This window comes from Lepus europaeus, chromosome 1 (assembly GCF_033115175.1).
Source record: "Lepus europaeus isolate LE1 chromosome 1, mLepTim1.pri, whole genome shotgun sequence".
In the NCBI taxonomy this organism is placed as follows: Eukaryota; Metazoa; Chordata; class Mammalia; order Lagomorpha; family Leporidae; genus Lepus; species Lepus europaeus.
This window is the reverse complement of record NC_084827.1, coordinates 7,615,532-7,687,620: the sequence shown is the minus strand read 5'-3', so window position 1 is coordinate 7,687,620 and position 72,089 is coordinate 7,615,532. Positions and strand designations below refer to the sequence as shown.

At 40.2% G+C, this 72,089-nt stretch overlaps 1 protein-coding gene across 1 annotated transcript; it reads left to right on the top strand.

Annotated features, from left to right (window-relative positions):
* Positions 1–19,186: 19,186 nt before the first annotated feature.
* Positions 19,187–62,331, top strand: LOC133761984 (small RNA 2'-O-methyltransferase-like). The gene is given in 7 exon segments (XM_062195055.1): positions 19,187–19,339; positions 24,230–24,389; positions 44,725–44,868; positions 61,223–61,330; positions 61,333–62,196; positions 62,199–62,225; positions 62,228–62,331. Coding segments are annotated over 7 exon segments (1,560 nt in total).
* Positions 62,332–72,089: the final 9,758 nt, after the last annotated feature.

The following is a 72,089-nucleotide window of genomic DNA, read 5'->3' as shown; positions in this document are numbered from 1 at the left end:
TATTCATTTAGGAGGTAGAGTTAAGACAGAAGGAGAGTTGGAAAGGTCTTCAATCCACAAGTTCACTCCCCAAATGGCCACAGTGGCTGGAGCTGGGCCTATCTGAATGTAGGAGCCAGGAACTTCATCTTGGTCTCCCATGTAGATGCAGGGACCCAAGCACTTGGGACATCTTCCATTGCTTTCCATAGCAGAGAGTTGGACAGAAGTGGAGCTGCAGCTGGGACACAAACAGGAACCTATATGGAATGCCGGCACCTTAGGCAGAGGCTTAGCCTATGCCACAGTACCAACCTCAATAAAATATTTACTTTCAAAATTCATTTTAGATCATTGTTTTACATATTCATATATGGGTCTATGGTAAGTCAATATCTGCATGGTAAATTGCTTCTTTATTTAATTCTTTGTTTAAGAGCTGATAATTTTAAAATTTTCTGATTATTCTTCCTTTAATGAACATTACTCTGCACTACCTACAGAGAAATGAGCTAAATACATTCTAAGTAAATTTCCAAGAAGTGGCTACAGCACTTGAATAGTTGTGTGAAGTGCTGCAGAGAATAGGAACATTAGAAAATTTGAGAGAACATCATTGCGAAACCAGGTGTCAAGTAGTTGTAACACAACTCAGCTGTAAGCCATCAAACCACAAGCCACATCTTCAGAGCCTGTCAGAAGGTGAGGAATGGACACATGGATGGGAGAGCATTTTCTGGTACAGATGGCATAAGTGAGTACCTGCTCAGAATATGTGCGGTGTTTGCTGTCAGCCCACGCGTGTCTTGTTCAATGATAGACTGAGCAGTCAAACCCCACCAGGCTCCATCCCTTGGCTGGTCTGATTGTCTTTTAAGAAGGTGAATCTCACTGAACAATTGGTGAATTTACTGTGGATATAATATTGACATATGAATTGCTATTAAAAAGTTAAAATGGAACAGAAAATATGAAGGCTTTGTTTTGACATCTTGGCTACCAATAGGCTGATTTGGTTTTAGCCAAGTTGGTAGTTTCTGATAAAAACTGGAAGCTAGAATAACACAGAATTTGAAATCAGAAGAACAGGGATCACATTGTGACCATTCAATTTATTAGTTACATCCTTGGAAAAGCTGCAATCTTTCAAAATATTTATTTTTTCATTCATAAAATGAGAAAATAGCATTAATATTGTAGCCTCTTATATAAATTAATGTACATTTGAAGACAGGATGATGTTATAAAAGGTACATAAATGCTTTTGGTTTTAATATCGCAACCAAGGGAAATCACTTGAATATATCTTCCCTACATCAATTGTCTTCACATATCTTGCATTTTGTAATTCTGCTATTAAAATCATTTTGAATTTTCTCCCCCTCAAAATGTATGTTTTTAAAAATAAATCTGTACATGAACAAGAATTTGTACTCACACACATATCAGGCTTAATATAGAAAGGGGGTTAGCCCATATTCTAGACTTTCTGATAATTTTTAAGTCTCCTAGACAAATTCTTTTTGTGCATAACACATGATTGCTTTATACATATTAAAGTGGCCAAGAAAGTTCGTATTGAGGATTCTGCCACATTATAGATATGTTTGCATTCTTAGTGTAACATTAACTCTGAGATTTCTCTGTAAGAATCTTAAGCCACTTTTAATTTCAGGTGATTTAACAAGCAAAACATGGATGCCAGCAGTCCATCTGCACTTCTGAAAATCTTGACACCTTTTGTAAAATATAACCATATAATATGTGGATGAAGTGTAGATCCCAATGCAAATGTATGTATTAAGCAGGATTAAAGCTTGATTTTATTTCATTGTTTACATAAAAATTAAAATAGAAAATGCAAATTTTTCTTCATATACCTGGATACCATCTTTCCTTTGGGGATTATTCCCTAAATTATTCCCATAATAACATATTTCATCTTCTTTAAACATCCAGAGCCATCATTTTTTCATAGAATTGTCGTATCATAAAGAAATGCCGAACTTACATAATTTCTGTTAGCAGTTACAAACTTCATTTATAGGACAATATTCAGTTGAAAGATACATTTCATTTCAAAGATACATTTGGTATCTTCAACTTTAATAATAATATCAAATTATAAAATATGACTTTAAGCTTAGAAAGCATTACTTTAGAGGATATTCATTCTAAATATGCACATAATTGTAAATTCTCATTAGTTTATATTGAGGAAATCAAATTCCATGTGACACAGGATGAGCTACAGAGAAGTTCATTGTTCATTGTGTTCATCTACAACAGTGCAGTGGTATGTGCTCATAATAATTGATAGCACTTAGCACACAGCATTCCATAAATATTTGAGAAGCTGATATTCTTATTTCAGAATAATGTATTATTTAAGAAAATAAAACTTTAATATTAAAATTGATCATTAGAACAATGTACCGGAGTTGGCTATGTCACATAGCAAAGAGAAGTTCTAATTTCAGCAATGTGTGGTTCAAACATTTCTGGGACATTTCAAAACTTCAAATATGTGGCTTATTGTTAGAGCATAGAATATGGCCACAGTATTTATTATGCAAAAATCTTAGAAGACTTATAGTTCATTTTCAAACTGTAGCATACCTTGAAAAGGCTTCTCTGTTAGAAAATTTCAGATGTTTCAGGCAATTAAAACAGTATCTTGTTAATTTTTCTGATGGTACTTTCAGTTATAATCTTACTTTGAAGTTCCATTAATATCAATGAATAGTACAAGGTAACTATTTGAGTCATTTTTCTGTATCCTGTGAGTTTTGGCTTGGATTTTACTTACACAGTAAACCTGTTGTGACAATCATTCAAAGTGCAGGAAAGGTCAAGTGAGCTCCACCCACATCTAATCATTTCAGATAAAGTCACAGGTACACTCAGCTAAGCTAGGTATATAAACAGTGTGGAAGTTTGCTTGTGAACCATAAAGCAGTCCTCACTTGGGGAAGGTGTTGTGGTACAACAGGCTAACCCCATCTTGGGACACCCATATCCCATGTCAGAGTGCCTGGTTCCAGTCCCAACAACTCTATTTATAATCCAGCCTTCCACTAATGCACCGGGGAGGCAGCAGATGATCAGGGTACTTGAGTCCCTGCCACTCACTTAGGAGAGCTTGATGGAAAGCCTGGCTCCTAGCTTCTCTGGGACCCAGCCATAGCTATTACAGGCATTTAGGGAGTGAAGCAGTGAATGCAAATTCAATCTCTACAACTCTCTCTCTCTCTCCCTCTTTCCCTCTCTCTCTCTTTCTTTCAAACTCTCCTTCTCTTTCTGTCACCCTGACTTTCAAAAAAATAATAAATAACCCTTTTTTTCAACAACAACAAAAAAAGAAGTTATTACTTGACTTTTCTTAGCTGCCACATTGGGAGTAAGGGGTGCTAAAGACACCAAATTTAAAGTAAAGGATAGGGTAGGACCACTGGAATAGAGAGGCACTTTCATGAGCCTGTACAAAACTGGTTTCTATTCACAAATTTACCAGTTATGAAATCAAACAAAATGGTCAATCACGTAAGCACTGATGAAGGCACTCACAATCTAAGGAGACCCACACAGGAATGCAATGTGAACTTTTCTTCCTCTGGATTCTTTATTTTTAGACTTTAAGGCATTTTAGTCTCTTCTCTATTGCTGCAAGGAACAAATTATATAGGCATGTTATAAAGTATACTTTCCACCATAATAATCTAGTGTGTCCCATCTTTATTAATTTGCCAGGCACTATATTAACACATCTTATAAACATTATTTCTTTTTTTCCTCACCGCAGTTCCATGATATATACACTCTTTTACAGGTTAGCAAACCTAAAGAAAATAGGTCATTTAACAAAGTTATACAGTGAGTAAGTGAAAAGGTAGGATTTAGATATGAATCAGAGTTTTTCATTTTCAATATATTTTTGTTAAGTGTTCAATTAGACAAAATTGATATCAGGAATGCCAAGAAAATACCATCTCTACCTAATCTGTTTGCTGATGTCTGACATCCCACCATAAAAGATTTACCTTCCTAGAAAGCTACTCCACTTTTATTAAGATGGAAATACTTCTGGTTATAAGACCACATTAAATCATATCAATTTTCTCCACCTTGCTGTGAAGGAAAGATGTGTTGGTTAGACTGCCCTCGTGTTGACAGAAAATTAAACTTAACTGACATCAAGAATACAGAGCATTTTGGCTCATGTAACTCAATAATCTAGGCATAGGATTGTGAGCAGGTATGGCTTATGTAGAACCTTGCTTTCATCTCTCTGCAATTATTATAGATCAGCTTGCTTTCTTCTGCAGCCCTCATCCTCAGGGAGGATGTGGTATGGCCAGGAGTTTCAGGAAGAGTGACAGTAACTTCAGGAAATCTTCAGAAAAGGACAGGAAGCGCCTGTTACTCCACCCAGGAATGCCTGGGGAAATCTTGTATGGTATCTCATTGGCTCAAAGAATTCCTTAACCAGCTTGTGTAATTGGTCACTCATTGAGTTCAGTCTCCTTGGAGTAAGCACTGTGGTAACAAGGAGATTATGGTGACACGACTAGGACAACAATAATAAAGCTTGTTAGGTTCCCAAATAACACCAGGAGCTTTGAAAATGTCCATGCTTATATCATATCCCAGAGAAATGGGATCAGAAACCAGGGGGAGGGGTGTGGAGGCGTACATAAAATAGGCCGCTGACAACCACAGTTATAACAACCTATCCAAATGATGCGACCGAGCAACTGGAATTGAAAAATGCTCTGGCTCAGATTTCAGAGTGGGGACTGCAAATATAATGGAAGGGGCCGACGAGTCTGAGGGAAAACTTTGACATCATCCACGGCATTCCTGTCACAGGGTAAGGAGTGACGAAAACCAACAGGAACTGATCTCTGAAGATGTGGAAAGAGGGCAGATGCCAAGGCAGAAATACAGAAAAAATGAAGAGGAGAGAGAAACTACAAGTTTACATTACCTTCTTAACTAAGGTTCATTCTTAATGCTTAGTACAGTAATTGTAACTTCAATTGACTTTAATTTTTTTTTTTTTTTTTTTTTTTTTGGACAGGCAGAGTGGACAGTGAGAGAGAGAGAGAAAGGTCTTCCTTTTGCCGTTGGTTCACCCTCCAATGGCCGCTGATCCGAAGCCAGGAGCCAGGTGCTTCTCCTGGTCTCCCATGCGGGTGCAGGGCCCAAGCACTTGGGCCATCCTCCACTGCCTTCCCGGGCCACAGCAGAGAGCTGGACTGGAAGAGGGGCAACTGGGACAGATTCCAGCACCCCGACCGGGACTAGAACCCGGGGTGCCGGCGCCGCTAGGCGGATTAGCCTGTTGAGCCGCAGCGCCGGCCGACTTTAATTTTTTAAAGCACAATCTTATCTATTGTATTTTGCATATGCCACATTTTAGCTATATTTGGGGGTTTCAGGATTTTTATCAAATTAAAAGTTCTCTGATTAAAATCAATAATTTTATAGAAAAGATGGATGTGGAGGAATTGCTACAATTCAAGTTCAATTATTGCAAAAGAGAATCCAATCATACTAAGTATATATTTGCTTCACTGCCAATCAATAACTCAGTTGGATTTTTTTTGAGTAGTGTAACCTAAAAATAGCCTGAAAGAACATGCAGATGAGTCTACCTAAGGTGACTTTCACACATAAAAGTAAAAAGGGATTAGTTCTGCAGGGCATTGAATGTATTTCAGTGATACTGTATGTAAGAATATAGTGTTTAGATAAGAATGGGTATGTGAAAGCAAAGTGAAATACCTATACAAAACAAAACAAAAAAAAAATGAGCCTTATCAAAAATGTCCTAAAAACAGAGGTGGGACAGAAAATGCTATAAAAAGATATTGCTTGAACTGATGGTGCTTTCTGTGTACAAAACTGAGTAAATATTATAAACATCACAGAGCAGTCTAACTGAAAAATTAAAAGCCCAAGCATCCTCTGAAGATTAGCATGTTGACATTCTGTATTGTTCTTCACAAAATGTTACTTTTTGATCATTTTTCTAATTTTTGCTTTTCATCTTTTTCTTACTCTCTTTAGAGATATAAATCATTTTGCCCAACAATGTTATTTCAAGATATTGTTTTCTCAATTCCTTCTGGCAAACAGGTATGTTGTTTACTCCAACTAAATCAATGCTGTCTTCAATATCTGTGAACAGGTAACCTGATACTCTTGCATTTCTAATATTTAAATAGTATTGTTAAAATTGCATTGTGGGGGTTAGCACTGTGACATAGCAAGTAAAGCTACCATCCCTTATGGGTGCTGGTTGGACTCCTGGCTGCTCCTCTTCTGATTCAGTCCTCTGCTAATGCACCTGGGAAAGCATTGGAGGACTGCCCAACTACCTGGGCTCCTGCAACTATGTGGGAGACATGGGTGCTGCTCCAGGCTCCTGGCTTTGAACCAAAACAGCTCCAGCCAAGGAGCCATCTGGGGAGCGAACCAGCAGATGGAAGATTATCTCTCTCTCCTTCTCTCTCTCTCTATTATTGCCTTTCAAATAAAATAAGCAGTCCTTTAAAAAAATTGCATTGGAAGTTCTCTTGATAAAAAAGTAATATTAAACATAGAAAACATAAAAATAATGTCATAAAAGTTGAAACAAAATTAACATACAGCAAAAAATTAAACTGCATTAATAACCAAAGATGCTAATTTAAACATGGAGACATAATATTTTAGCTAATGAAATTATTGTATAATCCTTAAAAAATAACATGGATCAAAGTCTTTAAAATGCTTTTATCAGTCTGTAATTATAAATGTATAAATAATGAAGTAACTTTTAAAATAAGTTTATGAATATGTATAATGTAGACAGAAGCTTGTTAAATAAGTAAAAAGGAATAGAACTTATAAATTATTACAAATGATATAAATATCTTATAACATGGTTATATCATAAATATAAACATTCAAACTTAGATTGAAGTAACTACTCTGAACTTGTTAAGTATTTGAGTTAGCAATATGATTTTCACTTTGTGTTTGAGTATTGTGGGTTATGTGTGTATGATTGTATATGCATGTGTGTCTTCTGTCAAATTTATTTTGTTTATAACTATCATACAGGAATAAATGATTTCCCCTAATATACTTCTATAAAATATACTATATTTATTTTTTATATTCTATAAAATAAATTATTTCAAATATATTGGCTTTCAAAAATAATACACAGCTTTATTTTTAAAAAATGCACATTTACATTAATGAAAGAATACAGTATTGTGATTTATATGATCTTAATTTTTTATTATGTACAAATATCTTATGGATAGCAAAAATCAATTTCATGGTTTAAGATAAGTACAAAAAATTTCAACTTTCAAATTCAAATGACAACAGGAGTTCCTCAGAGAGGCTTTTTTTTAAAAAAGATTTTATTTATTTATTTGAGAAGCAGAGTTATAAACAGAGGGCAAGACAGACAGGTCTTCCATCATCTGGTTCACTCCCCAAATGGCCACAATGGCTGGAACTGGGCTGATCCGGAGCCAGGAGTTTCTTCCAAGTCTCCCATGTAAGTGCAGTGGCCTAGGCACTTGGAGCATCTCCCACTGCTTTTCCAGGCCACAAGCACAGAGCTGGATCAGAAATGGAGCAGCCGGGACATGATCCGGCACTCAGATGGGATGCTGTGGCTGCATGCGGAGGCTCAGCCTACTCACCACAGTGCTAGCCCAAGAGGCTTTTTTAAAAAATCCATTTCACTCTATTCATTAGAAGATTTAAAAAATATATTGGTTTTGAGATAGAACACCTAATCTAATGTTCTTTGTTCTTTTCATTGTGAGCCACCTTTGATGATATGAGTTGGAAGTTATTTAAAATGACCTACTTTTAGCTATCGCATGTGTAAAGGCTGCGGAATTCTTGATGTTGCTGTGCCCGACATCGTATTCTCAACCTAGGTCAGTGCTACACAAGAGTAAGATGGCATTCACCTGTTCCTTCTGCTGCCAATGGCTATTGTTAGCACTGTAATGACAGAGATATGAGTTACTTCAGTTTTCTTATCTTCATTTCATTCCATAATCTGGGTTTATTATGTATCTACCTCACCACAAAATAAGGTTAATCAATCACTATGTTCTGCTTTTTGCTGAAACTGTCAGGTAAAATGATATCTTCAAAACACACTAAATTACAATTTATGGATGGTTAAGATACTCTTTTAGGCATCTCTTCATATTAAGGAGCTGACATGGTGATTGGTACAAAGTGGAAACATAATAAATTTATGCCCACAGAAGTTGAAGAAATCCATACCCTTTGTTTTGTTACCATTGGGAGTGAGATAGAGTATGTTTATTTTATTAGATTATTTTAATGTATTTTCCTTTCCTTTGATTTCTCATCTAATGAAAGTCTTCACACTGATGTCATATAAAGGATATTAACCCAAATTTGAGAAGAAAAGAATAAAGCACTTTGTTTCCCTAGCTCTTAAAACATCTGGAATTTCAAATACATACTTTGTCTGGAGGGGGAAAAAAAAAGTACATTAAATTATATCAGCCACCTGAGGAAGGCCGACCAATAGAAGAATCTCCAAGTATAACGAGCTAATAATTTTTAAGTAATAGCATAGAAACAAGACTGCATCAGCCAACCTAATGCTATAGATACACCATTTCTCTCAGGAGGTTGCTTTCCATGGAGCTGCTCCCTATGAGAAATGGTTTTCTCATCTACTAACAAGAGCATTTCACTGCCCATTGCTTCTGCTTTTCCCTGCTGCACCCATAGCCTGATGTCATTAAGCAGTAACATGATCAACTCGATGGTTTCATTCATTTCTGCTTTAGGCTGCTTTTTTTCTCATCTTTGCTGTCTCTTATTAGTCCGATGGAAAGTACCCACCCAGCTTTCAAGATATGCCAAAGATAACATCATTGTATCCAGGAAACTCAACAAGACACTTTAAACGTGACCACTGTCCCACTTTGGTGTTCCCTTAGCATCCTGTTCATGTGTTGCTTTCTGTTTTATAATGAAATTTTCTATTTACACATCTCTGAAAAATATTGCTAACCTTAGGAAACAATAGGAAGTTTACTGTTTGAAAAAAACAAACGCAAACCAGCATATGTCTGACTTCTTGGAGGATAAGCAAGGAGAGAAGCCTCTTCCTTAGAGACAGGATTGTCAGAAGGAAAACCCACATACCTTATTCCAGAACTGAACGGTTTAGATGACCTGACTGCTCTCCATAACACAAATCAATTTTTCTTTTACCACTGACCTACTCAATTTTCCTCCAGAATGTGCTTATTTCTGTGTTGCAAAGCTTTTTGTTGTTTAGTTGTTGCTTCCTGGTAACATCAGCATGCTATGGCCTCCATAGCTTTTACCCCAATAGAATGCTTCTCACTGGGCATTGAGATGAATGTTCTAGACCTCCATATCAAACTCATTGGTTTGAGACAACAGAAACATATTATTTCATAGCTCTGGAAGCTGGAAGTCCAAAATCTGGGTATCAGCAGGGCCATGCTTCCTCTGAAAGCTCTAGGGGTAGATTTTTCCTTCTTTCTTGCAGCTTGGGATGGCTCCAGGTATTCCTTGGCATGTAGCCACATCACTCCAGTCTCTGGCTCTTTGCTCACACGAGCTTCTCCTTGGTCTTCTATCCTTCCATTGAAGGACAGGTGGCATTGGATTTAAGACCCACCCAGTTAATCTAGCAGGATCTCATCACTAAATCCTTAATTGGATTACCTCTACAAAGACCTTCTTTCAAATAAGGTCAGATTCACAAGTTCTGTGTGGTTGCTTTTTGATAGGAGGTAGAGGGTAATACTCAGAACACTAAGGCATCTTTCTAATTTCCCTCTGCACTTTCAGTTAGTTCATTCTAGTATTGTTCAAATAGTGACGAATACAAATCAGATTGAATGTAGTCTACCATTCTTTCAATCATAGATCATACAATGCTGTCAGTGCTTGGTTAAGATTCTCTCTGCCCAGCCCATGCCAGTGTGGCCAAACACAGGGGGGTCACGTGACTCCCGACATGGCAGCAGGGCTCAACGACTTCTTGGTGCCTGCTGGCTTGGTAATATCCATTACCAAGGTTATAGTGACAGCATCCTGGTACATCTGGTGAAGTGTTCATTGAGTCTATAATCCAGGGGCACTCTCATCATTCTCTCTACAATAGTGCTTTGTGCATATGATAGGTTTAATGCAAGTTTGTCTAACTCAAACATGAAAGATTCATTCATTCATGGACTCAGTAAACATTACCAGTGCCTACCACATTCCAGGCAGTGCAACTATAGACTGTGGTTATTGTGATCTATATCCAGACACATTGCCTGCTCACATAGAGTTTTTAGACTGGAAGAGGAGGAATTATAAAATCACCAAGTAATTTCTAATTGTGATAAATTCTAAGAGAATTATCCAACCATGCCTTTTAAAATGTATCCAAGCTTAGCAAATAAATTTCTGAAATGAACTTCTTTTCCTATGTGGCTTTCTAAAGGGAGGAAGTATATTCATTAATAGATATGGCTATCTTGGTCCTCTTGACAGTTCTAGGTACTGTTGCAAATCAATAGCAGGGCATTGTGGTGCACATATTGGGCTCCAGGGATGTGGTCAGCACATTTGTATTCATCTCAACTGGTGTCACTGACATTTTGTCAGGCTAATTCTTGGTCATGGAGGCTGTCCTGTGCACTATAAGACATTTAGTAGCATTCAGAGGTTTGACCTAGTAGCTACAAGTAGCACATGTCCCACTTACTATGACAGAAAAAAAATGTTCCCAGACACTGCCAAATGTCCTTTTGGAAGCAACATTGTTTCCAGTTGAGAAGCACTGCTGTAAGAGTCATTCAGGAGATGTGAATGACCACATCTAATAGGTAGGAATGGGAAATACAAAGCTTCAATCCACAGACAAGAGTTGTGGATTTCCATTACGTCTGCTGACTCTGCCCACCTGAATTCTTGTGGTTGCAGCTGGGTATTTGTTGTTATGCAGGAGAATATAGAGGCTCGAGCAAACTAACATGCAGACTCAACGTTTTTTCATTTCTCCTACCCAGAGCCAACTTGCCAGAAAGAAAACACTGGAGTTTAATGTGATTTGCTTAGCAAAAGAACTTGAATCACTGGCTCCTGCTTTCTTGACTGGTACAAGAGCCTCCTCAAGACTACAGAATCTTTTGCACAGATCCAGAAGAGAAGGGCATGGGCTGGTGCCGTGGCTCACTTGGTTAATCCTCTACCTGAGGCGCTGGCATCCCATATGGGCACCGGGTTCTAGTCCCGGTGGCTCCTCTTCCAGTCCAGCTCTCTGCTGTGGCCAGGAAGGCAGTGGAGGATGGCTCAGGTGCTTGGGACCCTGTAACTGCATGGGAGACCAGGAGAAGCACCTGGCTCCTGGATTCAGATCAGCATAGTTCCGGCCATAGTGGCCATTTGGGGGGTAAACCAACGGAAGGGAGACCTTTCTCTCTGTCTCTCTCACTGTCTATAATTCTACCTGTCAAATAAATAAATAAAATCTTAAAAAAAAAAGAAGAGAAGGGCTTAAAACACAGTACACTTCAGGCATTTGCCTTTAAAATTTGTGCGCATGCACACACTCATGAGTTTATCTTGGTCTTCAGCTTAACTGATACCCTGTTATAGAAATATGACAGAGGAAACTCATTACAAAACATTTCTTTATTCCTTATTTTATATCATTGCTTATATATTACTAGCCTTCCCTTTTAGTATTTGTATTTGTGTAATAATTTTACATTCTGCATTCAAAAATAAGAACATTAAAGAAAATAAATAAGAATATTTCAAGTCAAAAGATCTGCGTTTGCTTACACTGTGTTGATGGGAATGTAAATTAGTGGCAGGCACTGTGGAAAACAGCATGAAGATATCTTAAAGATCTAGAAATGACCCAGCAATCCAACTACTGGGTATATACCCAAAAGACATGAATGCATTGTATCAGATAGTTATCTGCACCACCAAGCTTATAGCAGCACTCTTCACAATAACCAAAATATGGAGTCAACCAAGGTATCCATCATCAGATGAAAGGATAAAGAAAATGTGTTATATTAGATAAATAAACATATAATAGAACATCATTCAGCTGTAAAAATAAGGAAATTCTATCATTTGCATCAAAATGGATGCAACTGGAGGACACCAGGTTGAGTGCTGTAAGCTGGACACAGAAAGACAAATCCCATATGTTCTCCTCTATATGTGAGAGGTAAAACAAAAGAAAAAGAAAAAAAAATAAGTGGCTATGTGTTTCATATTTGCTGCAAAAATATAGTGTTTGGTCGGAAAAAATAATCCTGGGTTTGGGGCCAGCACTGTGACACAGCACGCTAAGTGGCAGCCTGCACCACCAGCATCCCATACTGAGGCTCTGTTCAAGTCCCTGCTGCTCCGGTTGTGATTCTGCTCCCTGTTAACGCACCTGGAAAGCAGCAGAGGCTGCCCCAAGTGCTTGGGCCCCTGCCACTCACGTGGGAGACTGGGATTTAGTTCTGGACCTTTGGTCTTGGCCTGGCCCAGCCCTGATGTTACAGCCATTCAAGGAGTGAACCAGCAGATGGAAGGTCTCTCTTTCTCTCCCTCTCTCTCACCTTGCCTTTCAAATATATACTTAAATCTTTAAACAAAAGATGAGTTTGACTATTCCTTTAATTAATAGGTGGCCACTATATCTTATTAAGTAATTATTTTTAGAATCATTAATTTAAAAATCTACAACTGAAAGAGAAAAATAAAATCTGATCAATGAGTGTCACACTTTTAGAAGGTGACTGTGGTGCATGAGATGTGAGCAATGTGAAGAGTTGCATCTATTTGACACTGGGCTTGAGAGGATTTATATCAAGTGGACTCCTGTTTCCAGAGTCTGAAGTATGCATCACCCATGCTCTAGGCTTTATGATGTGCTATGTAAAAACTCTTCATGAAAGCCTGGGATTTAAAACTACAAAGGACAAGTGGTTCATGAAATGCCAAAAGCTTGGGCATCACTGTTTGAAGAGATCAGCTATCCCAGGGGATGGTGTATGTTTTGACATTGCATCTTAAGATGGCTTCAGGGTTAAGTTTCACTAATTTCAGGAGGGAGAGCCTCTGTTTAAAAGAACTAGAAAGGGCCGGTGCCGTGGCTTAACAGGCTAATCCTCCGCCTTGCGGCGCCGGCACACCAGGTTCTAGTCCTGGTTGGGGCGCTGGATTCTATCCCGGTTGCCCCTCTTCCAGTCCAGCTCTCTGCTGTGGCCCGGGAAGGCAGTGGAGGATGGCCCAAGTGCTTGGGCCCTGCACCCGCATAGGAGAAGCACCTGGCTCCTGGCTTCTGATCAGCGCGATGCGCCGGCCGCAGCGGCCATTGGAGGGTGAACCAACGGCAAAAAGGAAGACCCTTCTCTCTGTCTCTCTCACTATCCACTCTGCCTGTCAAAAAAAAAAAAAAAAAAAGAAAGAAAGAACTAGAAAGATGATGTGACAAAGGAAAGAAAATAAAAAGCCTGCCTTCTGCTGAAAATGTAGGTGGGCTTCTGCAGGGAGAGCTTTTCCTTCTGAGCAGCGCGGGGTCCTGTATATTTACTAAGAAATGAGTCAGGATTACACCTGCGCCGCACATTTATCCCTCATTAAATCCGTCTTCATCCATGGAAAGCTGACTGCTGCTTACCCTGCCCCTCCTGAGTGGCTTGAAGAACTTTAATGGGGTGGAATCACATAATAAGCTTCCTTGCCTGGTCCGGTGAACAAACTGCACACACAAATAGGGGCCAATGTTCCTCCAAAGGGCTGATGACTACATTTGCAGTTTCATTTCAGGCTGCCCCAGGGTAGCTGTGCCTCTCATCTGGCCTCTTCATGTTTGTGTTGCCACAGAATCAGACAAATGCCTTCCTTTTAGTCTGGGATGGTGGCTTCCAGATCACACCAGTGTGGAAACTCTCCCCTGGTGTTCATCTGAAAACTCATCTTCAGAGTCACCATCCTCCACGTCAGTTGTCAACACCTGTGTCTTGCCCATTTGCGAAGCAGCCCTGGGAGGCTCACCAGGAAGGTTTTCTGCTGTGCTGGTCTCCCATGGCTGACACTGCTAGCTTTGTATTTGACTGGGATAACTTGATTTTGTCCCTTCAGATGCTATGTTTCACAAACATTGGACAATTTTAATGGGCCTGTAAAAATAAATAGCATTATCTGGCATTTATTGAGCAAGTCAAGTGCTTCTGGCAGGCACTGTAGCATGCTTACCATACCTTAGTGTCATGACGCAGGCACTATGGGCCAGTCCTAGATATGGAGATTGAAGTAACTTTTTGGATATGGTTGCAATGAACATAATTTCCTTATGTTTGAATAGTGAAGCTTTTAATAACTTGACATATGTGCATTTTATTCTCATCTTAACTGGTAGACATTACAGACTGCATAACCCCCACATGTTTCGAAGAATGGAATTAAGGCTTGGGAGTTCTACATGAGACAATACAACTGGTGGCTTGTGATCTAAAAATCTAGCCCCACTGATCACAGAGTAGGTATCTGTCCTGTTCTGTTACAAATGAAGAAAATTCCCTGGGAAACATGAAATAAAGATAATTCAAGTGTGAGCTTAAAATATCAGGACAAAACAAAGGTGTGGGCTTGCAGTGTCAGCAAAGGTGATCTCCCATTTGATTTTGCACGTGAAGTCTCATTGGAACACAACCACACCATTTGTGTAGCTAAGAACTGCTGCCGATTTTATTATTCTACAATGACGACATTGAGAAATAGAAATTACATGGCTTCCAAAGCCTACCTGGCAATTTACAAATAGATGAAGAACTCCTATCTGGATTGTGAAGACTTTATCCTCTTCTTTTATTTGGCTTGGTTGTGATTATGAACAAGCTTTTAATTATTAGAAAAACTTTGAATGATATCATAATACAAATGGAATGAGTTCTGAGATTTTTTTGCATTGAAGGCATTTGATGTGGTTTTGCCTCTGATTAAAGGCTCCACTTCTCAGCACCCCTTGCTGTGGCTTCTCTTACCAACGCCAATCTCTAAGCGACTCCCTCCCAGCCAAAGGTCACAGGTGCTCCTCCACTTGCTCTATGGAATCAGTGTCTCCTGTTTCTTGGTGACCTCCTCCATCACTCACTACTCAGTCTCCTTTAGTTTTAGCCTATTGGTTCTTGTTCACTAATGTTTAAACAGGTTCAAACATCTCCCAACATGTATACAATTCCTCAGATGCTAACTGCCATGGCAGCTACCACTTTGTTTGCTGTTGATTTATCTTAAGTGATCTTCCAGGAAGACTTGCCTGCAAGTACTGGCTTTGTTCCCGTTTACTCCTCAACCTACTGCCTATGATCTTCCACACCACACCACATGTATGTATAAGTGGGGTGTATGCATGCATGCCTACTGACACACACATGCTTACACACACACACGTACACAGAAATCATTGTAAATATCCATTACATCTTTGGGATTAGTGCATAATAGTGGAATTTCTGGGTTAGAGGTGTGTAATATTTTAAGTCTTTCAGAACAGTTGTGCCTTTGCGTCCACAAGCAGTGTACAAGAGTGTTTAACTCTGAGGTCATTGCTGACAGTGGCAAATTACCATTTTAAAAAACCCAGCCAATTGGGTAAAGAACAATAATTATGTTACAATGTTAGATCAATTTGGTTTTCTTTAATTACTTATAAGCTTTACAGATTTTATGGATTTATTGATAGGGGATGCAGATCCAATTTTCAGTACAATTCTTTGGAATAATTTCTTTTTCTAAAAAAATATTTATTTATTTATTTGAAAGTCATAGTTACACAGAGAGGAGAGGCAGAGAGAGAGAGGTCTTCCATTCGATGGCTCACACCCAATTGACCTCAACGGCCAGAGCTACACCAATCCGAAGCCAGGAGCCAGGAGCTTCTTCCAGGTCCCCCATACGGGTGCAGGGGCCCAAGGGCTTGCACCATCTTCTACTGCTTTCCCAGGCCATAACAGAGAGCTGGATGGGAAGTGGAGCAGCCGGGACTAGAACTGATGCCCATATGAGATGCCGGCACTTCAGGCCAGGGTGTTAACCCACTGTGCCACAGCGCCGGCCCCTGGAATAATTTTTAATGTAAACAGATTTTAACATAAAGCCAGCATTAGAGCAGACAATTAGTACAGTGATTAGGGCATCAGAGCATTTGGGTGGAGTACTTGGCTCCATCCACCAGATAGACCCTAGGAGGCAGCGGTGATGGCTCAAGTAATTGGGAGACCCCACTGACTTCCCAGCTCCTAGCGTTGGCCTCACTCTGGTCCTGGCTATTGTGTACCATTGGGGAATAAGCTAGGGGATGAGAGCTCTGTCTGTCTGCTTCTCAAATGAATAGAAATGTCTCATGAAAATTATAAAATAATCCTCCACTTTAAATAAATGTGAAATAATTTTATATTTCAAGTAAATGATAGTAATAATTTGTGTAAAATAAATATGGACATGAGTCTGAATAAATTTGAACTATTAGCTTATGAAAATATCAATAAATAGTTATAGATTTGACAGTTTTCAGTCTAATATACTAGAATTGTGGAAAATAACTTTTTAAATTATAATAGCTAATGAGTACATCTATTTAAAACTTTCAGTCTGAAGAAGGTAAACAAACAAAAGTATTTATAAACTAAACAAAACTGCTTTAACACTTAAGACGTGTTTATTCTGTTTTTCATGAAGTCTTCCATAACGATGGATATATAAGCATATATTTTATTAAAACCTGAAGGCTTGTTGAAATTCTTTTAATTATTTCACACTCTTTGTTAGAGCCTTTAATTTGGGGGAGTTAATTTAAATTAGACACTAATTAGAATCCAACAGAAAGTAGAATTTCTTAAATTATTTTGTTAGTTAGATAGCCTAATAATAGCTACTTCAAAGCAATAATTTCCTGGTGTGTCTGTATAAAATTGTAGATACTATGTAAACATTGTCGGTTGTTGGTGAGATGTGAATACAAACTAAAATAAAAACAAAATACGAAGAAATTTATGGTTTCAGGGTTAAGTTTTGATGATCAGTTTGATAACTAGGGCTAAGTTTGGCTAAAAGAATGTTGCAAGGAAAGATGTTAGAATTTTCTGTGTGTGCCTGTGATGTCTGGGAAAATAATGAAAAGGCAAATCACAAGACAGCACATTCTGGGGAAGAATCAACAAGTGTCCCTTAACAATGAGGCTGAGAGTTATATTTTTAAAAAGTAAATTATTGGCCAGCACCGTGGCTTAACAGGCTAATCCTCCGCCTTGCAGCGCCGGCAAACCGGGTTCTAGTCCCAGTTGGGGCGCCAGATTCTATCCCAGTTGCCCCTCTTCCAGGCCAGCTCTCTGCTATGGCCCAGGAAGGCAATGGAGGATGGCCCAAGTGCTTGGGCCCTGCACCCGCATAGGAGACCAGGAGAAGTGCCTGGCTCCTGGCTTCGGATCAGCGAGATGCGCCGGCCACAGTGGCCATTGGAGGGTGAACTAATGGCAAAAAGGAAGACCTTTCTCTCTGTCTGTCTCTCTCCCACTATCCACTATGCTAGTCAAAAAAAAAAAAAAAAAAGTAAATTATTTTATTTGACTCTTAATTCGGTGATGATTTTGACTATATATTAATCTTCTCCATTAAATGGTAGTGTTGCAAATCTATGTATTTATATACCCAAGATGAAGTCTTACATATAACAAGTGTTTAATAAATGTTTGTTGAATGATATGGGCGCCAATTTTAGTTCTAGCTGTTCCTCTTCTGATCCAGCTCTCTGCTGTGGCTGGGAAAGCAGTAGAAGATGGTCCAAGTCCTTGGGCCCCTGCCCTCACGTGGGAGACCTGGAAGAAGCTCCTGGCTCCTGGCTTTGGATCAGCATAGCTCTGCATGTTGCAGCCATCTGGGGAGTGAACCAGCAGATGGAAGACCTCTCTCTCTCTCTGTCTCTCCTTCTCTCTGTGTAACTCCGACTTTCAAATAAACAAATAAATCTTTTTTTTTTAATTGTTTTACGTGTGAAACAATGTGCTCCCTTTCTGCAAATTAAGTGTTACAATTTCATTAGAACATTAAGACTGAGTCTGAACTTTTTTACAGAACCATTTGATAATATATGTCACAGGGCTTAGAGTGTTATATAACCTCTGTCCCTTGAATTCTGCATCCAGGGACATAGTCTAGCAGGCTAATAAAGATCTATGCAAAAATTGATTCTGAAATAATGTATTTAGTATATAGGATTTTTTTAGGATTATTTTATTTATTTGAAAGACAGAGTACAGGGACAGGTAGAATCAGCGAGAGTGAGAAAAAGAGGTCTTCCATTCTGCTGGCTCACTCCCCGAATGACTGCAATGGCCAGAGCTGAGCTGATCCGAAGCCAAGATCCAGGAGCTACTTCCAGGTCTCCCATAGGGGTGTGGGGGCCCAAGCAGAGAGCTGGATCAGAAGAACAGCCAGGACTTGAATTGGCACCCATATGGGATACCAGCACTGCAGGCTGGGGCTTCAACCCACTATGCCACAGCACCAACCCCATGATATATTTTTCAATTACCTTCTTTCCTGGTATAGTATAGTCAACAATGCTATTATTATTGGTGATCACCAATGCAATTGAACAAAATAGAATGGGCTAATCAGCATTATAAAATTGGAGATTTTCTATATTGTGGATTTCTAAGACAATTGCCAAAAACAAGCAAAATTAACCTGTCTCTGGGCCCTGGGACATCATCTGGTGAAGGGAGCATATCCTTTTGATTGTATAACCCAGTATATGGGTTAAGTACAGTGCTAAGTGCCAGGGACAAGGAGCATTACTGTAGAATATACAGGGCCATGCACATTAAACAGAAGACTTAGTTTATTCTGTAGACAATGGGAGAGAAAAATACCATGATCGGATTCCTAATTTGAAAGAGATCTCTACAGCAACCTCTTTAGAGCTAGTAATGTGCAGACTGAGACAGGAAAGTCCAGTGAGAAGACTCTCAAAACGGTCCAAGGAAGGGTGAAATGCAAGCTTGGAAGAAGACAGCAGTGAGGCACACTGAAAGAGGAGACAAATGCAAAGGTAGAATAGCTGAGTTGCTTTGAGCCCCGTCTTTTACTACATAAAAAGACTATGACATTAGAAACTGGAGAGTGTGAAAGGCACAGGGAACTTGCCCGAGGAAGGTCTGCAATGACACAGAAGCTGCCGTCACGGTCGGTCAGGCCAGTTGCCTCACATCCTTCAGCTAAGGAATTGTCATCCCATGCATACAAGCAACAAATGGTAACTCCCTGAACCATCAAGTGCCACCGCTGGGATGTGTACACAGACTTACTTGGAATGAATGATGCTTACATTTATTTGAGCTATTGTCAAAATGTGTATGCTCTTTTAACTGTTATTTAAAGAATGAATTTATCCTCCTCAATTCTTAATCCCAACGCAAAGACTTCAAGACTAAATTACAAAATCATTTCAGTGTTTTTTTTTCTTCTACGAATTACGTAAATTAATTTATAAACCTTTTCTCAAAACAAAATAAGTCATTTCTTTGATTAATATTTCAAAGTTTTAAGATATTCATTTGCTACCTCTTTTTCGCAGGTGTTAGCATAACCAATAATTGGTTTCTATGCTGTTAGTCTTCTTGTAGAATACAACCTCATTCTAATTTTCCCCAACACATTCTGTTGCTGTCCTCAGTGGGATACTCTTTTGCCAGCTATTACAAGTCTCTGTTATAGCTTGAAAACTGATCACCAGATAAGCAATGCTTTTAAATTACATCATCCTCTCACATCCCTTTTGGAGTTACACATCAGTTCTTTCCAGCGTTATCTCAACTTGAGTTTCACCCCCAGAAGATATGCACTTGTTGAACTATCTTCCTCTTGTGACAGTTTCGACCAATCAGTCAACTAAAATAGTCCATACAAATAGTACATGTGCTACCAGGTAATATGGCACAATGCTAATTTGTCTTTTGTTCCCCACTGAAAGATGTGAGCTATTTTTTTCCTTAGTTCTATTCCAAGAAAGGAACATAATGAACTGTCATGCTCTTGAGCGTTCTTCCTCTGGGTGTCCTTGGGTTGCTGTCTCAAAAAATAGACCTCGTCCACTCAGGGGTTATTTCAGAGGCAAAATGGAAAAAAATAGATCCCGACAGAGAAAGCAAGAGTCTCAGAGGGAGAGAGGTTAAAGATAGGAGATCATTCACCCTGAGGAATACAGAGCCATGCCTCCCAGGTCACGAGTAGGCCCAGGTCCTTTCTTGATTCTGCTGTTTGCTTTTAAAAACTGTGCATGTTGAAGGTCTATTTGTCCGACTGGTAGTAATTACCAATAGGCTAGTTAACTGATTACATGATGACCATGGAATCGGTCTTGATAAGTTCTTCCTGTGGGATTAGGATTTCAGTAGATGGCAGAGGACAGCCTTAGCAATATCAGCTTGTAGCAGGTAAACATCACAGCAACAGAGTCAGAGCTATCCTGTTTTCTGGATACCACAAAGACTTTCTGGATATTTATTAAACAATAGGCTGAGTTAGGCAGTCCCCCGTACTGGATTGAGTCTGGTCTTGTGGGTAGCTGGAGCCTGGAGCACGTTACAATATTAATATGTTAAAGAACAAAGAAAAATGTATTTTCCACGAGGTATCGTGAAGAATATTTATCATCACCATGTTTAGAAATTACACACATTCTCATTTTAGCCATCTCTGTGAAGGCAGGCATTGTTTTCTCACATTGTTACGCTGAGATCCTTGCATATATGTGTGTAAATAAAATGAAAAATCACATTATATGTGGCAATTTGGAACTTCTATCAAAGCTTTTCAACATTTTGATATCTATGGAATATATGTTTTAGAGGTTTTAAATATTCATAGTTGTCTTCATCTATTCAGGGTAGTATTTTTTAATGCCATAGATTGGGTCTCTTACTGCACATAATACAAATTTCTCACATTTCTGGAAACTAGGATGCACACAGACTCAGTGTCTGAAGACTTGGTGGTTCACAAATGGCACCATTTTCCTATGTCCTCACATTTCAGAAAAGGCAAGAAACTCTCTGTAGGCCCTTAAATAATTACACCAAATGATATCCATGATCTAGTTACCCCTCAATGGCCGCACTTCCTCATACCATTGTCTTGCAGTTTAGAATTTCAAGATATTAATGGGGATGGAGGGAAGGCACAAACATTCAGACTATAATGATGACATTTGATATTCTGTAGTATCTAGGATTTAAGGTTTTCTTTCAATTAACATATTAAGCAGTTCTAATGCACACAGAGAACACTTATATATGGAAATAACCTATGGTCAGATTTAATTGGGCTACAATTGATTACTTCTCTCTTCACCCTTGGCACCACTTAGGGTGAACTTCAGAGCTTTATAGTATTACCTGTTATCTAAATGTCTCCTGCAAACCGTTATGACCAGTGGAGGTTTAAATGCCCATTTGATGAGCAAATGAAGGGAGGGTTGCATCAAAGAATGGTGAGCACTTCCCCCTAAGAAATCTCTACTGAACATGGACACTTCCCCACGTTTCCCGATCTCCTTCTCTTCACCTTCCCTCCCCAAACTCCCCAAGTCTATTTGCTCAGGTTTCTCTAATTTTGCTTTAATTATCCAAACACCTGTCACTTTACATTACATTAAAGCATGTGAAAATATCTTATATTGAATATAACTTACACTCAAATGGGAAAAACATCCAACAATGTGGCAGCTTCTTTAGGCTAGGGTGCATACCTGGGCACATTGGGCTGGGGGCATATTGTTACCTGAGCAAATAAATTATTTTTCTTCCGGTCACATCTTTTTGTCATATGTGCCATTTATAATCAGGATATATATTTTTCATATCATCAGACTTTCTTTAGAGAAGACTTTTCTTTCTATTGTTTTGCTGTCTCTGCTTAGAAGTCTTAATGCTCCACATTCTGCTGCAGGAAGCAATTTAAAATCCTTTTTCTTCTTTCACATTACAACTCACTTATGAATAGAGCTTACAACAAAAACAATTTTTGAAGAGACAGGGAACATTAGTCTCCTCCAAAGTTAAATTTCATTGAAAAAATGAAAAACAAGTTATGAAGTTACGGTTCCAAACTATATCTGATCTACTGTGCTTGTCAAGGTTTTAAGTTGAAAGCAACAGGAACTAACTTGGAAGCACTCAACAGAAAATAAATTTCCTGGGAGCTAATTGTCTTAGCTGATAGAACCTGCTGGGTACTTTCAAACGCCAGATCAGAAATCAGAAGAAATGATGAAAGGCTAGGAAGTCCGAATCACTCAAAGAAGCAGCACCCATGACTGTCGGTGAGGACATTACTGGCACTACTTCTTAGCACTTAGTTTGTACTGCCTTGATCTGCAAATCACTATAACCTGGTGATACCTGAAGAGGGCCAGAAACCTGGAATTCCATCTGCTTCTCCTACACGAGTAGCAGTGGGTCATCTTCTTCCTCTTTCCCCAGTGCATTAGCAGGCAGTTGGATCACAAGTAGAACAGCCAAGACTCACGTTGGCACTTACACGGGATACCAGCAGGTGGTGTCTCAACACACTGCATCACAACAATGGCCCTACACTAACACATTTTTAAAGAAGTTAGTTTTGTAATTTATCTTTTCTGGATATACACTGCATTCACTTTCAATCCAGCCATCACAGTTTTGCAGTCTGGTATTTTCCCCTTTCAGCCTGTAGGTGTTAAGATTAACAGCCATCATGTGCTGTTTAACCTCATAATGAGTGTGCTTACTCATGTAGACTCCTCTGAGATGGATGGACTATAGGCCTTTACCATCTCTCTGACAGAAGGACCAGAACAGCATTTCCAGCAGCTAAGTCATTTGGCAAATGCATTTGAATCACTGTGTTTTGTAATCTACCTGCTCAGAATATCTCCACTCTCCTTTGTTGTCCCAACAATCATCTCTCTCACAGTCAACGTGTCATCAATAACTGACTGCTCGGAAATGTCAACCTCTCCTGATTCGTCTCTGCTGCTTTGCAACTTCACTTGTTGTTCTTCCCTATATTATTGGAGGTGCAATCCCTACATCTCTCATGCCAGTGTTAAAGCTTGGGTTACTCCCATCATTACTTTTCCCACTATCAAACTGATGAATGTTGGAGAATGCAAAAACAAAAGCAAACACACACACACACGCACACACACACACACACCAGTTTTACTGTATAGACCAATTTCTATTCCTCAATAATAGCATTATTCGTAGTGACTCACAATTGTTTATTGCGGTAATCTTGAAAAGTTTTATTTGTTTGCCTTGCAGTGACACTTCCCAAAGGGAAACAGCTTTCACATTAATTGATGCTTGATTCTGTGCCTTTAGGGGAAAATTAATTCATTAGGGAAGTCCTCATGTCCTACAGGTGGCAGCCATTGTGCCAAGGGTAGAGCACGATGAGCCTTCCCTCTGGCTCTGTGCCATCAGCAATGACTTCATTGCTATAGTCTCCCAAATTTATATATTGCATCTAACCCATACAACCATCATATTACTTTTCACTTAATTTCTCTGATTTCAACTTATTTCCCCATCTTTTAAATGTGGGTCAACACTGAGATTCCCCTCTTCTCACTTAATTATTTTCTGTTACATGTCTGTCTTCATCTCTCTTTAATTATCTTTACAAATATTATTTCACAGATGATTCCTAACCTTCAGTAACCCTGTATCCCTGCCTTCAGTCCTGATTTTTCTTTTCTCTATTCAAACGAGAAAAATGGGTCATATCTTGCTTTGTCTGCAAACTCTAGGAATCTGTAGAAACTGAATTTTTATCTAAATAATTAAGAGGTTAGCCTTTTACCAATTATAAGTTCTGTGTTTCCCCTGAAAATATATGGTCTGACTTGCTATGATGTTAGAACAGCTGAGATGCTCTGATACAAAAACCTGAGATTATGCTTTTCTGATACTTTTATTTTTTTCTTGCTGAGAGGTTAGGATGAAGAAGAGAAGAAATGAAATAAAAATGAGATTAAAGTAAGAGAAAACAGCAGATTCAAGTCAGAAGAGAGGAAGGATTCTGTTAAATAAGTAGATTTTAATTATAATTCAACCTTAAGTTGTTTACATAGAAATGTGCATTTATGCTTTTCCCCAAGCCTGTATTGATCTTATTTGAGTGGCATTTTGTGAATCTTTGGGAAGGAGTTGGTTTCTACATCCAATCTAGTTCAACATGTGAAGACAAAGGGAAATGCATGCACAGAAGTGTTGGGACCAGACTGCCAGCAACATGCAGTGTCCCTGGCAGAGACGAAGGTAAGAATGAAGATACCCAGATTCCTTTTTCTAATGAGGAAGTTCAATGAATTTTCAGCATTGTGTGATGGAGAGTTACACAACTATTCTTTTATTTTTTCTTTTTTTAAAGTTTATTTTATTTATTTGAAAGACAGAATTACAGAGAGAGGCAGAGAGAGACAGGTCTTCCATCTGCTGGTTCACTCTCCAGATGGCTGCAAGGGCTGGAGCTGCGCTGATCTAAAGCCAGGAGCCAGGAGCTTTTTCTGGGTCTCCCACGTGGGTGCAGAGGCCCAAACACTTGCGCCATCTTCTACTGCTTTCCCAGGCCATAGCAGAGAGCTGGATCTGAAGAGGAGCAGCTGGGACTAGAACTGGCGTCCATATGGAATGCTGCCGCCTCAGGCCAGAGCTTTAACCACTGTGCCACAGTGTCGGCCTCCACACAACTATTCTTAAAATCTTAAGAATGGGATAATTAAAGTGTTTTCCACCTATATTCCCAAGTATTTATTGTGCATTTATAAGTCTATGTCTTGCTCTTAATTGATACTGAGTTTTTCTAAATGTAAACAATTTACTAAATGATGTAGAAAACTTGCTTTTATATTTATTATGAGTACTAAAATATAATGCCATTTTAATATAATCTTCCCTTATTTTCATGCTGTTTGCAATGAATTTTCTATTTATTATGAAGTTGTTTCAATAGTAGTTACCACTAGCAAATCTTTTTGCTGTTGGGTAAAATTTTACATAAGAATAATCACTGATGTAGTGTTTCCTTCCTTGTTGGCTTGCTTGTTTGCTTGCTATTATAATGGGAATTACGATATTGTATATATTGGAAAAATATTACATACATTGGCAAAGAAGAAATTGAACTTTGCTTTTTGTATCTTGAATAGCACACAAAACTATCACTTTTGCTCAATTGGATTTCCTGGAGGCTTCTTGGGGGAAATCATGCAGAGTACTACTGTTAACAAAGGCCTCTTTTCAAAACTGCCAGGTAAGCAAAGATTCCCAGTAGTGCTCTCCTGCATCTGGGGTGGAGAAGTAAGAATTTTATAGAAGGCTAACAAAGGGATAGGCTGAAGTTCTGAGGGCTTCCACAACAGCTGTTTGAAACTGGTGAACAAAGCAAGTGGGGATTGTTCTCATGGACTAGTATCTGTTTAATGGGCAGTCTGAGTTTATCATCGTGTGTGCAAAAGCTAAGTTGGTGACTGAGCTCAAGGGCTGAAGAGATGAAATGGATCAATTGAGGGGCAAGACAGAAAAGGACCTCTGTGGAAATTCTCACCTTCCAGGGCTCACCTGTCCACATGTTCCAAGCAGCACAATAAAATATAGCAGCAACGCCCACAGGGAGAGCTTTTCTTGCAACTTGTGGTGCAAAATATTTGAAAATTCTTTCAGACCCTCAGAGGTACTCGCTTAAGGATTAGCCCAACTTTATTTTTTTCCCTACTCATTGAATCATAGGTTTAAAATAAATTTCAGCATAAAATCTGTTCCAAAACTTTGAAGCTAAATAAGTCTTATAGGATTCAATTTCAAACTGAAACATACTATTTATTTTGTTTGTAAAAAGATGTGTTAACTTTTCTCAGGTGCTTCAACAGAATAGTATTCACATACAGACTGAGTTTTGTTTTCAAAACTGTTCAGGTAGGTTGAAGTTTCACAGAGTACAATATGCAAGTAATGAGATTTTGATTGTCTGTGTTGAGGAGAAAAGGAATCAAATATGCTAGAAATGTTTAGATGATGTTGTCAGGGGAATGATGGAGTAGCTGGCTTAAGGAAGAAAATTTTCATAATGACCCTATGTAGGTAACAGGGAAATTTAAGAAGCACTTCTGCAATGTGTGGTGTATTCTCTGTCTTCATCTCTTCATAAAACTTTAGTAGATTCTACATTATTCATTGCAGTTGTATTTATGTATAGCAAGAATAGAAATCTGACACAAAAGGACTCAAATGAGAGCAGCTGAGATCAGAGCCCAGTTCTCAAATTTTGAGGACTTTTCCATTGATATTGCATTTTGGAGTGACAAAAATAGGTTATCCATGATTTGTTAACTATTAATCACAGTAACCATTTTAAAGTAATGAAGTACATTTTATTTGTAATTTTAACTACATATCCGTGTTCATGTTAACAAAACATTATCTGAATTTTTGTGCCTAAGGAAAAGAAGTCATTCCAGAGGGAGTAGCAGTTTTATACAAAATAACCAGTCTTAGGGATTGATTTCCTTTACCTTCATGAGTCTGGAAACTGATACTGTTGGACTGGATTTTAGGTAGAAGAGTTTAGAGAGTTTATTCCTCTCAAAATGTTCTGACCCTTGAAAAGGTAGCAAGTCAAATTTATCCTTGGTAGAAAACTACATTGATATGCAATCCTTATTTATAAAGAAAAATCTCAGTAAACAAGAAAATCTCAAAACACCAATGCTTAGTTATTTTATCTTTACTTTCAACATTGCCCATATGGCAAGTACAAATATTCAGGCAAATGAATAACATAAAACATACACTGTTATATTTTCCTGAAATTTGATTGTTCTTTTTGTACATAACTCAATAAAATAGTGATTTGTTTATGTATATTGTATTTCTGTTTCAAAAATATGTAATAGTTATGGGGTTTAGAACCCAGGTATATCTATCTATATGTATATCTATAATCTATGTATATATATTTAGAATCTAGTATTTCATTATTAAGTAACTATTTTTTGAAAAAACAGCATGTACTTACCACATTGCTGGAGTACTTGCTCTCTTGCTTAGAACTGTTATGGTCTCGTACCTGCAATTAATGCCTCTCAATGTGGTCCCTGGATCAGCAAGGTGACCAACGCTGGAGCACTTGTTAGAAATCCATGGCCATGCACAAGCTCAGGCGATTCTGCTGCCGACTGCAGTGTGAAAGCACTGGCCCAGGCTACCATCTTAGACCCCATCGTCCATGGCTCCACTCTGTTGTCATGCTCCTCTCTGCTCACAGAACAAAGCACCATCCTGTAACCCACCAGGGTCAGCCATGGTCTCTCTCTCTAGAAGTTCATCAAGAGACCTTAACCCTATAAAACACTAATTATGTGGCAGTTTTCGAAGCTGGGGAATTAGAAGCACTTGGGTATACTTAGAATAGACATGTTAGGGCCTGGTGAACTACAGAGGGTTTTTTTTTTTATCAGCAGAAGTAGGGTGATGGAGCAGACACTCAGATGGGAAAAGAGAGGCTGAGACCTAGCAAACAGCCATATTTGTTTCTACCATCTTCTGCATCTGGGTTCTGTTCCCAGTCATTTCTGCCTCTCTGTATGACCATCGGGTTGCACAGGATATCTTTGTATCTTTGTTACACTCCTCCCTTCATATCCATGCAGCAAAATATTTCTAGCAAGAAGTCTGAACACAGAAGCAGTTTTTTTCAGTTGTTTATTGGAAAAACTAAAGGAATCAACTATTGAATGTGGGCTAAATGCAACTGCAGTTAACGAGAGGATAAATTTATTTAAGTGGGCCCTTGCAAATACAAGTGAAATACTAAAAGGTAACAAACTGAATATATACTTTGAAACATTTTGGATGAATGTTTCCCAGTTATTAAACAACCCCACGAATATCATTTTGGGAACACATTCTCCACAGTCTGCTTTAAGAGAATCCCATGGTGCCTTAGGGGTTTCTGGATGTGAGGAGTGGGGAGTAAAATTTTAGCTTTTTCCTTAATTCTTGCTTGACTTTACACATTTTATTTAACACTTCAGATCCCACTTTTTTCCGTTGTAAATTGAGGAAATATGTATATTGCTGTTTCATGGAAGGCATGGGATATTGTACATAGAAGAATGTTCCTTGAGATATCTCAAGTTATTTCCTTGTTTATTTTCTGATATTTTTAACTGGTATTTTATTGATATTAACATGTAGTAGGCAGCTTTGCTGGTTGCTGTTTTAAAATTAGTAATCTGAAAGTTTTGTGCTTTTGTTTATTTATATCCTTAACTGTTTTGTTTTCTTGACTAGAGGTTTTTCTTTATTGAAAGCCAATACATTGTTTCACACTGTGCTGTGTATATAACTTTTAAATTATTTCCAATTCATCCTTTAGTAATAAGATACTTCCAAAAGCTCAGTGTTTCTCCTCTCCATTTAAGTATTTATTAATTACTATGAAGTTATATATACGTGTATGCTTATATATATAACTATAACTATATATATATTCATATATACTTATTTATTGATATTCCTTCCTTGAGTAGGCATAGCTACTTGATTTTTCCATTGTATGGCCTGGATGGAGAGATTTGCCTCTAACAAATAAGAGTATGGACAGGAAAATGGTAACTTTATCATGGAGACAAGCTGGCAGACATTTCTTTATTGAATGATCAAGGATAATATCAACAGTAAAAGTTCAAGCTGGTGTCATGTAATCTGTGGCATAAATTCCATATACTCAGGCTAAGAGTAAAATATCAAACAGACTCAAATTCAAGGACATATAACAAAAGTATACTCGAAATGCCATGAAAAACAGGTAAACTTAGAAACTGTGCTAGCACTCATGTTGTAGCACAGGGCGCAAATCTGCTGCCTATGATGCACCATCCCATGGGAGCTCTGGTTCATGTCCCAGCAGCTCCACTTCTGACCCAGCTCCCTGCTACCCACGTGAGAGACCTGGAAGAAGCTCCTGTTGTAGCCATTTGGGGAGTGAACCAGCTGATGGAAGTTCTCTCTCCTGACTTCCCAATAAATGAATAAATCTTTAAAAAAAGAAAGTGTGCCAAATTGGAAGAAATTATAGAGATTTGATAGCTAAATGAAATTTAGTGAATTCTAGAACAAGAATAAAAAAGGACATTAGTAGAAAACTGGCCAAATCTGAAAAAAGTCTATTTTTTTACTCAACTATTTTAATTTCATAGTTTAGCTAAACATCCATGGTTGCATCCAGTGTTAACATTAGGGGCACTGGGAATGTAAGGGAACTCTCTGTAGCATATTTGCAACTCTTCTGTAACTATATAAAGTATTTCAAAGAGAAACAAATCTACCTTACCCTGCTATAAAAAGGGAGACAATTTTGAAAGTCCTCCTCCATGATGAAGACCATGAGAGAACTTGTCAGACTGGAGAATTTTCTCATAAAATGATCCACTATACTTGCAGAATAGTTGTTTTTTTTTTTTTCCTATAACACTTAAACATAGCCTGTGAGAAACAACAATTCAGTGATGACTGCTCACTATTACTGAATAAAAACTATTATAGGAAATGTTTTAAGTTTATACACCGAAAACAAATAATTCAATCTCTTTCCAAACTTTGAGGGAAATGAGTTGTTTTACAGGGGAAGGTATTGTGGCATAGCGGTGCCACTGCTTGCAATGTTGACAACCCTTGTAAGTGCTTGCTCTGTTTCCCACCCAGCTCCCTGCTAATGTGCTAGGGAAGCCAACAGACAAGTGGCCCAACTACTAGGGTCCCAGCCACCCACATGGGAGGCCCAGGTGGAGTAGCAGGCTCCCAGCTTCTGTTGTGGCCATCTGGAGAGTAATCCAGCAGACGGAAAATCTCTCTCTCTCCCCCCTCCTCTTTCTCTCTGTCACTTGCCTTTCAAATTAATCAATTTTTTAAAAGAACTATTTTATTTCCTTGAATTACTCAGAACGCCTATTTTGAGAATGTTCAACAGACAGTCACTTTGCTTCTCAGCATTCTCTCCAATTGAGACACAGAATTTCAGATATATCTTTAGGTTCAATGGCTCTTTAGATATTTTTAGGTACCGTTCCCCTACACATACAATCACTATTCAAATTACAAGGTTTTTTTTTTTTCTGTAAAATAATTCTGGCTATTTTATAGGGTTGATAAAGATGATTATTTTCTTCAGTACAACAGAAATATCTCTTTATACATTATGGTTTTCATTGTAAAATATTTCAAGTACAATTTATTAACAAACAAAAGACATGCAAATATCTTCCCTGTGACAAAAACAGCTGCAGGTCTCAGAGACAGATGCTTGATTTTAACAGATAAAAACTCTGATTTAATTTCATATTATAAAAAAGGTAAAATGCAAATGTATTCATCCAATTCTCCTTGAAAATATGTCATGTACATGAATAAAAAGGAATAATATGTTCTGAATGTGTTAATATTTCCACTTTTAAAAATATTCTGGTAGGGGCCTTCATTGTGGCATAGTGGGTAAAGGTGCTGCCTGCGGTGCCAACATCCAGTATGGGTACCAGTTCATTCTTGGCTGCTCCACTTCCTCTCCACCTCCCTGATATTGTGCCTGGGGAAAGCAGTGGAGGATGACCCAAGTGCTTGTGCCCCTGCACCTGTGTGGGAGACCCTGAAGAAGCTTCTGGCTCCTGGCTTCTACCTGGCCCAGCTCTGGCCATTGCTGCCTTTTGGGGAGTGAACTAGCAGATGGAAGATCTCTTTCCTCTCTCTGCCTTTCCCTGTGTAACTCTGCCTTTCAAGTGAATAAAATAAATTTTAAAAAATTCTGATACTGCTATTTTTGTGATTATCATTGTCAACAGAATCATTATATCTCATCATCTCATATAATTACATCCAGTAGATCAAATCATCTTTTAAAGGCATATATAAAAAATATACAGCAACAATTCAGTTTAACAATTGGGATTTCCTTTCAAGTCAACTGAGTTCTTGTTAAAACAAGTGCTGGGATTGCAAATAAAGTGGGAAGAAACAACATCCTTTAAGGGGAAGGATCTCCCACTTGGAGATCCAAGAAAATCCAGCAGAGGATACGATTGATCAAGGAAGTGTGTACAGTGTCTGAGAACGTAGAAGAGAATGGAATTGCCTTGTGAATGCCATCCTAGAGCAGGTGGCCTAATGACTGATCTTAGAAAAGGAATGTAATTGATCAGGTTAGGGGGAGGGGGATTCAGCTAGAAAAGTCACTCCAAGCAGAGAAATCCATGTTCATGGACTCATGGAGGCATGGCATTGTACGGGGTAATGAGGAAATGCCAAGGACTTCTGTGGGTTTGTACTTAAGTTATACAAATCACATAGGAGAAGGCAAGAAGTTAGCTGGATTGGGACAAAATCATCAACCTTGCAGGATTTAGAGTATTGTGGTGACTACAGAGAAACACCTTTTGCTAAAACTGTAAGTTTGGTACAATGACTTTCCTCACATTTGTTGTGAGGAATGAGAACTACACATAAAACTTCCAGTATAAAGTGCAGCATTTAATAAGCAATCAGTAAATGGCAGGAATCTGTGTTTCTGCTATGGTCTTTGCTCTCATTTTTATCGTTACTATGTAACAAGGAATACGAAACTACAGTCACATTTCAAACCTTGTAATATGATATTTTTGGTTTGAATAGGTATGTTTTAATCCCACTGACATTTTTATTATTGGCTTTTAAGTGTTTTAGTTTTCTTTCTTTTTCAGAAGCTAGCTGCATGGGTATTACAAAACTTAACCAGGACAATTCTGAATTTGGGAAAGGGTAAATATTTTGGAGAAAAAAAAAAATGTTCCCTGCTCTGGTGTCTATCAATGTCAGTTCTCGAAGCTTGTTTTCTAAATCTGTTTTTATTTTCTCAATTCTTGACACACATTATGTTTGCAGGCCACACCATTATCTCTTAGGTATCCATTTCCCCTCATCTGTTCTGCTCTCCCTACTGTCACCACAGGTATTTTCCAAAACCAGAATAAGCAGTATTTTGCAGCAGGAAATCAAATTAGGTCTGATGTTAGTCAGTGATGGTCACATACAAGGAGGCGCAATTTTCCAAGGAAAAAGGATTGTATCTGTGCAAATTTTTTTTTCCATTGGAAAATCACCAAATCTATGGTTGGGATTTGGTTCAGTGTAATTTGGCAATGGTAAATGATGTAGGCTGAATTACAGTTCCCTTTTATTGGCTCTTTTCCTGCAAGAGAATTACACAGAACCAACCATGATTGTGTGAGAATTCATGTTCACTCATAGGGAGCAATCACTGGGCTCCACTGACTTTTGCCCAGTCATGTGACATGCTTTAGTCAGTAAATACAATCAGCCAATGCCTTTGGCTGTGATTAAGCAGACGCTCCAGTGGGATGGCTTTGGTTCAACCTCTTGGTCTCTCCTGTTCGCTGACCTGAAAACTGCATGACCCAAGTAGTAGCTGCCCATGGAACAAAAGCCAAGTGAACCTGAACCTTGCCAGCCCAAATACACCATGCAGACCTTGTGTGATCAAGAAGGGAAAGTTGCTGTCAAGACTATAAGACCTCAGGGCTGCATGCTGTTGTAATGCAAAAGCTGATACAGAACGTCTGTGCTCCACCAGCAAGCCTGAAACATTTCATACCACACTACAGAAGCAACTGACTGTTCTAATACAATAATATTTACTTTCTCCATAAAGTACAATCCATGTGCAAATGGGGGGGTTCCAAGTCTAAAGCTCGCAGTCACAGATGCATGTGAACAGTGCTTTGGAAATAATGCTGGGAGTTTATGTTAGCATAGTCTGCAGCGAACATTCATCCTCGGGGCTAGGACACCTGCACTCTGTATTGCAGTGCCTGGGTTCCATTTCTGGCTCTGACTCTGACCCCAGTTGCCTGCTAATGCACAGCCTGGGAAGCATCAGGTGATGGCTCAAGCTATGGGGTCCCTGCCAACTAGGTGGGTGACCTGGATTGAGGTTTAGCTTCTGGGATTGACTTCAACCCACACTCAGCTGGTATGTGCATTTGGGGAGACAACCATTAAGATTATCTCTCTCTTTGCCTTTCAAATATATAAAATACTAATTAAAATAAGAATTTATATCATAGCACCTATAGCCTAAATTTCCTGGATATTTCAATTTCTTGCTTACACATTCCTCTCATCCCCATTTTTAGAAGTAAAATTATGAAGCTAATGAAGAGAACTACTATGTACTTTGTATTACTAGTACTTTGAAAGTAAAAATTATATTTCCTTTCTGTTATATACAATTAACTCAGAATGTCAATCTTCTGAGTAAAATTCTTACTTTATAATTCCTAATTATTGTATAATAAAATTAAATGAGGGAAAGAGACACATCTAAAACATCAAATGACATTCTATCTTGATACCACATCTGTTTTTGGTTTCCAATGCATATTTGTGTATTATGCTGAAAACAAAAAAATTCCATAACTCTTGAAAGGAACAAATGTAAAGAAAATTATACATTTACTTTATTCTTCCCTATGGAAAAGGCAAGCGTTTTCAATGGTTTTCTATAGGTATTCATCAGTTGTCTGTTACTATGATAAAATATCTGAGGATGACTACTTTGCAAGGAAGAGGGTTTAGTTAGTGCATGATTCTAGGATTCAGGCACATGGTCCCAGCTTCGGTCCAGCTCTAGTGAGGGTCTTACGGTGGACGACACTGTAGTGGCAAGAGTTGTGTGAGGAGAGTTCACATGGCCAGAACTGGAAGCCAGAGCAACTAGAGAGAGGCCAGGCTTACCTTTTCCTTACATCATGATTAACCGTAATACCTGCATATTTTCATGCGGCTTTCCCCTTTACAACAAGGACTAACCAGGGGCTCACAATAACTCAGTAATTTCTTCTGGAGCTTACAGCCTCAATGACCCAAGACTTCCTACTATGCCCCATCTCTTCAAGGCTCCACACCACCCCCCAAATACCACCACAGTGAGGATCAGGCTCCCAACACACGAACACTCCATCCATCTCCAAGCAAACACCTCATGGAAAGATACAGCAAATATTTTAAAGTTAAAACCAAGGAGGCAATATTTACTTATATTCAGAAAAATGAACATTTTAAAAGTGCAAATTCTACTGAGGGTGATTTCATTATATCTTTATGGTTGGCAATCTTTTTAAAAGTTGTATATATTTGTGTAAGATTATCCTTTTGTCATAATGATTCAGTATTCTGTATAGAATTGGAATTGGATACTAGGTATTCATGACTATTGGACAGTCACAATAACCAGATATACTATTTTGGCTTATATAACCCACTTATTTCATATTTATGTATCAGAAAACATTTATTAACCAAGAATGTCTGGGTGGAAAATATCATAACTAATACCACTGATATATTAATGATCCTTATTGTAACAAAATAATGCTTATTTTGTAGCTTTAAGTCCTCTATACTTATATAGTTATGTTATTGGAAGAGAGTATGCATAGGAATTTTATAACTTCTATATATTTGAAAGCGTCACTTATATTCCATTTAAAAGCTATCCTTCTTCAATGCAGAATGAAAAAAAACACCCCTAATCTTAGAAATTTGAGACCATCAAATATGCTTAATACCAAACAGTGACCAGCAAAATTAACACATATCCACATCTACCATCTCTATGTCCCCATCCCAAAGCGAACAGTCCCTACTTTCTTTGTAGGGAACCAGACCGGAGGAACCGTGCCCCTAAGATGGCGCCGACTCCCTGCTTCCGGGTTCTTCCTCATCTCAGGGAGTTCCCGCTCTTGCTCGCTCCTTCCCGCCTTAGATTTCCCGCTCTAGCTCGCTCCTTCCCGCCTTGCCACGAGATTGTCCTATCCCCGCGCTTCTAGCCTATCACCTGATTTGTGACGTGTATTGTGCATATAAACCCTTGCTACGCGGGTGTAAGGGAAGTTCCTGCCCAGAAGAGATCGAAGCTGGATCTCCTGCTTGCCGAGCAATAAAGGAACCCCGTGCAAAGTGTTCGGTCTCTGTCTCTTGCTGGACGAGGACGGCGCCGAGCAGCTGGTGGCCCGTACGGGGAACTTCCTCTACGTTGCCCGGTAAGTAGAAGGTAAGCGAGGTCAGTCTTACCGTCTGGGCCCCGCGAGTGAGGTATATCTCGTGGTTGGAGGGTGGACGCACCCTAAGATAGCGGACGTGTTTCCCCGCTTTAAACTGAAAGAATAGCAGACTTGTTTCCCCGCTTTAAACTGAAAGAATAGCAGACTTGTTTCCCCGCTTTAAACTGAAAGAATAGCAGACTTGTTCCCCCGCTTTAAACTGAAAATAAGATAGCGGACGTGTCTTCCCGCTTTAAACTGAAAATGGGAAATTCATCTAGCCATTCAATGTTGCTTAATCCGTTAAAAGCATTATTGCGTAGCAAAGGGATTAAGGTTTCTAAGACCACACTTGTCAGGTTCCTTGGAAGTGTTGATTTCTTTGCGCCGTGGCTCACCCACGAGGGCCAAATAACTCTTGAGTCTTGGGAGAAATTAGGAAAGGATCTCCGGCGCACAGTTAACGATCCCCAGGAACCCGATATCGACCCCGTTGTTCTCCCCTTATGGGAACTACTGCGGGCGTGCCTCCAAGAGGAGAGGTCGGTGGGAGCGGACCGCCCGACTCTTACGGCGGTTCGCGAGGCTCTCGAGGAAGTTCGTTCTCAGAGCTCGGACGGCGCCCGGGACCTCATACAATTTAAGGACACGGGATGCCAGACTTCCTCACTGGCCTCAGGCTCCGAATGTGGCTCCGCCTCCTCTGAGTCTGAGGGGGAAGGGGACGGCGATCCTAAATCCCCGCCTCCTACGTATGCGCAGCTGCGGCAAAAGTTAAAAGATGCCTGTTTACGCCCTCTAGTGCCTACGGCTCCTCCTATCGATGTCGTGCCCGCCCATCAGATTAAAGACGCAGCGCCTCCTACTGGCGGTCATGTAGGCGTGCCTCAGCCCCATCTAACACCCGTGCCGCCATGGCCATTAAACGTCCCAAATGTGCCACCTTTTTCAGGCAGACAGTTTCATCAACAAGCCTGGAAACAGTTGCGAACTGGCGCTCCCGCTGCCCCCGCTCAGGCTTACCCTGTTTTGGCTTTGGGCACGCGAGAGGCCCGGCACGAACCATTGGACATGACAGTATTAAAACAACTTAAGGCTGCGGTCCATGACTATGGACCCACAGCCCCATTCACATTGTCACTCCTTGAATCAGTCGGCCAGTCCATTTTAACACCTAGCGACTGGACCCAATTGGCTCGGGCCTGTTTAAGTCCAGGCGGCTTTCTTTTGTGGCAATCTATGAATACAGAGTGCTGTCATGACCAGGCAGATGAAAATGCTGAGGACGGCCACCCTACGTGGAATGCTGATATGCTTTTAGGGCGTGGACCTTATCAGGCTGACCAGACCCAATTCCCTAGACAAGTATACAGGCAAATTTCCAACTGTGCCCAACGTGCGTGGAGGCAGGCGTCCAATCCAAGTGACTCAGCTAGCCACCTCACCAAGATCGTTCAGGGCACGGCCGAACCCTTCGCTGATTTTGTCGCTCGCATACTTGAGGCTGCGTCGCGTATTTTCCCTTCCGAGGTTGACGTTCAGCCACTGGTCAAACAAATTATTTTTGAGCAGGCTAATAAAGAGTGCAAAAACATTCTTCGACAATATAGACATAAATCTCTGGACTCCTGGTTAAAATACTGCAGAGATACCGGTGGGCCACTTACTAATGCGGGCCTAGCTGCGATGCTGGCAAAAGTCAAAGAAAACAGTCCAAAATCTAAATCGACCCGACCCCCCATATCTTCAGGACTTTGCTTCCAATGTCATCAACCGGGTCACAGAAAACGCGATTGCCCCAATCTCAGCCATGGGTATTCCACGGCACAGCCTTCAGGCATAGAGCCTTGTCGCCGTTGCCGCAAGGGCCCTCATAGGGCAGAGGTATGCCGTTCTGCTTTCGATATCGATGGCAACCCACTTACAGGTAGCGCCCAGGGGCCAAAAAACGGCCAGAGGGGGCTCCCCAACCCAGCGAGGAGCCCCCAAAATCAAATCTACTCTCAGGTTCCACCTCCCGTGTCTGCGCTACACCCAGTGCACCCTCAGCCCGTGCCACTCACGGGTCCGCAGGCCTGGACCTCCGCGCCACCTCCCCTCTCCTCTTAACTCCGGAGATGGGGGTACAATTAGTGGAGAGCGACTGCTCCGGTCCTCTGCCCCCGGATTCGGTTGGATTAGTGTTGGGTCGGTCCTCCGCCGCCCTCCGAGGGCTAGCTGTGATCCCCGGGGTAGTTGACTCTGATTTCACTGGTAAAGTAAAGATCATGGTTCAGGCCCCTCAGGGACCTTTAGTAATCAATCCTGGAGACCGTATCGCACAAATGTTATTACTGCCCAGTCTTCACTCTTTAATCCCAGCTAAAAACCACGTTCGCGGCACTGGTAACTTTGGGTCCTCTGGCATTAATTTTACCGGCTTACATATGCTTTTAAATGAACGTCCCACTTTAGTGTTGCAGATTAATGGCAAGGACATTAAGGGACTTTTAGACACAGGAGCCGACAAATCCATTATAGCAACAAAGGACTGGCCTAGTACATGGCCTACAAATGTGGCGGAACAAACCTTGCAAGGACTTGGTTTTGCTCATTTCCCAAAAATCAGTGCAGCCTTGTTGTCATGGCAGGATAGCGAGGGTCATAGAGGACAGTTTTCTCCATTCATTTTACCTCTACCCATTTCCCTTTGGGGGAGAGACGTCCTGGCCGAAATGGATGTTGCTTTGGTCACCACTTCCCCTGCAGTACGATCTATGCTACAAAATATGGGTTACGTCCCAGGCAAGGGACTCGGTGTCCAGCTCCAGGGCCACCCTTCCCCCATTGAACCAAAACAAAGACCAAGTAAAGTTGGCCTGGGTTTTTCCTAGGGGTCACTGTTTCGCCTCCTAAACCAGTGGAGCCTTTACCCATCTCGTGGCTAACGGACGTACCCGTCTGGGTTCCACAGTGGCCCCTATCTCAGGAGAAACTGGAGGCAGTCAACACTCTGGTCTTGGAGCAGGTCAACGCTGGTCATTTGATCCCATCCACCTCTCCATGGAATACACCTATTTTTGCCATCCGCAAAAAATTAGGTCAATGGAGACTCTTACATGATCTTAGGGCAGTCAACGCACAGATGCAGCCTATGGGCCCTGTGCAACGTGGTCTTCCTCTGCTTTCGGCACTTCCCAACCAATGGCCTGTTATTGTAATAGATCTTAAGGATTGTTTCTTTTCCATTCCATTGGACAAAAAGGATACCCCACGTTTTGCTTTTACTGTCCCCACCCAAAACCAGGAACAACCGGACAAGCGTTGGGAGTGGACAGTCTTGCCTCAGGGTATGACTAATAGCCCCACCATGTGTCAAGTCTATGTAGCCCAAGTACTAAAACCTCTTAGAGACCGATATTCCGACTGCAGGTGCCTACATTATATGGACGACCTACTGTGTGCAGCCCCCACAGCAGAGAGGCTCCTGGCCTTATACAGTACACTCCAACAAGTGCTGGAAGGGACAGGGCTGCATATTGCACCTAATAAGGTGCAATTGTCGTCTGTAGTTTCTTATCTTGGGGCTATAGTCGCCCCTACTCAAATTAGACCTCAAAAAATTCAAATAAAAATCAATACTATCTCCACTCTAAATGACTTACAAAAACTTTTAGGGGATATCAATTGGATTAGGCCCTACCTTAACATTCCTAATGCTGCATTGCAGCCCCTCTTTAATATACTTAAAGGAGACCCGGATCTTGCTTCCCCCCGAACCTTCACCTCTGAGGCCAAACAAGCACTGTCAATTGTCAACGATGCCCTTAGTAAAGCTGCCCTAAAACGTTGGGACCCTGCGGGAGACCTTACTCTTTGGGTCCTCGACACCCTTAAACAGCCCACCGCGGTCCTATGGCAGGATGGGCCTCTCCTCTGGATCCATCCCTCAATGTCATCTACTAGATCTATTAGTTACTATCCCGTGGCAGTGGCGGAGATAACTCTCCTAGCCATTCAGAGGGCTATCCAACATTTTGGACGCGAACCATCCACCATTGTTGTCCCCTATTCCATGGAACAGGTACGTGTGCTAATCGCTTGTACTGATGCTTGGGCGGTTTTAGTCTGCTCCACTTTCGCAACTATTACAAACAGAACACCCTCTGATCCTTTGCTAACCTTTGTTCAGTCTCACCCAGTTATTTTTCCAAAGTCCACATCCCAAAAGCCCTTACAGGGAGCCCCAGTAGTGTATACCGACGGTTCTAAAACAGGAGTCGGTGCATATGTTGTTTCAGGATCTGTGCCAAAAACATTCCAATTCGCTACTAACTCCCCCCAGGTAACTGAACTTCTTATAGTTAACCAAGTCTTCTCTGATTTCCCCGGACCTGTCAATATTGTATCTGATTCACGCTATGTGGTTAATTCTGTGTCTATCCTTGAGGCCGCAGGACTAGTCAATTCTTCATCCTCCGTAGCGACAGTTTTCCTCACCCTGCAAAAATCTATTTGGAATCGGTCTGCTCCTTTCTTTATTACTCATATTAGAGCTCATTCTTCCTTACCTGGACCCATGACCACAGGCAATGCTATAGCTGATCAAGCCACACGCCCCATTTGGATACTCCAATTTTCTTCCCCAGAAGAGCAGGCTATCCAGTTTCATTCAGAGTTCCATGTAAACGCAAAAACCCTTGCCGCCAAATTCGGTCTTTCTCGTGCTGCCGCTCGCGATATTGTTCGCCATTGTGCCGCATGCCCTACTTTAACCCCTGTGCCTTCGGTGGGGGTTAATCCCCGAGGATTACTACCAGGACATATCTGGCAGATGGATGTCACCCACATATCCGAGTTTGGGACCTTAAAGTATGTTCATGTGTCAGTTGACACCTGTTCCCAAGTAATTTTTGCTTCTCTGGAGACGGGTGAGCGTACCACCCATGTCATTAATCACTGCCTTGCTGCATGGGCAGCCTGGGGCAAACCAAAAACTTTAAAAACAGATAATGGTCCTGCATACACAAGTAAATCATTCCAAGATTTCTGCACCCGTATGCAGGTACAACATAAAACTGGAATCCCTTATAACCCTCAGGGACAGGCCATAATTGAAAGGGCTCATCGAACCCTCAAGGCTTTTCTCTTAAAACAAAAGGAGGGAATTGCCACGGGCAAAACCCCTCGAATGCGCCTCTCCCTTGCACTGTTTACTATAAACTTTTTGAATTTGACAGATCATTCTATGTCCCCCGCTGAGAGACACATGTTAAAGGAGCCATCTTCACGAGGCTATGTCCGTTGGAAAGATGTCCTCACGGGAAAGTGGTACGGCCCGGATCCGGTATTATGCTGGAACCGAGGCGCGGTCTGTGTCTTCCCACAGGAATCTGGAAGAGAACCTCTCTGGATACCGGAAAGATTGGTCAGAAAAACAGCCCCGCCGCCACAAGATACACCTCTATCACCTACGGACGACATCTCCCCCGAGATAACCGAGATTACCACGCTCTCACAGGACGACAAATTGCAACAAAACAACGAGACGTCCCTGTGTACTTCGCTGGGTGAGCTCCTTCATCAACAACAAGTTGGAGAGCGTCAGACATCAGTTCCGCGCGGCAGCGTATGCTGCTCTCCATCACCGTGATCCGGATGCATATGCCATGCTGGCTCGCATGACTTATGACCGGGTCCATACCAGCGATTAAAACCCTCGTCCCCCCATCCCTACTCACGCCTCACATATGGACAATGCCTCCATCAGGCACACACCTTCCTCGAGTTGTCTTGTTCCCCCTCTCATTCATTGGGCTGTATCACCCATCCCTGACGGGGAGCGAAAACTGGGTATGCGAGACCAAAGGTACTGCAGCAGGAGTCCACCCGGGGGTTCCGGGGGTCCTGGGAGAGCATATGCATATGCATGCAGGTTCAATTCCCAGCCTGCCCCAGCAAAAGGGAATAAAAACTGATCCCTAACGGAGACATCAGGGGTTGTGGCCAGGCCCTTGAAGTTCCGTAACTAACGGATCACAAGCACGCTGGGTATGCACCTCTACTCTCTGCCTAGTAAATATTCTCCCGGCCCTCATGAGCCAGGGCCGTCGGGGATGTGATTTGTGCAAAAACAAAAGGAGGGAGATGTAGGGAACCAGACCGGAGGAACCGTGCCCCTAAGATGGCGCCGACTCCCTGCTTCCGGGTTCTTCCTCATCTCAGGGAGTTCCCGCTCTTGCTCGCTCCTTCCCGCCTTAGATTTCCCGCTCTAGCTCGCTCCTTCCCGCCTTGCCACGAGATTGTCCTATCCCCGCGCTTCTAGCCTATCACCTGATTTGTGACGTGTATTGTGCATATAAACCCTTGCTACGCGGGTGTAAGGGAAGTTCCTGCCCAGAAGAGATCGAAGCTGGATCTCCTGCTTGCCGAGCAATAAAGGAACCCCGTGCAAAGTGTTCGGTCTCTGTCTCTTGCTGGACGAGGACGGCGCCGAGCATTTCTTAAGCTGGTAAATTACTCATTTGAGAACCATAGTGAGGGCAATGAGTACAGTGCAGTGATAAGTAGAAGCCATGGCCATAAATCACTAGAGCCCATGGGATGGGTGGAAGCTGGCACAGACTGTCACATTGGCAATAATGAGACAGCTATAAAGCCTTATGCTAAATGAGGCATTGCTACACCAAGATAGTTTGTGGATAGGGATTTGACATAAAGAAGTCTGCCTTGCTTTTTATAATGAGAAATTTGATTTTTAAAAGTTTATTTATTTGTGTATCTGAGAGAAAGGTCCAGCAAGACATATACAGAGATGCCAGCAATAGTCCCCCCAGGGCCAAAGATGTGAGGCCAGAAACCCAATACTAGTCTCCCATTTGGCTGGCAGGGGCATCACTACTGCTTTTCTGGGTCTGCAATAGCAGGAGCAGGATTCAGGAGCTGGAACCACATACTGACCACAGGCAATCCAGTGTGTGATGCATGTATCTTAGACACTGCCTTAATGACTAGGCTAAGTGTCTAACCCTATCTGGAGAATTCTCGTTGTGACTACTAAGTGCAGCCATCCTTTGGTATCCCTGAGAGTTTGCTTCCAAGACCTCACCCTGACCCTTGGATGCTCAATTCCAATGTTTAAAATGGTGTAGTGTGTGCATAGAACCTCCTTTATATTGTATATTTGCTTACATTTTTGTACATGTTTGTACTGTATATTTGCATAGAACCTCCTTTATACCATACATGATCTCTATATTATAGTAGCTAAAACAAGGTACATGCTATGTAATTAGTTTTATAACTTCATTGTTAACATTGCATTTTAATGGAATAATGATTAGAAAAAAGGTCTACACTGTACAGGTGCAATTTTTCTGAAATAGTTTCAACCTGTGGTTGGTTGAAACCATGAATTAGGAACCTATGGATACAGAGGGCAGATTGTACTTAAGGTCAAAAGTGTTTAAATGTTAGGATGTTTATAAAGGTCAAGTTCATGTGCAGTACTAGATGCCCGACCTATTTTGACATCCTGTGTCGTCCTAACAAGCCTCATACAGAGATACTTTCAACAACTCTCTTTTAATAACTGCAGAAAGCTCTCATCTAGACAGTCACCTGCAATTTGAAGTCTAAGATGTATCTGATGATTTTTGACCTGGCATCTAACAGATTTCATTTGCATGGCCGCAGTTCTACAATGACTACAGTACTTTACATCTTCAAAAGTTTGAAAATGAAGGGCATGTCTTTCTAAGTAATGAAGAGAAAGCTTTCCACTGAAGAGAGCCTGCATATGCAGATCTCCAACTCATCCAGCATCTAAAATTTAAATTTCCTATTTTTCACTTTTCCTTTTTTTCCAAGAAAGTTCTATCATTTCTTTTAATAAAAATAAAGACAATCTAAATCTTTCTTGACATTTCTAATCTAATGAAGGGACGAGGAAATGCAATGCCATGTTTCTTGTCATTTTCCCCAAAAGATTTTGAAATAAACTTGTTCAGTGAAGATAGCATAATAATGAAAAGTGTATAAGGAAAACAGCTCTCTGACAGGTTTTCAAATACTGAGAGGAATTAAAGGGCCAAGTCCCAAGCAATAAACAAAGAAAATAACATTGCAGCAGCACACAATGAGCAGTGTTGGTTTTAGAAGTGGTGTATGAAAATGTGTTAGAGACCTGGGGCCATGCACTCAACGCCAAGGCACACGGCATACAGTTTAGTGCAAGAGATCCTTATCCACAGAATACTTCAAGACAGTCTGCTTTACGTGCTGGTAAATCCTTATTCAAAAACAACACTTACGTCCAGAGTGATTTTTTGGATCAATGAAAAAGACAAATTTCCATGCCTCTGAGTTTCAGGTAGCTGTGATAGTTCTTAGTATATCATGGCAGATCCAACTGAAGACAAATAACAATCCTCACATCTGTGGAGGCACAGACGTTCTGTTCATGGGTTGAATGGAAGTAAAGGACTTGAAATTCACCATGCCTGACAATTTTTAATATGTTTTACACATCAGCTTTGCTTATAGATCTTATAGGAGGAGCCTTAAACATTGGTAGAAGAAAACAAATTAAAAAAGAAATACATATTTTATTTGTCAACATATGCTCCAACATTTCAAGTCACTTTTCTAAACAATGGTACCAATAATTTAGTCAATTCCTGAAGAATTAAAAGTCCTGGGAATTTAGCCATGTAAATTCAGTACTTTTTATATTACTAACTAAAGAAAATGCATTGTCCTTTAAAGATTTTTTTTAATTAGGAAACAACTGAGGCCGGCGCCGCGGCTCACTAGGCTAATCCTCCGCCTGTGGCTCCAGCACCCCGGGTTCTAGTCCCGGTAGGGGCGCCAGATTCTGTCCCTGTTGCTCCTCTTCTAGTCCAGCTCTCTGCTGTGGCCTGGAAAGGCAGTGGAGGATGGCCCAAGTGCTTAGGCCCTGCACCCGCATGGGAGACCGGGAGAAGCACCTGGCTCCTGGCTTCGGATCAGCACAGTGCCAGCCAAAGCGGCCATTTTGGGGGTGAACCAACGGAAGGAAGACCTTTCTCTCTGTCTCTCTCTCTCTCTCTCACTGTCTAACTCTGCCTGTCAAAAAATTTAAAAAAAGGAAACAACTGAAAAGAGAGAAAGAATCACAGTAGGAATAAGGTGAATGCCCAGTGATTTCACATCAAAACTCCAACATCGCCCTGGTTTGTTGAAAAGAATAAACATGGCCAAGGCAAGGCGTGAAAGGGCTCCAATGAAACTTTCACTGGTGTTTTTCTAGGAAAACTGTGGCTAACTTCCTCAAAACACTCATAAAGCGAAAAGGTGTTGACCCTCTAGAAAGTCAACAGGCAAACTGCCCTGAGCATCCCCAAATACTGTTGCCATGACCTTTGGTCTTGATTGGTCCACGTGTGCTTTGACTGCACCACTTCTGCTTCTGGGCACTGGTTGCATTGATTGTGTCTTGTCTTGAGGATCATACTGCCAAAGCCATGTCATCTCTTCTAATTTTTCAGGGAAATGCTTCAGGAGCTTGATCCCACTTGTTCAGAACTTCCATGAAAGCTCTCGACTCTTGTCCGCAGCTGATTTGGGTACAACAGTTCTTATATTCACCAGACAGAATGCTTGCTCCGCTTGCATTGTTCAGCTGGAACTGTGTAAGCAGAGCCAACTGATATGTTTATGGGGTTTCCTATCATTTCTGCTGCTGTTAATTGGTTTTCTTCAGTTAAGGAGTGAAAAAGATTAATGTTTCCTCACAAATTGATGTGGATGGTCTGCCTCAGTGGGCTTTATCTTCAACATCATTATGTCCCTTCTTAAAATGAGTTGTACATTTGTAAACTGAAGATTTCTTTAGGGCATTGTCTGCATTAGGTTTTCATAAGACAACAGTGATTTCACCATTCTTCCATCCAAATTTCATCATAGGTCTTACATTTGTGTTTGCTTTAATTTTAATAGAATTACTTTTGCTTGTGTAGAGTCCATTTTCAAACTCATCCTTCTTAGCACCGCAAATTATATCTTGTACAAATGCGCTATAAGAGGTTAGTACAGCCTTATTTTGGTGCAAAACATTTTTGAAATCCATGTATAGATTTTTCATAATATGCATTTTCCATAAATGCTTTGAAGACCCTCTGATTTTACAGTCTAAAAATGAGGCCAAGGACCCTCTAAGAAATAATTTAGTAAGAGGACTAGGAATATTTTGGTCCATTTCATGGGTAGAAACACAAAAGTTCTACAAAAGGTATATTTACTTTGTTTTAAAAATTTTCTTTATTTTGAATCACTTCTTTACTACCTTTTTTACTTTGAAGTCAGCAGGGTAATGTACCTTAAATAATGTCACACTGCCTAAAATGCATTGTTTCTTTGAAAAACCACACATCCTTGTCACATGCCCAGACTCCAGTGGTCAAAGCAATACAGCACAGGAGAGGGTAAATTAGACAATTATGATGTCCATCTGCCCTAGGAAAAGTGTCCTCTCCCTCAGATCGCAGTTGAGATAAACACAAGCGCAGCTTTATAAAGCTGCTGGACACTCAGTACCTGTGATGATTAGATGAATGGATTTTCTTATATTTTAAAACATTTTAGTAAACTAGTAAATTATAGTCTTTCCTTACCTCATGAGACATATTTGCTAAAAGAGAAAAAGGCAATAGAGTATACAAAAGCAGAGTAGAAGGTGATGGAAAAGAGCACTAGGATATCACTCCTAAAAGAATATCATACTACTTTTGAGGAAGGCCATTAAGATTATCTAAAATGTGAAACTATTGGACCATGGCTCACTTGGTTAATCCTCCACCTGCAGCACCGGCATCCCATATGGGCACCAGGTTCTAGTCCCGGTTGCCCCTCTTCCAGTCTAGCTCTCTGCTGTGCCCAGGAAGGCAGTGGATGATGGCCCAAGTGCTTGGGCCCCTGCACCTGCCTGGGAGACCAGAAAGAAGCACCTGGCTCCTGGCTTCAGATCGGCGCAGTGCCGGCAGTGGCAGCCATCTGGGGAGTGAACCAACGGAAGGAAGACCTTTCTCTCTGTCTCTCTCTCTCTCACTGTCTATAGCTCTGTCAAATAAATAGATTAAAAAAAAAGTGAAACTATTTAAAATATGAAAGGAATAATTTTGACTCACAATATTTTTCTAGTTGCAATGGAGGCTTTTATTACACTCAAAAGCAATCAAGAATTTTATTAATCTTGTCTTACAAAAGTAGGGCTGGTGCTTTGGCACAGCAGGTTAAAGCCCTGGATTGAAGCACTGGCATCCCATATAGGCACTGGTTCTAGTCCCGGCTGCTTCTCTTCTGATCCAGCTCTCTACTATGGCCTGGGAAGGCAGTAGAAGATGCCCCAAGTCCTAGGGCCCCTGCACCCATGTGGGAGACTCGAAAGAAGCTCCTGACTCCTGGCTTCGGATTGGCGCAGCTCTGGCCGTTACAGCCATCTGGGGAGTGAATCAGCGATGGAAGTCCTCTCTCTGTCTCTACCTCTCTCTGTAACTCTTTCAAATAAATAAAATAATACATCTTAAAAAAAAGGTAAAAGTAGAAAATATACATTAAAATGTGTGATACAGTACTGTATTATTAAGGCTAAAGTGCAAAAGACCAATGGCTAGCCAGTGAGTGCTGAAAAGTAATACATATGCTTAATTATTGACTGGGTAAATTTATTTATGAAAGGATAATTTGATATTAGTGAAAAGGAACATATGCTGGTTTTCAATAGTATTTTTATCAGTCAGTAAAGGTGACTCTCAAGGAAATTTCTGAACATCATGAAATCACAGTTGTAGTATAATGTTACCACCTCTAATATCTACTTTTATTATATATATATATATATATATCTCAGTATACATGCCACTAATGGTGTACAGATTTTTAGATTCAACTGGTAAACATTTGTGTATACCCGTATACATATGCATATGTGTACATATACATCTATAAATAATTCCGTTATGGAAAATGATTTTGAACCAATGCTTTACACTTAAGATTTCTTAAATTGATTTAACAAATAATTTGAGCATGCTCTCTACTTCCACACTAGTATAAAAAGCGCAACTTTCACTGAGTGCCTCTAAAAGCCTGAGTGAAAAATTTTACATGCTATATTACCATTAATCTTCACAATAATCCCACACACAACATTCTGTTATTGTCCCAGATTCATAGTTCAGGAAACTAACATTTAAAGAGGTATGTGATTTTCCCAAAGTAATATATTTTAATTTTTTTAAAAGATTTATTTATTTATCTGAAAGGTAGAGTCACAGAGAGAGAGAGAGAGAGAGAGAGAGGTCTTTTATTGTTGCTTCACTCTCCACATGACCAAAACAGCCAGAGTTGCCCCAATCCAAAGCCAGGAGCCAGGAGCCTCCTCTGGGTCTCCCACGTGAGTGCCAGGGCCCAAGGACTCAAACCATCTTCTACTGCTTTCCCAGACCACAGCAGAGAGCTGACTGAAAGTGGAGCATCTTGGAATCGAACCAGCGCCAATATGGGATGCTGGCATTGCTGGCAGTGGCCTTACCTGCTAGACCACAACGTCGGCCTCCCAGAGTAATATATTTTTAAATGATGGATCAAATTTTAATCGTTATGCAGTGCATTTCTGTGAGAATAAACTCAGCCATCTTGCTGTCCATCAGATTGCTAGGGAGGATTCCTGTCTTACTCGAGTCCTTTCATTTGCTCATTTATAGTTCCTAATGTCGGAGGTGATAAAAGCCTCATCCTGGAGGAATGGATTGGCTTTAGATTCTGATTGCTCAAAAATGTGTTACGAGCATTATTACACAGGGAGAAAATTATGAGCTGTGATTCTATACCTTATAGCTGTCATATTTCACAATTTCTTATAAGATCTAGAAATAAATCTGAGGAAGGATGTCCTTCCAAAAACGTCACGTTAACATCTTATATGCACCTTCATGGGATGAATCATTTTATCTCTTGAATTGCCTTTTTTAAGTTAGTGAATGAAGAGATTAGCCAGTTTTTGAGATAATTTGAAGGTTGGAAGAGAGAATATTTTGTTACTGTGTCAACAGTCACGTTTGTGTGTGTGTGTATGTGTGTGCTTTACTGAGCACATTTACTGCTGTCCGGATAAACAGAGCTTATTGCTATATTAATAGCCAGAGTAGAAGCAGTTAATCCTCATCAACATGAGTTATTATATCCACAAGGAGAGGTTTTGCAGGAAATGTTGGTTTCTTTAAAAAAGCCTCATTCTGATGGATTGAAGAGATAGTTATAAGGTGTTAACATCTATTTATTTAGCCATCTACTTTTCAACATTCATTTTGTATTCTAGCAATAAGTGCATAGAAGACAGTTTCAAATCACCAACTTTTAAAGACACATCACTTTCTGTGTTATGAAATGTCTTTGGTTTGAAATTGGAAGTTTTCTCAAACTCAATTTAACAATATCTTCTTTGTCTATAGCCTAAGAGTATTGTGAAATGAGATAATACAGACATTTTAATGAATACATACTTAATGTGTAGACATATAAAGCATTACTAGTGAATTTTCAATTGGTAAATATGGTTATTTTTAATAAGCCTCACTAGAGGAAGGCTTTTTCCCTGAGAAAGACTTGTTGAACCTTTGTTTCGGAGCCAGCATTGTGGTGCAGCAGATTAAGCCAGCTCTCTGAATGCCTGCATTCTTCCTCTGAATGCCAGGGACTGAGACTTGACTCCACTTTAGATCCAGTTTTCTGCAAATGCCCTCCCTGGGAGGAGGCAGATGATGGCTCCAGTACTTGCATCTCTGCCTCCCACAGGGGAGACACCGGTGGCATCCCTGGCTCCTGACTTTCAGTTGGCTGAGCCCAGCCAACTGTGGGCATTTGAGGATTAAACATAACTTAACTTAATAACTTAACTTCATAACTTAATTAAGACATTACTAGTAGGATTCAAAATAACATTCTAGTTCAAAATTTTGCTTTCATGAACCATGAATTCAGAGAACTTAGAAGAAAGACTAATTTAAATGTCTCCCTAAAGTAAATTGTGTCTCATTTTGGGAAATCTTTGAATAGTGACCTGGTTGAGTTTTTGACTTTGTATTCCCGTGTTTATGGGACGTATGTTCACAAAGTGGGTTTATCTGTTGGCTGACTTTGATGCTAACGTAGCTGTCAGATCTGACACTGCTGATTTGACCATCAGGTGACTGACCTGACGTGCTCTTTCTATTTAACACATCAGAGGCCAGCGGCAGGGAAGCTGGAGGATGGCAGGACTGCCTCACTGACTGCATATCTCAGCCCCTCCTGGGAATTTCCAGCTGACCTATGAACTGCACCTTCATTTTCTACTTCAGAAAACTCTCCCCAAGGGTTGCCTAGCTGGGACTCTCGGGCATCTGCCTGGTCACCTTGACTGTGAAGCCGCTGGGGTTTTAACATGCATGTATGTCATGGAAAGGAAAACGCTGCTTTTCATTCATGGAATTTTTGACATCAAGAGAAAATAGAATTGTGAGTTGAGGATGTGTCACCAAGGAACACTCTTATCCACTTGTAAGCAAAGCTGGTACTGCACACACAATGAAACTGAAAAAAAAAAATGCCACTGAAATCAAACAGTAGAATACAGAATTGGAAACACCTGCACTCTGGCATGAACTTAAACAGAATCACTGTTGCAACTTAATATTTCAATGAATTTTGTATCTAAATCATTCTAAGAAGTGTCTACCCGAAACCTACAACTTTTTCCTGGAGATATTATTGCCCAATTTTGCATCCTACTCTCACATTTCTTCCTGATACTCAAATATCAGGTATTCTCTAGAGGTTTGGGACCATATTTTCCTTTTTTTTCTCGCTAATGGAGGATAATTGCTTATTAACAGTTGGCTAATACACTTCTTGTAACTGTAGAACTTTTTGATCCCTCCATCCTGGGATTATTTTCTTTCTCTTTGTTACTACTTCTCAACCTTCAGACATTTTTATGCTCTCATTCTATCCTGAAGCTCTTCATGCTGTGCTTAAGTTTTTGATGTCAAATTAGAACAAGCATTTTAATGATTGTGAAACTGTGTATAATGACATAACTGTCTCCTTATTTATTCATATTAACTGTTCTGCTAACCCGCTTAACTACACTGCTAAGCAATCACACTTCATTTCTTTCCAATTTTCTAGAGAAGGGGCACTGTATCCTCAGTTCTTGACTAAGAAGAGGGATTTCTGAAAACACTTAGGGCAGAGACTCATATCCCCCGCATTATAAGTGTGGCCTCTTTGCAACACTATTTAGAGTCTGCATAACGCCAGACCACTAAACTACATATTTACTACTAAATATTAATGTACATTTATGATCAGGAGGCTAGGGGAGATTTTGGATTAAAGAAAATTCGAGAAGTAAGCATGGGTTATCTCAGAGTCCTGAATATGTTAATGTGTTCCAGGCATCACTGAAGAGTTCTACGTTGCCCTAATATTGGTATTTCCTAAACACACTTCACTTCAGAACTTCATGGCCCTGAGGGTCCCCAGAGCTTGCTGTGAAACATGCTATTCCAGACAGGTATTTGGAAGGCAAAAATAATTACTCTCTGATTTCTCAGTTAAGAGGGTGGACTTTGTAAAGATGATGTAACTCACAAATTTCTTTCTTTTTTTTTTTTGGACAGGCAGAGTGGACAGTAGAGGGAGACAGAGAGAAAGGTCTTCCTTTTTGCCGTTGGTTCACCCTCCAATGGCCGCCGCGGTAGGCGCACTGCGGCTGGCGCACCGCGCTGATCCGATGGCAGGAGCCAGGTGCTTCTCCTGGTCTCCCATGGGGTGCAGGGCCCAAGCACTTGGGCCATCCTCCACTGCACTCCCTGGCCACAGCAGAGAGCTGGCCTGGAAGAGGGGCAACCGGGACAGGATCGGTGCCCCGACTGGGACTAGAACCCGGTGTGCCGGCGCCGCAAGGCGGAGGATTAGCCTGTTAAGCCATGGCGCCGGCTGTAAGTCACAAATTTCTCTGAAACACTCAAGGTGCAAAGGATGTCAGATTTCATTATTTTTTTCTAGATCAGATTAATAGGTACAAAGTAACTGCTCAAGGAAATCAGCCTTCCTCTGAACAGTTTAGTTTCCTTCACCTGCTCATAATGGACCTGGACGGGACACTGGCCAGCAGTTCCCTACTGAGGTCCTATTTATCATTCAGAGTGGAAACGTTGCCAACATCGCCGGCCTGAGTCTTCAACGTTTCCAGCAGAGGTCTTGGCTGGGATTCCAGAGAGACCTGAGGCTCCTGCTCCAGGGCCCTGCCTGTAGCCCAGCTGTGTGTACGGCTGCTGCTGGGAACAAGTTGGTCAGGTTACTGCTTTCTAAGGGCATTCAATCATCTTTCTTTCTCCTGTTTCAGATCCTTCCTTTTCTCAAATATCAGACTTCATACTTTCCCCCTTGAACACTACAACTTAATTACCTAAGATACAGAAACAAAGTCTCTCAGAAACTAAGCTGCGGCTTAGAACTAATTCTTCAACTCTGAGTCATTAAAAAAAAGGCATTAACTCTCCCAGAAGCAAGATAATTCTGAGCTCTTTCCTGTGAAAACACAAAATCACATAGTAAACATGAGAGACTAATTAATACCTTACAATCATTTATAAAGCCATCTATTTTGAGGGAAACTGATAGGGAAATAGGTGTGCATCTATCATAAAAGCAAGTCCTCAGGAGCTTTCCCAGTTCCCTAGAACAGAACAAGACGTGATGAGCTTGACTGATCTATAGCTCTCCCTGGCTAAAACTGATATTAACCCTCCATTGAAGATCTCATCAGATAAAACCCCTTAACTTCAGATGTCAAAAATATATTTCTCATTTTTTTTTAGTATGCAGCATAATTACCTTCAAATAGCATGATGATGTTTACTTTTTAAAGAAAAAAAAAGCAAACCATAAAAATATGATTAATTATATTGAGTTCTTATTTCAGGCTAGTAAAACACAGACTTTTTTTTAAAAAATAAACTCATATAAAACCATATTCTTCACACATGAGAATCCTTATTTACTTGTGTATATATTTTAAAGTAAAAGCACACTCTTCCATATGAGTGATGCTCTCACCTTTCCATTGTTAACATAATATAGATATTCCATTATTCAGTGTATTGACTCCTAATTGATAAAAATAAAAAAAAAAAACTGCAAATTTTTGTAAAACAATTACATCATAGAAATTATGCTGCTCATTGTGGCTTTTAATTTCAGTTAGTTCGTGGTGACATAAGTGTTGAGTGATAAAAAATGAGAATATAACTATGTTAAAAAGCGTGCATGTTGCTAGGGTCACATCGTATTGCAGGTCACTTTTTGATATGTACTTGTGCTGTAAGAAGTGACATAGTCCATGGACAGAATCTTTTTTTAACCAAAAAAAAAAAACACATACTCATAAATTTCATATGAACTGTGGATCAGAAAATATTAATAGCTGGTAATGTTAGCACCTGATTATACAAAAAGCTTTTGTATGACAGCCGCAGTTTTTATAGCAAGGCCGAAGGGAGAATGACTTAGTCCACTTCCTGCAGAATTGGGCTCCACCTGTGCACCACGGGCCCTGACAATAGTGCAACTCCTGACATCTAACTAGGTGAGAGCTTTCTCGTGTGGCCCCTGTCTGGGTGTTGTCTGGAACACCACAACCCCGGGAGTCCCGGAAACTTCTAAGCACAAAGTATGAGTACCCCAGGCCCCTCATGCAAGGGGGATAGCCTGACACGGCAGTTTCCCAGGAGTTCCCAGTTTTCAGAGGGATTAAGCTACAGCCTCCTACAGTGGAAACTGGTCTAATGGTGCTCTATTGGCTGCCTTCCCTTTCCTATCTCTGCTCTCCACTCTATGGCCAAATACAGGACGTGGCCTGGAATCCCTATTTCACAGCTTGCTTCCGGGGGCCCACATGAAGGCTGCACATTAAACACCAACAGGGAGAGGCAGCAGAGACGTGGTGCTGCATCTACTCTTCCGTGATTGCCACAGAGGAAAGACCAGGGCAGTCCTTCACTTCCCACTGCCCACACTGCTGAGATTGCCAAATGCTACAAAGGAGAACGGAAGAACAATAAAAATTATCTCGCTGTGCTCTGTTAGAAGCTTGATCTCTGATCTTTTAAGACGTAGCTTCATCTACACCCGTGTCCTTGTGTCTCAGCGAAATACGGCATCCTTTCCTTCCCCCTTCTCAACTCTGCTCACACACACACGTCTCATCCCTGATTTTCCTAAATGAGGTCCATGCATTAGTCCAGGTGTTTGCAGAAGCATATTGTATACACAGCCAAATTCCTAAGATGCAAATACGATCATTAACCAATTTCAGTGTTTCAGAGACGTACTAACTAGGAAAGCAAATCAGATGCTAACGTGCTTGTCTTTTCTTAAGGACAGAACATCCACACCTGTGGAAATGCTACAAGGTAGTTTCCAATGTCTACCTACACTTGATATTTCACAATACCGCTTATAATTTGAGGAGTGAGGTTTTTTTTTTTAATTTTTGTAGATTTTAAATGCAGTCACAGACGGTGTTCTGAAGAGTCTTCTACTTTTTATTCAGTGAGTCATACTTTAGCATGTCTCAGAGCGGCACCTCACTACTAGACCTGAAAAGCCACTCTAGAGATACTTACACATACACACAAACACACAATACGAAAAAGTTAAGTTGTTTCTGAAGGAAATAGGCTGCTGACTATTGTTGCCTTCTGAAGATTAAACCCTAATATCAACCCATTGTGGAAGAGTGAAATTTATGAAAAAGTTTTCTTATCCTGAATTCTATTCCAAGGTAAATTGAAAACCACTTTCTAGGACAAATTTGGCTATCTGAACATACATGTTAGTGCTTACAACACTTTATTACACTTTTTTGATAGGATTTTTTTTTTTCTGAAATATTGGCAGGAAGAATCAGGGTTGTGCACTTTAGCACATAGACTATGCTCTGTAACATAATCCATAAGTGATCACATTTAAAAAATTCTGAAATAGTATGAGGGATGGACGAATTGTTGACCTCTTTTTGCTCCTCTGTCTGTTCCCACTTGACTCAAAAGACCAAGTTAACCAAAACAAATGGCTTGGTTTTTGGTATCAGTAATTTTTTTTTTTATAGAACAGGTGCATAATTAAAATGCTTTTGGATGAATTAATTGATAAATACATCTAGTCACTAGAGAAATAGAATAGTTTTAAAATAAATTCATGATTTAATTTGAGGTAGTGATAAAAATAATGCAGACTGGGCTCAACAGGAGACGTGATATTCACAGCAGAAGCTGAGAAACGAGGTAAGGATCAGAGGTACTGGTCTCATCCCTAAAGAGTAAGGCCGCTGGCACAGAGGCTCAGGGGTCTTTGGCAAACACATCCTAACAGGTAGATGGACAAAATACTTGCATTACACACAATTACAAAATTCAATTTCAAATCAGCAAGCAATCTATAATTCTTTTAAATGCATCTGGTTTTTATTATAAATATGGTACATGCACAAAATTTTTATAATCTATCCACTTTTAACTTAGTTTTTAATTTTTTTTAATTTATTTGACAGGTAGAGTTATAGACAGTGAGAGAGACAGAGAGAAAGTTAACTTTTTATTTACTTCCAAGAAAAAAAAATATATATCATCTAGGTGCCAATTACTGGCTACACATAATACTCCATATAGAATTTTTGAATTATATTAAAATATTCACTTATGTAATTTTCACAACTGCATTGCCAGATGGAAATTACTTTATAAATATATATAAAGTTGTAAACATTTATATAGACAACAAATAGTGAAGCCAACATTCAAAGTCAGCATTGTACCACTCCAAACTAAAGCTAGGTTTTCAAGTTATAACTAATTACCACAATATTTTAAAAGTTTTATTTTTACCAAGTGCGCTGGCATTGGTAAAGTGATAAGTATAAATACACAACCGATCAAAAAGATAGGGTATGTGTCGAAGAGATTTCACAAATAAGACCAGTGTAAGCAAATAATGAAGGATAGAATTAAAAGGGAGAGAATGATCCTGCGTGGGAAGCAGGACACACAGCAGACTCATAGAATGGCAAACGCCCAAAACAGCACTCCTGCCTCAGAATCAACCCTTGGGACATTCGGATCTGGCTAAAAGGTCCATGAGAGTCTCACAGGCATGGAAAGCCATAACACGATGGCAAAAAACAATCTACATGAAAGATCCTGGTGAACAAGACCCGAGCAGAAGGAACAGGCCATCAAGGAGAGAGGCGCCTTTCTCTGAGGGAGGAAGGAACCTCCACTGTGACACGGCCTTGACTAAACAAGTTCAGAGTCGGTGAACTCAAGGGGCTTCCATAGCCTAGACAGCTCATAGCAAGAGTCTCGGGTGATTGCTGACATCATAAATAAGAGTGCCAATTGTTAAATCAACAACGGGAGTCACTGGGTACATGCTCCCCACGTAGGATCTCTGTCCTTAATGTGTTTTACTATGAAACTTGAAAACACTACTAGTCGAACAGTACCCTATACCTTGTGCGGTTGTGTGAGTGCAGCCTGTTGAAATCCTTGCTTAGTATATACTAAGTTGATCTTCATTATATGAAGGTAATTGAAAATGAAACTCGATGAAGGGTGGGATGGGAGAGGGGGAGGAGAGGGCCACGGGAGGCAGCGAGGTTGGGGGGAAGCCACAACAATACAAAAGTTGCACTTTTTTTTTTTTTTGACAGGCAGAGTGGACAGTAGAGAGAGAGACAGAGAGAAAGGTCTTCCTTTGCCGTTGGTTCACCCTCCAATGGCCGCCATGGTTGGCGCGCTGCTGCAGGCGCACCACGCTGATTCGATGGCAGGAGCCAGGTGCTTCTCCTGGTCTCCCATGGGGTGCAGGGCCCAAGCACTTGGGCCATCCTCCACTGCACTCCCTGGCCACAGCAGAGAGCTGGCCTGGAAGAGGGGCAACCAGGACAGGATCGGTGCCCCGACCGGGACTAGAACCCGGTGTGCCGGCGCCGCAAGGCGGAGGATTAGCCTAGTGAGCCGTGGCGCCGGCCAAAAGTTGCACTTTGTAAATTCACATTTATGAAATAAAAAATAAAAAAGTTTAAAAAAATAAAAAAGTTTTATTTTTATGTTCATTTTTCATCCATTCAGAGAAAAAAAGAGAAATTTTAAGGCATACTTACTGTCCATAAGTGCAACCTAAATGAAGGTGCTGATGACCATGCAGGAATGAAATGGGATATTTTCTTGCAGTTTGTATCATAGGACAATAACAGTTGCCAGACAGGTGCCAGATTGTCTTTCAATCAAAGAAAGCACTGGCCTCTGGGCATGAACTGTGCTCCCACAGGCACTGCTCTGAAGTAGACCAGAATCTTGGTGGCATTTCCACGTTAGAACAAAATCCCTGGTGGCAGACGAATTTGCAGTGTCACCTCCCTTGGTTTTCAGGTCTAGGGTTATTCCCAGATCTTGTTAGGGCATGCTTTCGTTTGAAGTTGTACCAATTCTGAAACAGCAAATCTAGTCCGAGTTTTATTAGATCAAAGTTCAACAGGAAGTTTCACATGCTTTGAAGGGAGGCTGATTCAGTTTGTTGTTTTCACTGGAGATCTGCATTGGGAAAATGCCTTTTATTCTCTTGTTTGCCATATACTAAGGTATATATATATATATATATATATATATAACTATATAAAATATTCATATTTAACTTTTACTTGCTGAATTAAGCTTAATTTTATTTCCCTTGTGAAAGGACTAAAGGGTGGACTCAGTGATCTCAAAATTAGATTTTAAAAACATCTATGGGGGACGGTGCTGTGGTATAGTGCATAAAGCTCCTGCCTCAGTTCCCACATCCCATATGGGTGCCAGTTCGAATCCCGGCTGCTCCACTTTCAATCCAGCTCTCTGCTATGGCCTGGGAAAGCAGTGAGATGGCCCAAGTGCTTGAGCACCTGCACCTGCATGGGAGATGTGGAAGAAGCTCCTGGCTCCCGGCTTCGGATCGGGTCAGCTCTGGCCGTTGCAGGCATCTGGGAAGTGAACCAGCGGATAGAAGATCTCTCTCTCTCTCTTTCTCTTTCTGACTCTCCTTCTCGTTCTGTGTGTAACTCTGACTTTCAAATAAATAAATAAATCTTAAAAAATCATTATGTAAGAATAGTAAGTGCAACCAAGCTAATTATATTTTGACTGATATATATATATATATATATATATATATATATATATAATTCTGCATTGAGACTTTTTACTGAGAAAAAAAAATCTCAATAGACTAAAAAATAAGCTCTAGCAGGGAGAAGTTTATCAAAGATGAACACATTATAGCCTTAGCAGTTTTGAGAACTCAAGTTTCCATAGTTGAGACTGCATTTAAAAACATAATAGGACATTGTGTTCTTTGCGGTCCATAGGACTCAACACACTTTTATCGGATTAGTGTTTGTAACGGGGGCTACCACCCTGTCTCTCAACATCTCTCTAAAAGTTCGTGTCTGGAGTAGGCTGGTGTCACTCAAACCCCCACCTGGAGTGGAGGGATTACAAGGAAAGTCTTCAGGAGCCAGGCTGGGGAGTTGCTCCCCTGGCATCTGCCCTTTCCATTGGTTATCGGTTTTAAGAAATAGACCTTTGAGGAAGATTTTGCCTGAGGAAAAAAAATGTCATGGCTTAGGAAGATAAACAAAATTCTGTACACTAGGAGGGGGAAAATAGTTCTAGGTTTTTCTGGCATTCTGGCTCTGATAACTCATAGGGCTCTTCCTGCTTTCACATCCTGCTCTGTTGTTTGGAGGGTGGGGAATGTGGGGTCCTGTAAATTCTGAGTTTCACTTATTCAGTTCTTCCATTATCCAGTGGTGCAAATTGCTAGCCTTCTTCATTTTTCTTTAAGAGAGTCTGCCATGGGAAGATAGGCCAAGAGACATATAAATTTTATATGAATATTAATCTTTTTAAAATCATGTGAAATGGTTCACTGATCTAATGGATAGCGAGTTTTATTGTACTGATGCATGTGTGATTCAAAAGATAATTACATAAGATTAAACTCCTTTTCTCACCCAATCAGAAAAGCGATCCCATTCATTTTTACGATCCATAATAAACTTTGTGGACGAGAAATTGTGCTGTTAATTTCAAGTACAATGACAGAAATAAAATATTATGAATAAAATTTTTCCTTGTGCTGCATGGGCAAAAAAAATATGGTCTCTATTTACATGAACCATTAAAACTCTGTATTCATTATTTATAGAATAGAACAATAAGAAAATGGCAGGGAACGATAAAATCATAAGGAAATTGCATAAAGAATGAAATGTGATTCACATTTATCTAAGAGAGAAATTAATGTTGGTAATATTTCCTTAAGGAAGGAAAAGCTCTGATGCAGTGAATAGATTTGTATCTTTAGCAACATTTCTCGTGCTATACTACTAATGGGAGGGTACTTCAAAAAATTTGTGGAAAATGGCATATTTTAAGAAAATTTCATGGCTATAAAATTTTTTGCACCTAAATAAACGTATTTTTAAATTTCATTTTCCCACACCTTTTTTGTGTACTCTGGTACATGAAAAGACTGTTTCATAGAAATACAAATACAGTGAAAGCAAACTATCAACTAACATTTATATTTTTACTATCTGGCAAAGCTGTGCTCTAAGTTTTTATCATATATTAATTAGGACAGAGATAACCTACTTTCTTTTATTTTATTTTTATTTTATTTATTTATTTATTTTTTATTTTTGACAGGCAGAGTGGACAGTGAGAGAGAGACAGAGAGAAAGGTCTTCCTTTGCCGTTGGTTCACCCTCTAATGGCCGCCGCGGTAGCGCGCTGCGGCCGGCGCACCGCGCTGTTCCGATGGCAGGAGCCAGGTGCTTCTCCTGGTCTCCCATGGGGTGCAGGACACAAGCACTTGGGCCATCCTCCACTGCACTCCCTGGCCACAGCAGAGAGCTGGCCTGGAAGAGGGGCAACCGGGACAGGATCGGTGCCCCGACCGGGACTAGAACCCGGTGTGCCGGCACCGCAAGGCGGAGGATTAGCCTGTTGAGCCACGGCGCCGGCCTAGAGATAACCTACTTTCTACCAGATGACGAGGGAGCCGAAGCCTGAGCCATCACTGGGGACTGCCACTGCATACAGTAGGTGCACCGGAAGAAATTTCTCCTAGTTGTTTGTAGTGGCTTAGATATTTGGTTTCCTCAGTTTTTCAAGTGAGTTCTGAGTCTTAGGTCTCTGTTTTCTGGGGTTTCCATTGAGGCTTATTTTATAAATTAGAATTAAGTTTAGTTTCTCCTGTAGCTATAGTCATTCAACAAGACATTTGCCCCTACATAATTTATCTAAGTACAGTTATTTTTTACAGTTTTCAACATTTTTCTTGGGACTGGGTGTTTGGCACCATGTTTGGAACCCTGCTAGGTTGCCTGCATCCTGCATCGCGGTGCCTGGGTTAGAACGTGGCTGTGTTCCTGATTCCAGTTCCCTGGCAAAGAGCACGTCAAGTGCTTGGGTCCCTGCTACCCTTGAGGAAGACCGGAATTGAGTTCCAGGACCCTGGTCATTTGGGGAAACAGGCACTGCCTCATTGCTTCTCAAATAAATTAAGTAAATAAATCTTCTTGCATACTATCTATATTATCAAGTGGTTTTTCTCTGTGTGTTTTGTAAATGAAGCCTAGGATATCTTTATTTGCATTACTTGATAAGGTTTCCTTAATTAATTTTCTTTTAGGAACTACTTCTCATGGTTTTGTTCAGCACTACTTTTATCCAACCTCGTTTCATTTGTTGACTTTGGTTAAAAGCATGATGTAATTTTTCAACAATACTGCTGAATATCTGAAGTAGTTTTCAGCTTTCAAAGTTCCCTTTGAAAACTATTCCTCAACTTACATTTTTATATATCTTTAATTGCCCAATATAATAATGATATACTACGAATAGGATTCCTTGTTTGTTTTTGTTTTTTCTTTTCTAGCCAGGATTTAAACAAGTGAGTAAGCACTAGGAGAAAGTGTTATCACTGCAAGGGCATATTTATACTATTGTACACAAGCTTAGCTAATTTAAAGTCAAACTCGATACATTATTTTACATCTGTTGATAGGAAACTCTATAGTGACCAAAATAAAATGTACATTTGTTATTCAATGCTTGGTTAAAGTCGAAAACAAAATTTCTTGGTAAAAATAGTTAAAAACATAGTTGCAATATTCATTACAAAAACTAAAATTAGAGTGGGATTAATACTTGATAACCATAATGCATTAAGAAAAATGTTTTATTTCAAGATGTATTCACTTATTTGAAAGTCAGAGAGGGAGAGACAAAGAGAGATATCTTCTCTGCACTGGTTCAGTCCCCAGATGGCCCCAATGGCCGGGACTGCATCAGACCAAACCCAGGAGCTTCATCTGGGTCTCCCTCGTGGGTGGCAGGGGCCCAAATACTCAGGCTATCTTCTGCTGCCTTTCCCAGGTCATTCACAAGGAGCTGGACTGGAAGTGGATGATACAGAACTACAATGCTGGCCTCAAAACTGTGTTATCTACTGCAAAGGTCTTGGCTCTGAAACGCAACTAGACGTTTAAACACCAAAGCCTTATGTCTACGCATGGTCAGGGTAGCGATTCCAGCTTACGGTGGCCTCTGACGGGTGGTCCTGGTGAGAGGTGAGAGGCAGCTTCCTGTGTCTCTGTGCTTCCTGCCTCTACAGGAGTGTTCCTCTGCACACTGCACCCCTGGCTGTCTCCACCAGATGCCACGCGAATGGGACCACCCACTGAAAACTGTGGACCTCCAAACTAGAATTTGAAATAAACCAGGCCTACTGCGCTTTGCCTTGCTTCCCCGCCTGGGAGTGCGCCTGGCTCCAGGCGGAATCGCTGCTGAGTCTCTGAGGAACAGCCTGAAGGGACCATCTGCATTTTTGTCTCAGCGAAACTTGGAAGGGAAATGGAAGGAGAGAAGGCACAGTGCACTAACGTGAATGGTAATAATCCTGAAGTTCCCAAGGAGAGGATAATAAAGTTTAAACCTCCACTGTACAGCCACGGTACCAGTTTGTTAAAGATATAGTGGATCAGCATGAACCCAAGAAGGTTGCAGACCTGGGATGTGGGGATACATCACTCATAAGGCTGCTGAAAGTCTACCCCTGCATCAAAGAGCTTGTTGGAGTAGACATTGATGAGGATAAGTTGCGATGGAGAGGGGATCAGCTGTCTCCCTTCATGGGGGATTTCCTCAAACCACGGGATCTGGATCTGACCATTACCTTGTATCATGGCTCTGCAGTGGAGAGAGACTCGCGTTTGCTTGGAGTTGATCTGATTACGTGTATTGAGCTAATGGAACATCTGGATTCAGGTGATCTGGCCAGATTTGGGTACGTGTCTCCAGCCATGGTTGTCATCAGCACACCAAACTCGGAATTCGATCCCCTGTTTCCAACAGAGAACTTCAGAGATTCAGACCTCAAGTTTGAGTGGAACGGAATGCACTTTCGGACCTGGGCTTTGTTCGTGGCCAATCGCTGTGGCCACTCTGGAGTTTACTGGTGTGGGGGCCCGCCAGCTGGAGCCGAGAGCGTGGGCTTCTGTACCCACATGGGCATCTTCCAGAAGAAGGAAGAGAGGGCCGCCCAATCGAGGGTTTGGGAGCGGCTGGACGAGTGCGTGCACAAAGCTGTTTGCACAGCTTCCTACCCAAGTCTACAGCAGGAGAGGGTCCTCAGACTTGTCCTAGTGAATGCAGTGTCCCGACAAGTGGAGCGCCTGCGGCTGAGGCATCTGCGAAGGCTGAGCGAAGAGGGGGAGAGGTTGTTGGGGATACAGCCACCGGAGAATGACAGCAACTGCCCCTCCTTCGGGCCGGTCTTCACCGAGAAAGCCAGGATAGAGAATTCTCCAAAAGGAAGTTCTTTGCGCCCCTGCGAAGACTCGGGCTTATCCCAAACTGCACCGCATCTGCCCTAATGAAGACGAGATGAGGTCACTGGTGGACAACCGTATCAGCTTGAGCAGCGATGGTTCTGCAGGTGGCTGACCTACACGACCATTACGATTATCTGTTTGAAATTTGAGCCATGCGTATTTCCTGAAATTCAGGGTCTTTAGTGATAGCTGGACTATCACTAAATTTTTAATTTTCTGTGTAGTCATAATTCAGGTAATTTTTTAAAGTTGTACCCCAAAAGTCATGTCCTTAGCAGGTAGACAGGTGAGTCTGACACAGAGCCAGACTCCTCTTCACCTAAGAATGATATTAGGGTTTAGCTAAAGGTGGTAGGTTTTCTTTTGAAACCAGAAGTTTTCTGTTTTCTCAGGAATGAAGAAGTTGGACGTGGTAATGTGTCAGTTTTTAACTTATGCATATATATTTTATCTTAGAGTATGTTGTATGTGACATTAAAATTTTTAAAAGAAAAAAAAAAAGAAATAAACCATTTTCATCCCAAGAGGTACCTCTCAGGTGTTTCATTTTAATTAGTGTGAGGCTGAATACTATAAAATGTGAATCATAAAATCTAAGAATAATAAACAGCACTTTGATCCTACTTATGCCACAGAGCTCTGTTAACTTCTGGACTTGTACAATGTCCCTCCTGATCTGACATTGTGTGACACATAGAAATGAGAGCAGTTTTCTTAGACTCACTTCGCCATAATCCCAAGAATGAGTGTATTTATTGGGATCTGTATTTCCAATCAAGCCACATCTTTGGTGATGAATACATTTTCACAAAACAGAAGCAAGGAGCCCAAAGACAACTATGAATAAATTAACTCCAGACCAGACTTTTAAAGACAATTCATTCCAAAGTATGTTGTTTTCCAGTTCCTGGTAGTAACGGAAATAAAATGCTTTTTAAATTCATAGCAGATGTTTTGCGGCTTTATCATCATCATTACCCACAAGCAATGCTAAATTATGTAAATCTGCCTTGGAATTTAAGACTTATATACACTTATAATACTTTACAATTATTTCTTTCCATTTGGGAATAACCTCTTTAGGATAAGAGCGGGTGTTTATTTCTTATTAATAAGAATACGTTAGTGTGAAGACTGCTTTATTTTCCTCTTTGCCTATCTTTCATAGACATGTTATAAACAAGAAATAAACTGGAAAATGTGAATGCGTCACGGTTGTTATCTGCCCTATATTTCTACCTACACTTGTTAAGGAGTTATTCTTAATTCTCAAGTTGGTCTGTAGTTAAGATTGTCAAAGTTCCACATTCTTGTAACCTAGTTTGTACTTGACATTTTGCAGGAGGTCTAGTAACAAAATCAAACTTCTCATTCTCACTGACTCACCCAAGTTCAAAGCCAAAATGAGACTGACCCCCCCCCCGCCCCCGCCCCAAGCCACACTGAAGTTACTACTGATCAGGTCCTGGTGTTCGGTCTCTCTAAAATATCTCTTTGATGACCTTTCTTGCCATCGTAAGCTACTAAGGCTCTCTTCAGGAAGAACTATTGTCACCGATCTGCTTTTTTCTTGCTAGTTAAACCTCTAGAAACAGTCCCAATCAGAGACTATCAACCATATCATCGGCAAGCTGTAGGACTTCCCTTGCCCAATACCCTGGCATTAAAAACAGGGACTGTGACCCGGATGTGGTTTCTCCGCAGAGGTCCATGATCAGACACTTCTTCCCTGGAGTGGTGATGTTAAGACGCAGTGTGACCTAATGGGAGGTCACTGGATCACTGAGGGCATCACCCCTGGAAGGAACGGTGTAGTTCTCATGGACCACGGGTAGCTCTTGTGAGAGGGTTGCTACGGTAGAGCAGACCTAGCTCCTTCCCAGTCTCTCCGCTGTCTGTCTCATCATGCAGTCTCCCACAAAGCACCTTGATTACACATGTACACTAGACATACGAGCTCCTATCATGATGCCTTATCTAGTGTGACACAAACCAGGGGCTCTCGTCAGAGACAAGCTGATGCTGGCATTATGCCCTGAATTTCCAAATCTATGAGGTAAATAAAGTTCTTTCCTTATAAAGTACCGATCCTCGGGTATTTCATTACGATAACGATAAATGCACTAATCCAATATGACTCTCCAGAGGCTGGCTTGTTCCAGTTTTTGTTCTGTTGCTTCCAAGTTATGTGATGAGCTCCAAGAACCTACTTAATCTAGGCCTGAGGGTAATCATCATGGTTTAGATCTAAAAGGGGTGTGTGTATGTGTGTGTGAATCTATGGTTTAACTGAATGGGTTAGTCATCTGCAAAATATTTATGCTCATACCTGGTATATGGCACATATAATGTAGTATATAAAAGACCCTCAAAAATTCATAAAAAATGTACAATACCTTTTAATTCCAATTTTTGTGAACTTTGTGAAGCATCCTTGTTTATAGTTCCTCTTACTGTTATCTTGACCATGCCTCTTTTTACTATCATTTTATCAAATTTATCTTCTTCTATCTCCACCCCATATTATATACATCTATGTATGCACATGGATACACATATACCCACATATGCACACACAGACAAATTCACAACCTGTGCTTCAGCCATATCAAATTCATTAAAAGTCCAAGAAAATTTCGTTATGGAGTTTCATGTTTCTAGCCTTACATTTGATGTTCCTTCTACCAGGAACACTACTTTCTAATTAATCTGATGCTCCAATATCTGTTAAGTAGTCAAAGTATAGCTGAAGTAATTCTTTTGAAAAATTGCTTCTTTATACCATTTTACAGCTTCCTTCCATAATTTACCTATAGTGAATTACTATATACTCATCATAGTTTATAAAAATTTACATTGTTGTCTTACCAGCCAGTGGATATCTGGAGAATGGTATTGGTGTTTTATTTGTGTTGCAACCCAACAGTGCCTGCTTATAGTAGCAGCTCAAGTATTTCCTAGTAGAATGGTTGACTTACTTTTTCCAGCCTCTAAATAACTAGATCATTAACAAAAAGTATTCTAAAGACAAATAAAAACTCATGAGTGGTAAATCCAAGGTGTAGCCCCATATCCTGACATGCTGGGATAAGCCTTCTTCTTTCCTTTTTATCTCTCATCTTGGTTCATCCCACAACTACCTGTTGAGCTGTATTGATGAGCTTGGTACCACACTAGGAATGGAGAATATATACATGATGTAAGCATTGCTGTCCTTTCTTTAAATGCAAAGAAAATTCAATTTTCAAATCTTTTAAATTGAAAAAAAAAAAAACCACTTATCCATCTAGCAAAACGTAGTGCTTCTGTAATATGTCAAGAAACAGAAGCAGGAGTTGTGGCTCAGCAGATAGAGTCACCGTCTCCATGTGCATCCCAGTTAATGACGATGGCTCCATTCCCAGCTGCTCTGCTTCCAGTCCAGCTCCCTGCTAATACACCTAAAGGAGCAGCACGGGATGACTCAGGTGTTTGGGCCTCCACTTTCCATGTGGAAGACCAGGATGGATTTGCTGGCTCCTTGCATTTGCCTGACACTGTCCAGGCTGCTGCAGCAATTTGGGGCATGAAACAGTGGATGCAAGATATCTCTTCCTGTCTGTCATCCCTCTCTATTATTCTGCCTTTTGAGCAAATAAATAAGCCTTAGGGAAAAAGAAATAATACCAATGATTTTCAAAAAGTTCATAGAAATTCATTTTATCAAAAAATCTTATTGGATTTCAAAAAAATTTTGCTAAAAAGCAAGCTGATATTTTAATTCCATTTTTCATGTACTTTTTGAAGTATCTTCATATAGTCCTCGCTATATCTCAAATTTTCTGGATTCTAATAAACTTTGCTATTTTAAAATGAACATTTTGCTAAATATGCTTTCTTGACATTAATCTATTTCAGTCATTCAGAAATCTGCTATGCGTGAGTACTTTCAATGAATTGACATTTGGATATTTTATGTTTAAGTTTACCTAAGAGATTTTAGATTTTTTATCTGACTGGTACTAAACATTGGGAAAAGAAATGCAAAAGGTGAATCCTCAGGGCCACAGGTTCAGATCCCGGGTATTGAAGGTTATCAGTAATGCTAACAGCCTCCAGCTTGAGGGTTAAGACAAGGATCTGAGTCTGGGGGTAACTAAAGCCTTCTTCCCTCAGCATAAATGATTTCTGTCATTGATTGATGTGTGAGAATCATTAGGGAGGATCCAGAGGAAGAAACATGAGGATTTTGGAAAAGTAAGAATCACAAAGGTAACAACTTCCCAAATGTGTGCATGGTATTGGAAACCTGTAGTTTCTACACAAAAATGGAGTGATTTGGCTCATGGATTTAACTGCTGTTTAAGGGTCAAGTTTTTTGCATCTGTGGTGTAACCCAAGGCGAGGGACAATAAACCACTGAATAAAGACTTTTAACAATACTTCTTAGTGATTAGCAAAAGCAAGATCTCACCACAATGCCTAATCAAACTTTAGGCAGAGGCTTCAAGATTAGGCCCAAAGAGTCAAGGGCAAGAGTAAGGCAGCGAGAACACAGTGCAGCAAAATTTTACCTCTTGTTCTCTGCTAGCCCTAAACTGTTTCAACTATAGGCTTCATTAACACAGACTCATTGGATTCCAACAGCACCAAGCTCAGGTGAAACTTCAGATGCTTATAAATAATAGGTGTTTTTTTTTTATTTCCAAGGATTTTTTAAAATTTTAAGTAATAAAATTATGTTAGTATTAATCAGATATATAACTATTTTTGTATTACATAATAATGAAGGGCCTTCAAAAGCTTTGTGGCAGGACTGGCACTATGGTACAGCAGGTAAACCCATTGCCTGTGGTGCTGGCATTCCACGTGGGCACCAGTTGAGTCCCAGTTGCTCCAATTCCTACCCAGCTCCCTGTTATGTGCCTGGAAAGCAATAAAAGATGATCCAAGTGCTTGGGTTCCTGAATGCATGTGGCAGACCCAGAAGAAGATCCTGGCTCCTGGCTTTGGATTGGCTCAAGCCATTGCAGCCATCTGGGGAGTGAACCAGCAGATGGAAGATCTCTCTCTCTCTCTCTCTCTGTTTCTCTCTGTGTGTGTCTTTCTCTCTCTCTCTACCTCTGCCTTTCAAATAAATAATCTTTTTGAAAAAAGCTGTGGAAAATGTCTAGTATGAGAAAACTGACTGCATTTCAAAAACAGTATGCATCAAAATAAACTTATCTTTTAATTCCATTTTCCATGAACTTAATGAGGTTCATTCACAGTATTTTTATGAACTACATTAATTATGCTGAAATTTGTCAAAATATTGATTCGAATGTAAGAACTGCACAAAACAATCTATTAAGTTTTAATATATATTTATTTATTAACTTTATATGTCAAGCATTATACTAAGATGCTTTACATGTTCATTACAATTTAAATCCCTTGATACCAAGAACAAAGTAAACCTTGAGTAGTTAAGGAAATGTTGCAGCTGAGACTTGAACTTGCTCTACCTAAATCAAAGCTGTTTCTTGCAAGCCAAAATTATACTTGAAATTATATAGGTGACATATAAAACAATTTCAAGTTTATTTTTGCACAAAGTTTTGTTACATTTTTATTTTAAAAAATGTCAGTAGCAGCCAATATGTCTTGAGTTTGCATTCCTAATCTTTCAATATTTTCATCAAGTATAAACATCTTACACAGTTGTTCTTTGGTGCCAAGGTCACAAAGAAAATATTAGATGATATGAAACAGTGTGTTGAAAAAATTGTCAGTTCTTAAGGAAGCATAAAGAATGTAAATGTCAATTAAGATACCATTTGAAGAGGCAAATGTCAGAATTGCAAGATGTATTGGTATTGGCTCAGCGACAAAGAGCTTTGGGAATTAGGGGACCTGGGATCTAGTCTCAGCTCGGCCACTAATTAGATGTCGTCTACTTCAGCAAATCAGTTTGGCTCCCTTGCGCTTTTGTTTCTTCATCTGTAAAATTAGGAGGCTGTACTGTGTGTTCTATAAGGTTCCTCCAATCCCTGAAGTCCTATGAGCCACAGTCTTGAGAGAGTGCTGGCTTTACCATTACAATTTCTATTGTAAAAATAATCAGTCAGTCTCCAATGCTAACACTATCAGCCACGGTTTCAAAGTACATTAGCAAACTCCAAGTCATTAGCTGTGACATTATAGGTCACAGTATTTTGAAACATTCCTTAGTGTGCTCCTTTAAGTAATTCATAGTACAAAAAATCACATCAATTTATGCAAAGTTATGAATCCAGACACATTTCATTTACCTGGGACTTTTGAAAGTTAACAGGACAAATTCCAAAAATTGTTATGAACAGTTTTCTTCCCAGTCCTCAACCTCGTTCTTTCCTGGTGCCCTAAAAGTGAAAAGGCTTTTGTTGTCTATCTGTATCATCTTCCATTCGTATACAAATGGAAAGGCTGTTTGTATTTATTTACTAATTAGATGCTTATATTTATTTAATAATTATTAGTGTTTTAGAGAAATGGAACTTGATCACTAAGAAGTGCTACTACCAACTCTATAATAAGTAAATATTTCAACAATTTGTACACAAACACACATACACACAGAGAGAAAAAGAAAAACCCTAAGAATTAGTTTTAGAGTTCACTCTCATAATACAACTAATTGAGGACTGAGGTCCTGCATGGGGACTTAGTGCACAGTGACTCCTATTGTTAATTTAACAATTAACACTCTTATGAATGATGCCAGTGATCACCTGAGGCTCTTGACATGAGCTGCATAGGCTATGGAAGCCTTTTGAATCCACAAACTCCATCAGTAGTTAGACAAGGCCATAAGCAAAGTGGAAGTTCTTTCCTCCTTTAGAAGAGAAACTCGTTTAGAGGAGTCTTGGGTTTCCATGCCTGAAATTCTCTCATGGGCTTTTCAGCCAGACCACGAAGACTTAAGGGCTTATTTTGAGGTCAGAGTGTTACTCAAAGCGATTGTCATTCTATGAGTCTTCTGTGTGGACTGCTTCCCATGTTCGAACATTCTCTCCTTTTTAATTCTATTATTATCACCAGACACTTGATCCTATTTATACTATCACTTTAACACTTAATCCTATATAATTTACCCAAGGGAAATGAAAGCAGTAAATAAAAGAATTATCTACACCCCCATGTTTATTGCAGCTCAATTCACCATAGCTAAGACATGGAGTCAACCTAAATGCCCATCAACCAAAGACTGGTTAAAGAAGTTATGTAATACGTACACTATGGAATACTACACAGTGGTTAAAAAAAATGAAATCTGGCCATCTGCAACAAAATGGATGCATTGGGAAAACATCATAATTAGTGAAGTGAACTAGTCCCAAAAGAACAGATACCACATGTTCTCCCTGATATGTGAGAACTAATAGAGCATTTAAAACAAAATCTGTAGAAGTGAAAGTGACACTTAGAGATGATTTAGCTGACCTTGTCATGAATGTTGAGGAACAGTTTTGTTTTATTTTTTTTTTGTTGTTGTTTTTCCTTTTTGTTTCTTCATACTATTTGTTGAACTCTTAACACAGAGTTAATAATATGTGTATAAAGTCGATTGAGGATGGATCTCATTAAAAAATGAGAGTGGGAATAAGAGAGGGAGGAGGAAGTTTGTAACTGTAAAGCTGTATACATTCCTATAGTCTTACTTGTTCTGCTTCTCTTCACAAACAGTTTTCTAAAGATTGTTTCACTTTTCCTTATTGGTAGTCATTTGACAGTTACTGGGAGGAGAGTCATTTGCAGACATGGAGATGTGTGTAAGTCTGCAACTTACACCTCCAATACAAAAGAAAGACAAGAGTGAAGCCAGCCTTAAAGAGAACTCTAAATTCACTAGGATTTTTTTTCCTGTTTATTAGGTCTTGAAATCTGTGGATATCTCATTTGTTATCCTAAGCTTGTGTTCTCGAACGTGTTAGCCACTATTCATACTTGACTATTTAAATTTAAATTTAGTGAAAATAAAGTTGTTCAGCTCCTTAGTTGCATAAGCCACAATTTAAGTACTAGACTGCCTTCTCCAAATTAAAAGATAAAAAAGTGGAATTTATCTCCTTACAACATGTCACTATTGGAAACACACTTTACATATGTGTGTGTAAATTTATATTCATTCAAAGATAGATATGGATGTAGGTGATATACGGATATAGATACAAGTATCTAACCTTATACAAGATTCTGGCTGGACTGGGCCATGTGTGCAATCTTTGAACTATCCTTGTGGGCATGATGGCAAAAGAAGAGACTTGCCTGGCTTCTTCTATTGAAATGTTATGGCTGAAAAGAAAGGTGGCAGAAAAAGACAACTGGAGAACGTGCACCTGTAAAATTTGCCTTTGGTTCAATGCATCTATCTTAATTATTAGCATTGGGTGAGTTTTGACTAATGTGCATATCCATATAGTTTATATAGCCATGAATATATTAGAATATATTATTTCAGCTACTCCAGAATATTATTTAAACTGTTTCCCAGTTAATCTCTATCCCTATGTAGAAACCAATACTGAAATATTCTGCATCATAAATTAATATTGTTGACATATATATATATTTTACAAATGTACACAAAATCTCATGACATTAGAGACATAAAAAGAATAATTTCTTTTCTGAAAACTTAACGTTTAGTTCCCAACTTTTTCTTAAGTAATCCTCCTGAATCTCAGCTTTCTCATAAGTAAACAAGAATCACAATAGCAATCATTTCATAACAGGATTGTATTGAAGAGTAAGGGAACTGATGGATATAAGCAAGAGGATCATATGTCAATATGATTGTTCTAGACAGTATTTATGTTTGATATATGCTAGCTTTTATTTGGTATAATTACAAAAAAAAGCCCTATCTATAACAGAAGAAAATTTATGTGGGTTCTTCTGTGACCCAATGTGATGGGCAAATAATTGGTCCAATTTTCATTCTTTTAAATAAAAGGTCAAAGGACATGAAGGGAAAGTTAAAAATAAAAGTTCCTAATAATAAAATTAAAGTACTTATGCTGATTTGACTTCTTTTGATAGAATGTTTGAGCGATATCAAAACTGCCGCAGCGCATGGCCCAGTTTTATGAGCCTCGGAAGAGCTGCACAACATCCACTCCTGAAGTTTTATTCTGTCAGTTTTAGGGATGACTCATCACAACCCAGATTTTCAATGAAAGAGTTGAAGACAAAAACCAACTTGCTACAAACAGCTCCAGTACAGATCACAGTTCTACATAATGCAGTTTAATAGAACTGCTATTTTATGGAACGGCAGTCAACTTGGTAGCTTGGGATCCCAGGGACCTACTCCTGAGGGAGAGGCAGTCATTGGGATTTTACTCTCTTTGAGCCGAAGCAAAACAGATTTTGCAGGGCGTCCACGAGCACAGGTTTCTGTGGATGAGGAGCAGAGGAGAATGTGTCCGTTGGGTCAGAGCTTCCTTGGAGTTGAGATCAGCTTGGGTCTGGGTCTTATGCAGAAACAGATGATTTTTTTTATTATTATTATTTTTATTTTTTTTTGACAGGCAGAGTGGACAGTGAGAGAAAGAGAGAGACAGAGAGAAAGGTCTTCCTTTGCCGTTGGTTCACCCCACAATGGCCGCCATGGCTGGTGTGCTGCAGCTGGCGCACGGTGCTATTCCGAAGGCAGGAGCCAGGTGCTTCTCCTGGTCTCCAATGGGGTGCAGGGCCCAAGCACTTGGGCCATCCTCCACTGCACTCCCTGGCCACAGCAGAGAGCTGGCCTGGAAGAGGGGCAACCGGGACAGGATCAGTGCCCCGACCGGGACTAGAACCTGGTGTGCCGGCGCCGCAAGGCGGAGGAATAGCCTAGTGAGCCACGGCGCCGGCCATGAAACAGAG